Here is a 64,368-nt window from a genome sequence, read left to right as displayed (position 1 = left end):
TCTTTTCTTTTCTTTTCTTCTCTTTTCTTTTTATTGTCATGCAAACCACTTCCATATGAGGCATTGCTGTAAGAGCAAACTCACATATAAGCCCCCAAATAAAGCCGCCAGTCCTCTCTCTGCAGGGGGAGAGCATCCCCGTCATAAGTGTCGATTGTCCGGGATAGCTGCATTGCTGAGAGTAGCCACGTTTTCCCAGCTGGTCAGCGTACAGGGTCATTGTCGCTGGGCACGATATTCTCTAGGCCAAGGTGCCAGAGGCTTTTACCACATGACCTCGTCTAGCCCCCTGAAATCACCAGCGTCGTCTTCCAATCAAATGCCAACTCTCGTCGTTTTATGTTGGGAAATAGTAAAATGAGCATGTTGGGGCCCAAGAGAATGATTCTGAATCTACAGGGGCCCATTTACAATTCCTACGTTGTGTCAGGAAAATCAACTTGTATGTGCATTCTTGGGATTCCTTTTCAAATGGTCATTTTAGACCTTCAAGCAATTTGATCCGAGTTAATTATTCCTTGTCACAGTATTAATTAACAGAGAACTCTCTTGCCTCTCATTTGCAGGGCCCAACAAGGCGGGATGAAGACTCCAGTCCTGATTGCACTCATCTTGGCCTTTACGGCCTGTTTTCCAGTAAGTTTCAGTGTTTTGGAGACGCTAAATTTCTTGCGATCCATCTCAAAGATTCCCTTACATCATCTTCCCTTTCTCCCCTGTGCCCCTCCGACAAACAGAAAAGGACTGGCCCCTCTTTTGTAGCTCCCTTTTTCCGTGGAGAGCACCACCATCCTTCCGGGCACCCCAGGTTCAGAGGCCACAGAAGATCTTTACTTCCTCCCTCTCCCTTTCCCTAAGAGTACACCGATTGCCAGGGCATTTCTACACCTGCAACGATCCTCAAAACTGTACACTTCCGGGGGCAGCTGGGTAGCTCAGTGGAGTGAAAGTCAGGCCTAGAGACAGGAGGTCCTGGGTTCAAATCCGGCCTCAGCCACTTCCCAGCTGTGTGACCCTGGGCAAGTCACTTGACCCCCATTGCCCACCCTTACCACTCTTCCACCTATGAGACAATACACCGAAGTTAAGGGTTTAAAAAAAAAAAACTGTACACTTCTCTATTCACACAGCTGTACCCTGATTCAAGCCCTCACAGCTTCTCCCTTGAAGCCGTTGGTCCCCCTGCCCTCTGGAGTCTCGCTCCTCTAAAATCCATCCTCCACTTCGATGCCGAAGGATTTTCCCCATGTATACATCTGACTGTATTACTTTCCTCCTCAACAGATAACAAAGGCTCTCTACTAGCTCTAGGATGAAATATTATTTTATCTCATTTTTACTTAATTTGCGTTGTGTATTTTTTATAACGTACACAATTGTTAGTAACATACGTCCCTCTCTGTGTACTTTGCCCAAAATAAATGTTTAATAAGTGCTTTGTTCACTCATATAATCTATAAATCGGGAAATCTGTACATATTAGCAGCGGGTGCTCAAAATCTTGTGTCATTGGGGCGTGTGATCAAAAATGTTTGCAGACCATCCGTCTAGATAGAGGGGGACTAACGTGCCCCATGTCCTTGAGAGAGGGGTCTCGGGAAGTATCACAGGGCTGCCTTGTTGGGAGGCTTTGGAAGTAGACAGGGAGTAGACAGGCAGAAGGAAGGTTTATCATCGGGTGATACCCAACATCATCAGCGTTGTCCTTCCGTTAGCCGCACACCCATAGAGATGTCTGCCCTCCCCTTGGGGACAAGACGAGACGAGTCTTCTGTCACAGTGACCTATTTCCCCACGTCCACTGAACCATTTCAAACTCACATTGGATCCCTGTTGACCATGTGGAGATTGCCACGAACTTAACAAGACCTTTCCTCAGACGCTCCAGGGCTTGCGACCAACTACTCCAAAATATCACTTGATATTCCTAGTGCCATTCCTCCAAATAAGAAGCTATCCCTCGGGGAGGCGCAGCACTTTGGGAGGAGAGTTTGTGAAGCCTTTTCAGGGCTGCTCATCCTCCTTTGGTGTCTACCTACTCCTCAGCTCTCACCCGTGGCTCCAAGAAGCCGCAACATACCCAGCAGGTACACCCCAGTAACATCCTCTCTGCAGACGTGCTAAAACCAGGTGAGGCCTTAGACCCACAGGCGTGTTGGGGGGCGTCCATCCCAAGCCTTTGAAGACTTCCCCTCGTGGAACTGGTGGATGAGAACAGTTTGTTCCAGAAGCCACTGAGGCAGTGCTTAGAGCTTGGTCAGACATCCATTTTATCCCGGCCCATTGCCACTTGCACTGACTTTTGGCTTGCCACGGACTTCCATGACTCTAGAAGAGAGTGAGGTTGAGGACTTTGTGCAATTCTGCCTCGATAAAATCCATTTTACATGCAAATTAAGACTTCATCTGCAATGGCATCAGTCCTCTCTTAGGAATGAAAAGTGAACAAAAAGGCTCCCACGGTCCACACTCTTTACTAAATGACACAGTCAAATTTGTCTCTTTGCTGTCCAAATCCCACTCCTGTGTCTTTTCATAAGCATTGCCCACGGCCTCGAATGGAGCCCTCACTTGCATCTCAAAGAATCCTTAGTCCAATGCCACCTTTCCTGATTCTCTACCGATTCCCATTTCTACCAATCTCTCTCCCTGAAATTACTTTTACCATGTGCATGTTTTGTGTTTGTTTGTCTCTCCGTGCTCATGAGATCTCCCCAACCTGCTGCCTCCTCCCAGTAGAATGTCAATTCCTTGAGGGGAGAGTGTTTCATTTTTATGCTGTTATTCCCCCTAGTACCTAGTACAAGTCTGGTATGGGGTAGACGATTTAAAAACGCTTGAGGAATGAATGAATGAATATCTTTTATTTTTCTTTTATAGTTAAGCGAGAGTCGGCAAAGCCAAGGTCAGGCAACACAGAAGAAAACATCCAATAATCAACATGTCCAACCTTATCCGATTCGAAGTTCAAGAAGTAGACCATTATCTGCTCGTTCCCTCTCAAGGAAGTCTCAGTCCCCCCCATCTGCCTCATCTGTGGCTCGATTTCCTCAAAAGGCCACATCTTCACATTCCCAGGCTCCAAAAACCTGGCTACCACCCTCTCAGAAAGGGGTAAGAAAGTCTTCTACTCCTGCCCGAGCTTCATCAAGGAGAGCTCTATCTAACCAAGTAGTTCCCAAATCATCTCCAGCACTGAAACAGAGTCCTCCTTTGAAGGCAGGGTCCAAATCTGTGAAGAAACCAAAAACAGCATCAAGAACCTCCAAACTCACCCCAAACCGTTCTCAACCTGCCAAGAAATCAACAAAGAGACCCAGAGACACCCTCAAACGCCCTCAACCTGCCAAGAAATCACTGAAGAAATCCAAAGCCACCCCTAGCCAGTCTCGACCTGCCAAGAAACCAACAAAGAGACCCAGAGACACCCTCAAACGCCCCCAACCTACCAAGAAACCAATGAGGAAACCCAAAGGCACCCTCACACACCCTCGACCTGCCAAGAAACCAATGAGGAATCCCAAAGGCACCCTCAAACGCCCTCAACCTGCCAAGAAACCAATGAAGAAACCCAAAGGCACCTCCAAACGCCCTCGACCTACCAAGAAACCAACAAAGAAGCCCAAGAGCCCCCCCAAGCGTCCTCCATGTCCCAAGCCAAAGTCTCCTAAGGCTCCATCACATATATCCCATCCTCATTCTAAAAAAACTTGCCATTCAGGATCACATTCAATACCCCATGTTCATCCACACCCAGGCCATCCACATCTACCTCATAAACATCCAGGAGGCCAGCGACCACCATGCCACAAGAAGAACCCTAAACCTCAAATAAAGCCAACTTCTTCTACTCCAATTACAGAAGAACCTGCTGCCCTAACTGATGATGATTTGCTCATCCCCATAATTACTAAAGCCACTACTCCTTTAGCTGGAACAAGGACCACTCTGTCAGGTGACACAATTTCTAGAGCAGCTGTTATAAGTTCGAGTTCCACAGCTACCTCTGCTACACCCCTGGCTCCTACTGGCAAGACCTCAATGGCTGGCACTGTGACCTCACTCTCGACCACTGTGGCCCCAGTGACAGGGACCACTGTAAAAACAGTAGCTGCTACCAGCACTCCAGGGAACGCTGTAACATCACAGGGCACTCTCACAACTCTTGAACCAGAAGAGACTACCGAGGTGGATGAGGTCACTACCAATCATAGTACAGAAGATACCACCTCATCTGAAACTGAAGAGCCAACTTCACCAGAAGTCACAGCCCCGGAGACTGATAACACAACACCCAAGCTGGTGACTTCAACCACAGTGGATAAGCCTACCTCCCCCACTTTGGAAACTACTACCGCTACAGGAGCCACCAGCACCACTCTGAGAACCACCACTACCTCAGGGACTATCACTGCTGCGGCTGTAGGAGTCACCACCACTGCCACTACAGGAGCCACCACCACTGCCACTACAGGAGCCACCACCACTGCCACTACAGCAGCCACCACCACTGCCACTGCCACGTCTTCAGTCACTGAAGCCATAACATCTGAAGCTTCAACTGCAGAGTTTGAGGTCACTACTGAATCAGCTACGGACAGTTCTGCCCTCCCTACAACAGATGAATCATCCTCACCAGAGGATGAAGTCACCAGTTCAACTGTTGACAACTCAACCCCTGAGCCAGATTCCTTAGACCCAACAGATAAATCCACCACTGGGGCTGTAGGAGCTTCCACCACCACTGGGGGAACCACCATCTCTACTCTAGGATCTACCACAGGGACCACCACTACTACTCTGGGGACCACCACTACTGTTCCAGGGACTACTACCACCTCTCCAGGGACCACTACCACTGCAACCACAGGAGCCACCACCATATCTCTACAAGCTGCCACTACCACTGCAGGGGCCACCACTGCCTCTGTTGCCACATCTTCAGCCACTCAGGCCACAACATCTGCTGCTGCTGCCACAACCCAAATAGCTTCAACCTCTATTACTGAAGCTAGTACACTGACCACTGAGGATAACACCATTACAGAATCTCCTGAAGCAACAACTGCTATGGATGAGGTCACTACTGAACCAGCTGAAGAGGATACCACTTTCCTTGCAACAGATGAAATAACTTCACCAGAGCCTGAAGTTACCACCTCACTTGTTGATGACTCAACTCCAGCAGATGACTCTACCACTGAAGCTGTGGGAGCCACCACCACTGACACTACAGCAGCCACCACCACTGCCACTACAGCAGTCACCATCACTGCCACTACAGCATCCACCACCACTGCTCTGGGGACTACCACCACTGCCACTACAGGAGCCACCACCACTGCCACTACAGCATCCACCACCACTGCTCCAGGGACTACCACCACTGCTACTACAGCAGCCACCACCACTGCCACTACAGCAGCCACCACCACTGCTCTGGGGACTACCACCACTGCCACTACAGGAGCTACCACCACTGCCACTACAGCAGCCACCACTACTGCCACTACAGGAGCCACCACCACTGCTCCAGAGACTACCACCACTGCCACTACAGGAGCCACCACCACTGCTCCAGGGACCACCACCACTGTCACTACAGGAGCCACCACCACTGCCACTACAGAAGCCACCACCACTGCTCCAGAGACTACCACCACTGCCACTACAGCAGCCACCACCACTGCTCCAGAGACTACCACCACTGCCACTACAGCAGCCACCACCACTGCTACTACAGAAGCCACCACCACTGCTCCAGAGACTACCACCACTGCCACTACAGAAGCTACCACCACTGCTCCAGAGACTACCACCACTGCCACTACAGGAGCCACCACCACTGCCACTACAGAAGCCACCACCACTGCTCTAGAGACTACCACCACTGCCACTACAGAAGCTACCACCACTGCTCCAGAGACTACCACCACTGCCACTACAGAAGCTACCACCACTGCTCCAGAGACTACCACCACTGCCACTACAGAAGCTACCACCACTGCTCCAGAGACTACCACCACTGCCACTACAGAAGCTACCACCACTGCTCCAGAGACTACCACCACTGCCACTACAGGAGCCACCACCACTGCCACTACAGAAGCCACCACCACTGCTCCAGAGACTACCACCACTGCCACTACAGAAGCCACCACCACTGCTCCAGAGACTACCACCACTGCCACTACAGGAGCCACCACCACTGCCACTACAGAAGCCACCACCACTGCTCCAGGGACTACCACCACTGCCACTACTGGAGCTACCACCACTGGCACTACAGAAGCTACCACCACAGTTCCAGACACCACCACTGCCTCTCTTGCCACATCTTCAGCCACTCAGGCCACAACATCTGCTGCTGCTGCCACAACCCCAATAGCTTCAACCTCAATCACTGAAGCCAGTACACTGACCACTGAGGATAACACCATTACAGAATCTCCTGAAGCAACAACTGCTGTGGATGAGGTCACTACTGAACCAGCTGGAGAAGATACCACTCTCCTTACAACAGAGCCTGATATCACCACCTCAGATGTTGTTGTCTCCACCCTAGAAGAGTCTACGTCCTCTCCTGCTGCTATCACCACTTCTGCCACAGGAACCACAGCCACTCCAGAAGCTGCTGCTACCACTGCAACTGAGACCACAAGTGCTGTCTCTGATACCACTAGCCTATCATCAGACTCTACAACGATAGCTTCTGAGATCACCAGCACAGAAGTGGACACCACAACTTCTGTTGTGGATACTACCAATACAGAGGAGACAACTTCAAACACAGAGGCCACCTCCCCAGATGTCACCACTGAAAGTCCGACCACTGCAGAGAGTGGTACCAGCCCTGCTCCAGTCTCAACAGCAACAATGACTACCAGGTCTGTAGTGAATACCACTCCCACTTTATGAGATAAAACCTTAAAAATAGCATGATGGCATATTTCAATGGGTTCATAAAAAAAAGGGAAAATTAGAGTATTATACCTATTAAAGGGGGGAAAAATAACAGTCTTCTAAAAATCCTGAAATTTGATATTCTTAGCAATTATGTCAACCTGGGATTTCATAATATTGAGTAATGATTTGGATTCCAAGATGGAAGTTCAAATCCCTTTTTATATATAGATGAGGAACCTGAGGCCTAGAGAGGATGATTGCCCAAGATCACACAGGTAGTAAAAAGCAGAGCCAAGATTTGAAAGTAGGCCCTCTAAGACTGAATCAAAGAGACTTCTCTTCTAATAAATATTTAAATACCACTTGAAATAGACAGTCATCAAAATTGGTTTGGACAGGGAGCAGCTGAGTAGCTCAGTGGATTTGAGAGCCAGGCCTAGAGACAGGAGGTCCTGGGTTCAAATCTGGCTTCAGACACTTCCCAGCCGTGTGACCCTGGGCAAGTCACTTGACCCCCATTGCCTACCCCTTACCACTCTTCAGCCTTGGAGCCTATACACAGTATTAACTCCAAGACAGAAGGTGAGGGTTAAAAAAAATGGTTTGGACACATTAAAAATTATTCGTTTTCCAACAAGATGGTCTTCCTCAAGAAAGTCATCAATCCCTCTACTTATAAGATTGATCTCCCTCTGGCAGACATCACTAACAATTATCTTCCTTCTCTCTCTAATCTTCAGTCTGTCCTTATCATCTATTAGCTCCTTCCTACTGCATGAAATCATTCCAAGGTTCTTTAAAAAGAAATTCCTTATTTCACTCTACCATCACCTTGAGAAGTGGTCCCTTAACCTCCCTAGGCCTCAGTTTTCTCACCTATAAAACAAAGTTATTGGACTAGTTCTCCTTTGAGGTCCTTTCCACCTCCCAATTTCTGATCACTGAGTCAAGAAGACCTGGTTTCACACTTACCTCAGTTATTCTTTAGCTCTATGACACCAATCAATCATTCAGAATCCCATTTCTCATTTTTAAAATGAGAGAGGTAGATTAGGTGGCTTTTAAGATCTTTGCTAGCTTTTAATCTATGATTCTATATATTTAAATTAATCATAGTCACCTGTCAATTGAGAGGATTATTTTTATAAGGATTTCTTATAAAGAAATGCTATTGAAATCAAAGAAAAAAAATTCCAACAGTCCAACTTAGAATTGAACAAGGAATATGGATATGAAGACAGAGAAGAAAGTGGAATGGCAATCATGGAGTCCCCAAGGCTAATTAGAGGCAAAGGACATTAAGCAGTTTTACTTGGTTGAAAGACTAGAATATAAAAATAAGGGAAGAAGGGAATCATCTTCATTGCTATTTGTGAGATGATAGGAATAGCATAGGTAAGTAGTGCAGCTATAAAAATGGTTACTTTGCATGGCTTTAGAGAATCTCCAGCCTTAAACCCAATAAAAGTCACAGGTCCCCCCTCAAAAAAGACAAACAGATTTATTTTTATAAATAAGTATTTTAAAAGACAGATTTATTTTACAAATCTGATGGGGGTCAAACCAAGAGTTGATAAGATGAGTTAGATTTATACCTTAGATTATAGCTGTGAAAAAAAAGGTGAAGGGACAAGTCTTGACAAGTCATTTGAGACTCTATTAGAAACCCAAATTCATAAGAACTAGTTTTGGAACAGAGTACAAAATACTTTATGTTTTTGTCATATATAAACATATTCAAGAGAACTATTAAATATAGGATCAACAAGTCTTCCTTTCATAGCAAGGGACCATACATATATCTTTACTTATATATTTATTTTGCTGTCAGAATGAATGTGAGGAGCTAAAGGAGAGAATGTGGCAGTAACATCAATGACCATGGCAAAATCCAAGGAGGGTAGTAACTTAAGAAATAATAACCAGAGGGTGGAGCTAAGATGACCTCAGAGTAGCAGGAACTTTTGGAATCTCCTTCCAACTGATCACTACTACAAAGCATCTCAAAAGGACAAAAATCAAAATCAGATGTGTAAAGGGGCTCTCCTGTGGGGCACAGCCTTAAATAATGTAGGCAGTTTTTGGAGATTTCCATGCTATAAAGGGGCAAAACTACACTTATCAAAGTGTGAGGTGATCACCCCTCCCCGCCACCTACCATGCCAGAGTTGGAGGGAGGGCCGAAGGCCAGGCAATCTCTAACTTCTCTGGGGCTGACTAAGGGCACCACAGACTTACCCCTCAGGGCAAAGCAAGGCCTTGGCAGCAAGACTTGGGACCCAAGGCTGAAGAGTACAGAGCCTGGGCAGCAGAGCAAGGAGTTTGGGTAGAAAAAAGGTTGGCCACATGGAGGCAGCTAGGACCGGAAAAATAGTCTCAGGGAAAACCTCTTTAAAGTACCCTACACAAAGAACTGCCTGAAAGATAATCCTAATGCAAAGCCCCCAGAGACAGAAGCTAAGAAAGCAATGTCTACCAACATGCAGGAACCAGAATCAACAAGTAGCAAAAGAAATAAGTTGCAACCAAAAAACCTTTTGACCCTGGATAATTTCTATGGAGAAAAAAAGCAAATACAGAAGCAATAGCACAGAGCAATAAACAAGCAAACACATCCAAACTTTCCAAAAAAAAAATGGAAATTGGTCACAAGATCTCAATGAACTCAAAAAGCAGTTCAAGAACCAAGCAATAAAGATAAAAGAAAAATGGGAAGAAAAGCAAGAAAAGGAAATGAAAGTAATTCAAAAAGAAATTAACAACTTAAAAGACAAAATTGCCCAAATGGTAAAAGAGGCACAGAAATCAAATGAAATAATAAACATATTGGAGACCAGAATTGACTTGCTGGAAGCCATGAAAAGAAGGATAGACCAAACCACTGAAAAGGAAAATCAAAAGATCATAGCTAAAAATCACTCTTTAACGACTAGAATTGGGAAAGTAGAAGCTAATGATCTCATGAGACAGCAAAAATTAATAAAGCAAAATTAAAAAAATTACAAAATAGAAGGACACATGAAATATCTCATGGAAAAGACAAATGCTCTCGAAAACAGATCCAGGAGAGACAATTTGAGAATTATTGGTCTACCTGAAAGCCTGGGGAAAAATAAAAGCCTAAACATCGTATTACAAGAAATTTTCCAAGAAAACTGCCCAGATACTCTTGAACAAGAGGGAAAATAGACATTGAAAGAGTCCATAGATCACTCCCTACACTAAATCCTCAAAATACAACCCCCACAAATGTAATAGCCAAATTCAAGAGCTTCCAAACCAAGGAGAAAATATTACAAGCAGCTAGAAAGAGACAATACAGATATCAAGGTGTCCCAGTCAGGATTACATAGGATCTGGCAGCATCCACACTAAAGGGCCTCAAGACTTGAAATGATATTCAGGAAGGCAAGAGAATTGGGACTACAAACGAGAGTCACCTATCCATCAAAAACGACTATATACTTTCAGGGGGCAGCTGGGTAGCTCAGTGGATTGAGAGCCAGGCCTAGAGACGGGAGGTCCTAGGTTCAAATCCAGCCTCAGACACTTCCCAGCTGTGTGACCCTGGGCAAGTCACTTGACCCCCATTGGCTACCCTTACCACTCTTCCACCTATAAGTCAATACACAGAAGCTAAGGGTTTAAAAAATTAAAAAAAAATGACTATACACTTTCAGAAGGAAGTATAAGCATTTAACAAAACAGAAGATTTCCAAGCATTCCTAAAGAAAAGACCAGAACTAAATGGAAAATTTGATGTCCATATTCAAAATTCAAGAGATCCATAGAAAGATAAATAAAAGGGGGAAAATATTTTAAGGGCTTCAGTAAGTATAAATTGATTATATTTGTGTATGAAAAAATGATATATGTAATTCTGTAAAATTGTTTTCATTATCATAGTAGATAGAAGAATTATTCATAGGCAGAGGTTGTGGTACCAAGTTGTTTAAGATGATATGAAAAAAGGGAGAGGGGAATAGATGATGGTACTAAGAGAAACTTGAAGGAAGAAGAAAAATAGGATATATTATACCACATAAAGAGGTGCATAATGGGGGGGGGGTGGGTAAGGGAAGAATACTATTATAAGAAGGGGAAGAAGAGAGTGATGATAGGCAATACTTGAAATTTACTCTCAGTGGAATCAGTTCTGAGAGGGGACAGCAACTAGATCTATTGGAATATCAAATTCTATCTTACCCTACAGGAAAGTTGAGAGGGAATAATGAAGGGAGTAGTGGGGCAGGAAGTATTAAAAAGGAGGAAAAGGTGTGGGGTTGCAATTAATAGACCTTAATGAAAAATAAGAGGGGAATAAGAAGGGAGAGGGGAAGAAGGAAAGTAAAATAAGGGTAGGGAAAAGGGGGACTGATTAAATGCAAAACACTGGTGTGGAAGGGAATAGTGAAAGAAGAAAGGTCAAGAACAAAAGAGGAAATCAAAATGATGGGAAATACACAGGCAGTAATGATAACTCTGAATGTGAATGGGATGAACTCACACATAAAACTGGACAAGATAGGAAATCATGATTGCCACTCCTGCCTTCTTTTTCTCAGTTGAAGCCCGAAAGATTTTGCTCCAGCCCTTCACCCACCTCATATGTGTTTCTTGTAGACAACATATGGTAGGATTTTGGTTTCTGATCCACTCTACTATTTGCTTCCATTTTATGAGCTAGTTCATTCCATTCACATTCAGAGTTATAATTATCAGTTGTATATTCCCCACCATTTTAGTATCCTCTCCTAGTTCTACCCCTTCTTCTCATGCTATTTCCTTTTAGCCCAGTGGTTTGTTTTAAACCAGCCCCCCTTGTCCCCTCCCTTGATTTACTTCCTAAGAAAAAATCCCCAGGGCTAGATGGATTCACAAGTGAATTATATCAAACATTTAAAGAACAACTAATCCCAATACTAACAAACTATTTGACAAAATAAGCAAAGGAGTTTCACCAAATTCCTTTTGTGACACAAATATGGTACCGATTCCAAAGCCAGGTAGACCAAAAACAGAGAAAGAAAACTATAGACCAATCTCCCTAATGAACACAGATGCAAAAATCTTAAATAGAATACTAGTAAAAAAAAAACTCCAGCAAGTGATCACAAGTATAATTCACTATGATCAGGTGGGATTTATGCCAAGAATGAAAGAATGGTCTAATATTAGGAAAACGATCCATATAATTGACCATGTCAACAACCAAACCTATAGAAATCACATGATTATCTCAAAAATGCAGAAAAAGCCTCTGACAAAATACAATACTCGTTCCTATTGAAAACACTAAAAAGTATAGGAATAGATTTGCCTTTCCTCAAAATAATAAACAGTATATATTTAAAACCATCAGCAAGCATCATCTGCAATAGGGATAAGTTAGAAGCCTTCTCAATAAGATCAGGAGTGAAGCAAGAATGCCCATTGTCACCTCTATTATTTAACATTGTACTAGAAACACTAGCAGTAGAGATTAGAGAAGAAAAAGAAATTGAAGGGATTAAATAGGTAATGAGGAGACTAAGCTATCACTCTTTGCAGATGATATGATGGTCTACTTAAAGAATCCTGAAGAATCAACTAAAAAGCTAGTGGAAATAATCAACAACTTTAGCAAAGTTGAAGGAAACAAAATAAATCCACATAAATCATTAGTATTTCTATATATTTTCAACACAACTCAGCAGCAAGAGTTAGAAAGAGAAATTCCATTTAAAATCACCCAAGACAATATAAAATACTTAGGAATCTATTTGCCACGTCAAACACAGGAATTATATGAATACAACTACAAAACACTTTCCATACATTTAAAACTAGATCTAAACAATTGGAAAAATATTAATTGCTCATGGGTAAGATGAGCTAATATAATAAAAATGACAATCCTATCCAAATTAATTTGCTTATTTAGTGCTATAACTATAAAACCACCAAGAAACTTTTTTATTGAATTAGAAAAAATTATAACAAAGTTCATTTGGAAGAACAAAAGATCAAAAATATCAAGGGAACCAATGAAAAACCAGATCTTAAACTGTACTACAAAGCAGTAGTCATCAAAACAATATGATACTGGCTAAGAGACAGAAGGGAAGACCAATGGAATAGACTTGGGGCAAATGTCCTCAGCAAGATAGTGCATGATAAACCCAAAGATCCCAGCTTTTGGGACAAAACCCCACTATTTGACAAAAGCTGCTTGGAAAATTGGAAAACAGTATGGGAGAGAATAGGTGTAGATCAACAACTCACACCCTATACCAACATGAAGTTAGAATGGAAAAAAGACTTAAATATAAAGAAGGAAATTATAAGTAAATTAGGTGAACATAGAATAGTATACCCATCAGATCTGTGGGAAAGGAAAGAATTTAAGACCAAGCAAGAGACAGAGAACATTGCAAAATGTAAAAATGAATGATTTTGATTACATCAAATTAAAAAGGTTTTGTACAAACAAAACCATGTAACCAAAATTAGAAGTGGAGCAATAAATTGGGAAAAAAAACCTTTATAACAAAAACCTCTGACAAAAGTCTAATTTCTCACTTCTATAAGGAGCTAAATCAACTGTACAAAAAATCAAGATATTTCCCCAATTGATAAATGGGGACATGAATAGGCAGTTTTCAGATAAAGAAATCAAAACTATTGATAAGCACGTGAAAAAGTGTTCCAAATCTCTCATAATTAGAGAAATACAAATCAAAATAACTCTGAGGTAGTTTAGTCAATATGACAGCAAAGGAAAGTAATAAATATTGGAGGACATGTGGCAAAATTAGGACATTAATGCATTGCTGGAGAAGTTGTGAATTGATCCAACCATTCTGGAAAGCAATTTGGAACTATGCCCAAAGAGCTCTAAAAGACTGCCTGCCCTTCGATCCAGCCATACAACTGCTGGTTTTGTACCCTAAAGAGATAATAAGGAAAAATATGAGTACAAAAATATTTATAGCTGCACTCTTTGTGGTGGCAAAAAACTGGAAATTATGATATCTATTGGTTATGGAATACTATTGTGCTCAAAGGAATGATGAACTGGAGGAATTCCATGTGAACTGGAAAGACCTCCAGGAACTGATGCAGAGTGAAAGGAGCAGAGCCAGGAGAACACCGTACAACAGAAACTGATGCATTATGGCACAATTGAACATAATGGACTTTTCTACTAGCAGCAATGCAATGACCCAGGACAATTCTGAGGGACTTATGAGAAAGAAAACTAGCCACATCCAAAGAAAGAACAGTGGGAGCAGAAATGCAGAAGAAAAATATACGATTGATCAAATGGTTCAATGGGTATATGATTTGCGATGTAGACTTTAGATGATCACTTTATTGTGAATAGTAATAATATGGAAATAAGTCTTGATCAATGATATATGTAAAACCCAGTAAAATTGCTCGTTGGCTCCGGGAGGGGGGAGAGAGGAGGAGAGGGAAAGAATATGAATCGTGTAACCATGGAAAAATACTCTAAAATAAATAGATTTAAAAAATACAATAGGCCAATTTAGAAAAAAATAATAAGCAATATTTATATAATGCTTTAAAGTTTTCAAAGTATTTTATACATATATTATTTGAGTCTTATGGGAGTCCTTTGAGGTAAATGCCACAAGTATCATTACCACCGCTTTGCAGATGAGAAAGGAGCCCATGGGCACACAGCTTGCAAGTGTCAGGGAGAAAAGTCAAAGTCGGCTCTTTATGACCAAAGCTGAACACTCTTAGATACAGTCATCATGCTCTAAGAAGATAGGAAAAAAATGCCCTCCTTTTAGATATGCTAGTCAACTCTCTAATTAAATAGAGGAGATATACTGTGATAGATAGAAAGCTGGCAGAGAGACTCAGGCTCAAGCTCTAACAGATACACTGTTTATATTAAGTGACTTACCCGTCCAGGACTCCAGGCACTTCTTTAAGAGGGCAAGTGGAAGAGAAGGTGCAGGCTTGGTAATAATGTTGTTGATCAGTCATTTTTCAGTTGTGTCTGACTTTTCATGACCCTTTTTAAGGTATTCTTGGCAAAGGTACTTGAGTGGTTTGCCATTTCCTTCTCCACTTCATTTTACTGGTATAGACACTGAGGCAGTCAGTTGCCCAAGGGTCACACCATTAATAAGTGTCTAAGGATGGATCTGAACTCAGGAAGAAGAGTCTTCTGATTCCAGGCCTGCTGCTCTACTCAGCCTCCTTAGTAATAATACTAGCTAGCATTTGGGGGGGGGGGAGGAGGCAACAACTTTATGCAAAGAAACGTACAGCAAAATTACTCAAGAGCTTGAAAGAAACTTAAATTTAGACACCTTCTTCCAAACACAGGACCAAGTACAGGTTGTACTTTAAGGTTTGCAAATCTCTTATTATTTCCTCAAAATAACCCTGAAAGGTAGGCATTATTATTATCCCCATTTTATAGATGAAGAAACTGAAGCAAACAACTATTAAGTGATTTGCCCACAAAGTATCTGAGGCTGAATTTAAATTTTGGTTTTCCTTATTCCAGCACTAAATCTATAGCATTAATTAGTTGCCTTGCCTTAGTAGAGAGAATTGTTTTTTCATACAAGTTTTTCCTATAACAATGAATCCATGGGTCTGATATTTATTCAGTCCTTACCCCCTCTGCCAAAATAGAACTATCCACCTCTGATACATATATTTAACTATCTCAAGAGATATGACACTGTCCAAAGAATGGCCAGTGTTTGGGGTAAAAAAAAAAAGGCATTTAAACAGAAAGAATTCTAGGTAGTTGTCTAAGAGTCAAAAGACCTGGGTTGAGCTCCTGACACTGATGCTGGTTAATTAAGTCCCTCTCTTCAGTGGAATTGGTCTCATATGGAAACTAAGAAAATCATTATTGAAAGCACATGTTGATGTTGATCTTTGGACTTACACTTGATTTCTCTGATTTTTCTAGGCCCTCCTAAACATGAACATTCTACCTATCAAGTATTTCCAAGAACAATCGCTGCCATTTCAGAGGCAAAAATCATTGTAAAGATCTGGGTTCTTCTCTTCTGTTAAAAATTTTCTTGAGCACATCTATCTTCATTTCAACAACTTTCATCCAATAAATCTATTTGAAAGCCACAACATGTTTGCTCTATGGGTTTACTGTGCCTTTCCTAATGATTGAAATAAAAATTAATATGTACATACCTCTGTGAATCTCCTGACACCACACATCACTGAAATAAACGATAGCGATGATATACTTGGGGGGAGGGTGGGGCAAGGAGCAAAGACTAAAAAAAAAAATAATAATAATTTGAGTTTTGAGATCCTTTAATAGGACCCTAAAATGGTTATGTTTGCATATGTGTGACAGAGACAGATAGAGACAATGAGAGACTCAGAGAGAGAGATAGGAACAATAAGAGAGTCAAAGACAAAGAGGGAACAAAGAGGAGAAAAGGGAGAGAGTGTGAGGGAGAGAAATGGAGAGAGATAGAGAGAAAGAAAGAGAGGGGGAGGAGGAGAAAAGAAAGAGGAAGAAGGAGAGAAACATAGATGGATGGAGCTATGGAAAAAGCAATTCAATCCGACATCAAACATTTATTAAACAAAACATTGCTAGAAACTGAGTAAGATGCAAAGATAAGGACTTGGGAGCTTACAATCTAACAGAGGAGATAAAAGCATTTAAACAGATAGAATAATAAGTAGTTGTCTTAGAGTTAAAAGACCTGGATTGAGATCCTGACACTAATGCTGATTAATTCAGTCCCTTTCTTGACTCAGGTGACCCTTCAATTACATGACTAAGTGAACCAGATTAATGCATCATCCAAACCCATCCTGTACTTGTAAAATTGACCTTTTTTAGCTGAAGTGAGAGTTCACATTTATTCCTAGTGAATTATATCTTATCAGATTCATTCCAGTGGTGTGGTCTATCAGGATCTTGGGGGATCCTGAGTCTATCAATATATTCACACTGGGAGAGAAGAGAAGAGCCCCCTAAGAACTACACCTGGGGCACTCACACTGGTGAACTCAAAGAAATGCACATGTGGCAAGGTCATCCACATGAAGGAGCACACAATTAAGCCATGCCAATGAAGTTAAGTTAATCTAGCCATTCTGCTGATATCATCATACTCCTTTGTGTTGGATTGCTCCCCACCAACCTTTGCCCTCTGTTGAATTTTTTTGCCTTTTCTTCTCTGTAACAAGAAATCAGAAAAGACAATAGGCCAGAACTATTAGAACCAGAAGGCAAAATTAAAATAGAGGGAATCCATAGGTCATTGCCTGAAAATAATTTAAAATTTAGCATACCCCCAAGTATGGTAACCAAACTCCAGATATTTTGGTCAAAGAAAATATACTGCAAATAGTCAGGAAGAAAGATCAACTGCCAAAGAGCCATAGTCAAAATCACAGAAGATTATGCAATGATTACATTAAGGGAAGAAAAGCATGGAAAAATACAACAACAAAAGAGAGAAAAAGGTTTGCAACCTGGTTATGTGAAGGGTCCAACAAAATGGTTGATTGCACCTTTTCTCCAGATCCCATTATTCTCAGAACTTGCCAAAAGAGAGACAGACAGAGAGAGAGAGAGAGAGAGAGAGAGAGAGAGAGAGAGAGAGAGAGAGNGAGAGAGAGAGAGAGAGAGAGAGAGAGAGAGAGAGAGAGAGAGAGAGAGAGAGAGACATTAATCAAGAAATATAGAGGAATTACAGATGAGTCCACAGAACAAAGAAAACACCAACAAGATACAATCCTTATGGATTCACAGTGGAGAACATTAATCCTTTCATTCATTAACCTTCCTTCATTACCATTACATATGCCTAGCAGGGATGTACAAACTAAACCATAGCCTTGTGCTGGGTGGCTATCCTATTCCCTCCTCCACTAGCACACTGACTTTTTTTAGTTACATGTAGAAACAATTTTCACCAATTATCTTCTGACATTTTAGGGTTCAAATTTTCTCCCTCTCTCCCTTCCCTACTTCTGCATCTCCAAGGTGGTAAATAGTTTGAGGTACGTTGTACCAGAACACTCTTGTAATACTTATTTCCATATTTCTCTACACTGACTCTTCAGGCACATAAGAAGCCCCCTTTTACAGGAAACAAAGGTTCTGCCCATCCATGTGAGGAAGAAGAGGAAGAAGAATATATGCAGCCTTCTTCTTGGGGTCAGACCATATATTAGGGACCCCCTATGACTTCAGACATTCTGATTTGCACATCTACAAGTCTCCTTCTATCCCGAAATGAAAAAGAGACACATACTTCAGCCTAACTAGAGAAGGAAAGACCTATGGGGGAGGAACTAGGGCAAGGATCTGCATATGTAATCTCTAGAGCTAAAGAAAATGGGGGCTGAAATTGAGTCAAGGTCAATCCTGTCTCCCCAGATGCTACTTAGGGATCTAGGCTGTCGAAACAAAAGTAATCAATGTGAAAGAAAGCCAAGTCCACTTTGCAACTCAGTTTCAGGGGTACAATTAGAAGAAAGAAGTGTGAAAGTGAGTGATAGGAGAATTTAAGCAGAAAAGGTTGAAACAACAAAAATTTCAAGATTTTAAAAAAGATATCCACAAAATCCTGGAGTAGAAACAAAGAAACCAATAGAAAGAATCCTAAAACTGGACGGAAGGAGGAAGTAAGCCTTAAAAAGATTACAAACGTCTCTTAAGAAACATTACAAGACAAAGGAAGGTGAGCCAATGTCTAATGAAATATGAAATCTTATGAACTGCTAAGAGAGCATGGAACACACACCCAAAAATCTCAGAATGGTTCAAAAGAGAAATGATATGCATAAAAAAAAGAAATTAGGAATGAATATAGACCAGAACTCAGAGCTCTCACTACAAAATAAAATAAAATAAAATAGATTATTATTATTTTTTTAATATGATTGTCTGGTACAGTTTCTTCCCCCCTAAAGAAGGGGGCAGGGGAAGATAAATAGATTTAGAATAAAAAACTACTTAAGTGGAGGAAAATCTATCAAAAGACAAGAAAAAGGAAACATCAATAAAAGAATCTGTGATTTCTAAAAAAGCCATAGTAATTGGCCTTAAAGATAGGAAATGTGGAAACAATTTAAGTAGCCTAGGTCTACCAGTCAGATGAGGTGACTAGTTTGAGGAGCAGCAAGGAATGTCACTGGTCGAAGTATGTGGGGATTAGGGTACAAAAGCAGGAAAACTAGAAAGATAGGAAGGGGTCAAGTTATAGAAGGTGTTTTGTTTCGTTTTTAACCCTAACCTTCTGTCTTAGAATCAATACTGTGTTTGGTTCCAAGGCAGAAGAGCAGTAAGGGCTAGGCAACAGGCATTAAGTGACTTTCCAAGCAAGGGTCACACAGCTAGAAAATGCCTGAGGGCCGATTTGAACCCAGGACCTCCAGTCTCTGAGCTGGAGTTATGTATGGTTTTAAAAGTCAACGGATTTTAGATGTGAAAATCCTGGAGATAATAGGGAGCCAACCGAGTTGACTAATTTGGGGTGGGGAGGTGGGGAATGACATAGCATTTAGGAAGCAGAGATGAGGATAACCCCCAAAATGCAGAAAATGCCAGAAAACTATGTATAGAAAGCAAAGATCCAACTGAGAGAATCCAGAGTGTCAACAGGAAAATAAACAAACAAATCAATGTTTCAAGCCCCAAGATACACAGTGATTAAAAAGAATAACATGTAGTACTCCATTGATTGATTTCAAAGGGGTTCCTTTCCATAATAATTTGAATAAAATGTGCAAGGTAGAGAAAGTATTGGCAAACAGGAGTGGGGTAGAGAAAGAGGCATCCGAGAATCTGTGGAAAGAGTATTTTGTGCCTCTAATTAGTTCTGCATACATCTTTTGATTCAACTCTAACTTTTAAAAGGAAGATTTTCAAAAATGGAAAATATACAATTTCTCACAATTGAGCCTTGATAGTTCCCGTCTGGGATATGAATGCTTCAGTATTCTGGGGGAAGCAATTGCTGAGGAGTCTGTGCCAGGAGCTACTGATTTGCATATGGCAGGAAGGAAAGAAGTGTTTTGCCCTTTCCACTATTGCTTATTGCCAAGAAGGAGTAGAGGAAAATGTACTTTGCTCTCTGTGGCACTTGTCCTTGAGAATGAGAAGACACAGAATGGAGAGAATATAATTTATTCTCTATTGCCTCATGCTGCAGAAGAGAGGAGGAAAAGGAGGAGGAGGAGAGGAAGAGAAGGAAGAGGTGAGGAGGAGGAGGAGGAAGAGGAGGAGAGGAAGAGAGGAGGAGAAGGAAGAAGAGGAGAGGAAGAAGAGGAAGAGGAGGAGAGGAAGAGGAAGAGGAGGAGGAGGTAGAGGAAGAGGAGGAGAGGAAGAGGAGAAGAGAAGGAGGACTTAGAGAAGGAAGAGGAAGAGGAGGAAGAAGTGGTGGAGGTGGTGGTGTTGGCAGCAGCAGCAAAAGTGATCTATGGAGTAGAATTGAGGACTTGGATCTCTTTGTTCTTAATGTGGAATGATACTCCTCTTGAAAAAGGCTTAGAAAGATCTTTCATTTGTTAAAATAGAGAAATATGAGTGTGAAGAAACACAGTTTCAAGAGCACCAAAAGGAAGCACTGCTTGTTGAGGACTTAAGAGTAGCTGTGATGGGTACCTCCTACCTCCCACAATTTGCTTAAAGATATGCATATACACGGATATGTTTTATGATACCTAGATCAGCAGAAGAAGGGCCAGATGATTTAATTGAACTCATTCTCAGAAGGGATGAAAGAAGCCTTAAAAGAATTCCCAAGGTAAAAACAAACAAGTATCAGATGGATTTACAAATAAATACCATCAAATTCCATTAACCATTCAAAAAGACAAACAAATAGTACATGAAAAAATAGGAAAAGAAGGGACCTTAGCAAACTCCTTCTAAGGGATATGCACTGGGTCCTGACAGCAAATCTAGGAGACAGAACAAGGGAAATTAGCCAGCACTACCTCTACTGAATATACGAGCAAATCTACCTGGAAAAGTATTAGCAAAGAGACTACAGTAACATATTTAAAAAGATTATATATACTTTGCCCAAGGAGGCTTTATATCAGAAATGAAAGATTACTTCAATACTGAGAAAATGACACATGATAGACCATATTAATTACAAAATCATAACATCTCATGAAAATATTAATAGAAACCAAACAATGCTTTTGCTGAACTACAGCCCTATTTTATGTTAAATAAGCATAGAAATAGACTTCTGGCTAAAACTGGCTGTCCATTGGGAGATAGACAGCATAACTCTTACACTCCTTTTCCAGTGAAAACATGAAAATCACATCAGCCCAAATAATGACTGAGAAATTAAGTGAACTCTTTCACACAGCAAAATCACACACACACACACACACACACACACACACACACACCCCAGAACTCTCTGGGCAACAGGAAAGGAAGCATCAAGCAGTCAGCACAGAGCAAGCAAACAAGTCATCTCTCAGGATGACTGGAGGCAGGCGGGCAGGAAACCTATGCCAACCCCAGGGCTCCTGGTGGGAAGGAAGTAAGAATGGATGCTCCCCTCCCCTTAAGAATCCCTCAGGGGGTAAAAAAGCCATAGCAAAGGCCTCAGAAGATAACAGAAGTGGCAGAGACCAGTGCCAATGTGGCAATACTCAGAACAGGAGATTCCAGAATTCTGAGGCATCTGGTTCTCTATCCTTAAATTACATAGAGGGCTCTGAAGACCCAGTGTTATGAACCTCAGAGACCCAAGAGATCCTAACACCTCAGAGTAGAGGTCAGGGTAGGAACTTTGGTAATGCACTCAAGATCAAGCCTGGTCAACAACTCCATCTAAAAGAATAACAGGAAATAACATATTTTCCTGGCAAAAAGCCCAGTTTGGGAACTAGAACTAAAGAAAAAGATTAAGCATTGCTGGTGGAGTTACGAATTGATCCAACCATTCTGGATGGCAATTTGGAACTACGCTCAAAGGGCTTTAAAAGACTGTCTGCCTTTTGATCCAGTCATACCACTAATGGGTTTTGTATCCCAAAGACATCATAGGGAAAAAGACATGTACAAAAGTATGCCCTTCAATTGGGGAATGGCTGAACAAACTGTGGCATATGCTGGTGATGGAATATTATTGTGCTCAAAGGAATAATGAACTGGAGGAATTCCATGTGAACTGGAACAATCTCCAGGAAGTGATGCAGAGTGAGAGGAGCAGAACCAGGAGAACATTGTACACAGAGACTGATACACTGTGGCACAATTGAACATAATGGACTTCTCTACTAGCAGCAATGCAAGGATCCAGAACAAGGCTGAGGGACTTATGAGAAAGAAAACTAGCCACATTCAGAGGAAGAATTGTGGGAGGAGAAACACAGAAGAAAAACAACTGCTTGAACACATGGGCTGATGGGGATATTATTGGGCTTGTAGACACTAAATGATAACTCTAGTCCAACTATCAATAATATGGAATTAGGTCTTGATCAATGATACATGTAAACCCCAGTGGAATTGTGCAACGGCTAAGTGGGATTAGGGAGGTTTGGGAGAGAGGGAAAGAACATGAAATATGTAACTACAGGAAAATATTCAAAATTTTAAAAAAATTAAAAAAATAATAAAGTTGACAGAGAGCCACTTAAAAAAGAAAGAAAAAAAGATTAAGAATATACAAAAGAAAATTCTACCACTATAAAGAATTATTCTAGATCCAGAGATGCCCCAAGATCAAGCTTAGGAGAGAAAAACACCATAACAACTTCAAGCAGAAACTGAAAATGGGTGTTTTCTACAAGAACTAACTACATGAATACATAGTAGAAACGAAGCAAGAAATAAAAGCCCTAGAGCAAAGAATTACAAGGAAAATAAATAGGTTAGAATAGAAAGTAGTAAGACTTAACCAAGTAACAGAAAATTAGAATCGACCAACCAAGAATTAATGATTAGATGAGAAATCTAAAGATACTAGGACAAAAGCAAAAGACTGATAAAAGAGTAGAAAATGGAAGGTGTAGAATATCAACTACAACTGACCTAGAAAACAAATTAAGAAGAGATCATTTAAAAATCATTGGGCTCCCTGAACATAACTTTTTAGAGGTCTGGATGCTATATTTCAATAAAAAAAAAATAAAAAAAAACTACAAGGTCCAAATAAAGAGAAAAAGTCTGACCCAATCACTTCCTGAGAGAAACCACAACATAAAATTCTCAGGAACATCACAGCCCAAATCCAGAGTTTCTACATCAGACCAAAAAAATGCTGTAAGTATCCAGAAAAGATGAATTAATATGTCAAGGAATCACAGTAAAGATGACAGAAGAGCTGGAAGCTTCTCTTATATGTGAGGAGATCTTGGAATATAATTTAACAAAAGGCAAGTAATAAAAACTTGCAACCAAAAATAGCTTAACAGGTATAAATTGTATTATAAAGCAGTTTGATTATCAAAAATATCTGGTATTGGCAAAGAAATAGAAACACAGATCAGTGGAATACAACAAACAGCAATACAACATTATGGTGACTTTCTATCTGACAAAAGTATAAACCCAGGTTTGGGGGATAAGAAATCACTGTTTAATAATAAGAACTAGAAGCTAGTTTGGCAGACACTAGATATAAACCAGTATCCTACACCATTCACTAAGATCAAAATGGATGTATAATCTAGACATAAAAAGAGATCTCAAAAGTAAATTAGAACAGGGAACATATTACCTATCAGATTTATGGATAAGAGAGGAATTTATGAGTCATCAAGAAATGTAGAGCATTGCAAAATGTAAAATGGATCATTTTGTATACATTAAATTGAAAAAATTTTGTGCAAATAAAATAAAAGGTACCAAGTTTAAAAAGCAGAAAATTGGAGGGAAAATCTATGGATGGCCTCTCAGATATATGTCTCATCTCCAAAATATATAGAGGTCTCTGTCAAATTTATAAGAGCCATTCCCCAATCAATAAATGACCAAAAGATATGAATAGATAATTTTCAGATGAAGAAATGAAAGTCATATATGAGAATCTGAAAAAATACTCTAAATTGCTGCTGAATAAAGGCAAACAAAAAACAATTCTGAGATATTATCTCAAATCTATCAGACTCGCTAAAAATGACAATAAGTAAATCAATTCAGGTAGGATTGTCATTTTTATAATATTAGCTCATCCTAGGAGCAATTAATGTTTTTCCAGTTATTTAGATCTTGTTTTAATTGTGTGAAGTGTTTTGTATTTGTATTCATATAATTCCTGTGTTTGCCTTGGCGGATAGATTTCCTAAATATTTTATATTGTCTAGAGTCATTTTAAATAGAGTTCCTCATTCTAACTCTTGTTGCTGAGTTGAGTCAAAAATGTATAGAAATGCTGATGATTTATGTGAGTTAATTCTGTATCCTGCAACTTTGCTAAAGTTGTTAATTATTTCTGCTAGCCTTTTAGTTGATTTTCTAGGATTCTTTAAGTATACCATCATATCATCTGCAAAGAATGATAGTTTAGTTTCCTTATTGCCTACCTTTAATCCCTTTGATTTCTATCTTTTCTCTAATTGCTCTCAGTAGTGTTTCTAGAACAATATTAAATAATAGAGGTGATAATGGGCATCCTTCCTTTACTCCCGATCTTATTGAGAAGGCTTCTAACTTGTTCCCATTGTAGATGATACTGCTTATTATTATTATTTTGAGGAAAGGCCCTTCTGTTCCTAAGCTTTCTAGTGTTTTCAATAGAAATGGGTATGTATTTTATCAAAGGCTTTTTCTGAATCTATTGAGATAATCATGTGATTTTTGTTGGTTTGGTTGTTGATATGGTCAATTATTTGGATGGGTTTCTTAATACTAAACCATCCTTGCATTTCTGGTATAAATCCCACACAATCATAGTGAATAATCCTTGTGATAACTTGCTGTAGTCTTCTTGATAGTATTTTATTTAACATTTTTGAATCTATGTTCATTAAGGAGATTGGTCTGTAGTTTTCTTTCTCTGTTTTTGGTCTGCCTGGCTTTGGAATCAGTACATATTGGTGTCATAAAAAGAATTGGTTAAGACTCCTTCTTTGCTTATTTTGTCAAATAATTTGTATAGTATTGGGATTAGTTGTTCTTTAAATGTTTGATATAATTCACTTGTGAATCCATCTAGCCCTGGGTATTTTTTCTTAGGAAGTTCTTATTTAATTTCTTTTCCTGCGATGGGATTGTTTAAGTATTCTATTTCCTCTTTTGTTAATCTAGGCAATTTATATTTTTGTAAATAATCACCCATTTCACCTAGATTGTCATATTTATTGCTATATAATTGGGCAAAATAGTTCTTAATAATTACTAGTTTCCTCTTCATTAGAGGTGAGATCACCTTTTTCATCTTTAATACTGTTAATTTGATTCTCTTCTTTATCTATTTTATGTTTTTTCAAAGTACCAGCTCCTAGTCTTATTTATTAGTTCAATAGTTGTTTTACTTTCAATTTTATTATTTTTTCCTTTTTAAGTTGCAAGTCCAATTCATTCATCTCCTCCCTCTCTATTTTGTTGATATAGGCACTCAGAGATAAAAATTTTACCCTCATTACTGCTTTTACTGTATCTCATAGTTTTTATATGTTGTCTCATCATTGTCATTCTCCTTAATGAAGTCTGTAATTGTTTCTATGATTTCTTTTTTGACCTGCCAGTTTTGAAGAACTAGATTAGTTTCCAATTAATTTTAAAATTGCTTTTCCGTGGATCTTTGTTAATTATTTTTACCCCGTTATGATTTGAAAAAGCTACATTTATTATTTCTGCTTTTCTGCACTTGTTTGCAATATTTCTATGCCCTAGTACATGGTTGATCTTTGTATAGCTACCATGTACTGCTGAGAAGATATACTCCTTTTTATACCTATTCAGTTTTCTCCAGCTATATATTAACTCTAATTTTTCTAATATTTCATTCACTGTTCTTACCTCTTTCTTATTTATTTTTTTGGTTCAATTTATTTGGTTCTGAAAGAGGAAGGTTGAGAGCCTCTACTAGTAAGGTCTTACTGTCTATTTCCTCCTTAAGCTCCTCTAATTTCTCTTTTAGAAATCTAGATGATATCCCATTTGGAGCATAAATGTTTAGTAATGATATTTCTTCATTGTTTATAGTACCTTTAACAAAATGTAATTTCCTTCCTTATCTCTTTTAATCAGATCAACTTCTACTTTGGTTTTGTCTGGTATCATGATTGCTACTCCTGTTTTTTTTTGTTTTTTTGTTTTTGTTTTTTACTTTAGATGATGCATAATAAATATCACTCCAGCCTTTTACCTTGAATCTTTGTGTGTCACCCTGCCTCAAATGTGTTTCTTGTAAACAAAAACTTAGAGTAGAATTCTGGTTTTTAATCTTCTCTGCCATCCACTTCTATTTTTTGGGTGAGTTCATCCCATTTCCATTCAGTGTTATTATTACTATGTATTGCCCTCCATCTTATTATCCCCTTTAGATCCTGCTCTATTCCCTTTATCTCCATTCCTCCTCAACGGTATTTTGCTTTTAGTCATCCCACCACTTACTCTTCCCTCTAATTACCTTCCCACTTTTGTCTTATTCCCCTTCTACTTCTCTGTGGGGTGAGATAGAATTCTATACCCCATTGAATATACTTGTTTTTCCCTCTCTGAGCCCTTTACTATGAGAGTAAAGTTTAAGCCTTGCCTTCACCACCCTTGTCTTCCACTCTCTATAATGATTTTTCATGCCTCTTTATGTATTTGTTTTGTGGTGATGTTCTAATCTTGGTCGGAGAGGATTCTCGTGAGGACATGGAATTGCTCTGGTTTATTCCTCCATCTTGGCTCTGCCCCTGGAATTCCCCCAGGCTAATTTTTTCAAAAAACTTGAAAAGAGCTACATAGGATAAGGAACAATGAAATGAAGAGAATAAAGAGAACATCTTAAACAGCTACAGATTTAATACTTAAAGAATAAATTGTGAATATTACCACCAGAGAGAAACTATTAAATGGAAACATGAAAGACATAATTTGTGCAAACATCTCTGTCTTCTGGATAATGCCTTCTGTGATGCAGGGAGAGAGAAGAGGGGCTGGGACACATATGAGTCAATTTTATTAATTTAAAAAAAATGTCACTAGTGAGAACCAAAAGGCATGAACTTACAGAGTTTATAGGCACTGTCTTGCTCTCCTATACCTTTCTTGGATATCAGTTCCCTATTAGTCATTTGTGCTCTGCCATCTTCAGTCCAAAGAGCATTCTCGTTATCGGAGAAAATAGGAGCAAAATGGTAGAGTAGAGCAGCTCCAATTTTCCCCATCCTCTATCATTTATAAACTGTTATTGAAGAGAAATGATCCTATCTCTTCTTTCATCTCTCCTCATCCCATAGAGCAAAAATGAATACGACAAAACTTCACCTCATTCTAGTCCTTCAACAGCTTCCCCTTATTCTGACTAGCATTGTTTGTACTCTATTTATTTGTATGCATTCTAAAATGTAAACGCTGTAAGGGGGGGTACCATTTTTTTTTGCAGAAGGAGCACTTTTAAATGAAGACATGAATAATAAGCTAAAATGAATCTTAGTACTTCGGTGAGGCATTTACTATTTTGCTAAATGAAAATGCATTGATCATTCATTCTATATATAGCCTGCCTCCAAATCCCAGATGAGGGAGTCCAGTAAGAGCTGTTAATCTGTAAGGTTGATTCGAAGGGGGAAAAGGCACTCAAAATGACTGTGTTAGGTATGAATCAGGACTTCATTAAACTATCAATTTTCCCCCCAAAGATGAACGTCACCAAGTCACACAAGGTAAAGCTCGGATTGCAGTTCACTTCTGGAAAGCATTTGCAGAAAATTCTCGGCTTTCTTCAGCCTCCCAAAGCTGAACGGGTGCCAAGCCGGGATTTCGAGTCTGAGAAGGGCGGCTTCCTTGAAATGAAAAGCTCACCTCTTATCAAACGAATGGCCTAATGCTTAAGTATACATTATTTTCCAACAACTACCTCAGTTCTGTTGAGGAGTAATATTTAATGTCATGGAAATGGTGTTCCGACTACTACGGTGACAACATAATTGCTCGACTCCTGACGAAGGTAATTATCACACAAGTACAGGTTGTTAACATCAGAACTCTGGTGGCTGGATTAAGCTATCTAGACGGGGCCTTCAACAGGAATTGGCATTTGTTCCAACGTCCTCCTTCTTTTGAAAGACCGACCTTCCCTCCCAGACAAGAGCTCGTGCCGGTTTTGGGGTGGTGCATCGAGGAGGAACTTCGGAAAAATCCCCCGAAGAGCGCTCCATCCAACGTGCAGATTTGGACGGATCTCTAAATCTCCTCCCATCGCCACCAAAATTCCTGGCTAAACTCAAATTCCAAAGAGGAAATATTGTTTAAAAAGTGGACATTTGCTCTTGCAGGTTGCAGATTTTGTCCACAAAAGGGCTAGATATGTGTGTGTGTGCATGTGTGTGCGTGTGTGTGCATATATATATAAGGCCCTTGGCCCATATACAGAACATAGCACAATGCAGCACAGATACAGAATACAAATATGAGAGGGCACACAGAGTACGCATGGGCCTGGTCTGCACCCCCCTCCCTTTTGGGACTCCTACAAATCTACAAAGTATGAGGGCACTGTGTGCTCTGAACATGCCTGTATAATGTGTTCCGTACTTAGAGGCACACATGCATCCACATGCATCCATGTCGAGAGCCGTTTGCATCCATCCTTTTCATCCCATTAGAAAATCGGTGGCCCGGGGCAGCAGGGACTCCCGGGAGGACTCGCTGGGCCCGGCCAGTTCTAGCAGAAACACAGTTGGAAGCGAGCTCTTTCCCGTCCCAGGCTGGCTCTCTAGGCGGCGTGTGCAGGTGTCCGGAGGCCCGTGTCTACGGCAATCCTACACGTTTCTTTGCCGAAGCAGAGCGCCAGGAGCCATTTCTAGGGGATGGGGGAGCTCCTTTTTTTTTTTTAAACCCTTGTACTTCGGTGTATTGTCTCATAGGTGGAAGATTGGTAAGGGTGGGCAATGGGGGTCAAGTGTAGGGAGCTCCTTTTCCATAGGGGGGGCCACGTCGGGCGGGGCCACGTCGGGCGGGGCCACATTGGGCGGGGCCACGTTGCGCTGGGCCACGAAGAGAACCCTTCTTCAGAGAGCGATGCTTAGGCGGAGTCCATGCCCCTCATGACAGACAGTCGAGGGCTGGGAGCACAAACACCCCCCCCCCCCTTTGGCTCCAATATCGAGTTGAGCTGGGCTGTGACTCAAAGAAAGATTGCCATGAAGGAGGCATCTCTCAGCACTGGTTGTTGAGCTCATGGAGGAATGGAGAATGGACGGTGGGGAAATGAAAAGCCTTTTTTCTTACTGAAATGGCGAGCAGAGGCCCGAGAGGCTGGAGGGTTAAGAATCTGGCGGGCGGCCTAAGCTCTAAGCAGCCAGATAAGATAACAGGCCCGGGAAGGTCCCCGGAGAAGGCCTGCCGCTCCTCTCCATCCTTGCTCTCGGGATCAACTCCAGACTGGAACCGTCCCCGGGAAACGTTTGTCTCTCTCCCCCAATAGGAAGAAAGGAGGGGGGAGGACGGGGAGTCGGGGTTTCTTTATTAGACTCAGACTCGTTCAGTCCCTGATTTTCATCCTCCCACAACCAAGCGAAGAGAGAGGCTGATTCTTCAGAACCACGGTAGCCCCCTGTCTGGTACAGTGCTTTGCTCCACTCTGTCGGGGAAGCCTTGTAAAGCTTGGGCTATAAGAGATCTGCTGTACAGACAACCTCAAATTGAGGAGAGATCCCAATGTGTTTGTCTTGTCACGGACCAGAATTATAACTGAGGAGGCAGAAAGGGCAGTTGTTGTGGTTGTTACTCAGTCTTTTCAGTCAGGTGACTGCATTTAGGCTTTGCTGATGTGATTTGCCATTTCCTTCTCCAGGTCATTTTACAGATGAGGAAACTGAGGCAAACAGTTACGTGACTTGTCCATGGTCAGCCAGCTACTGTCTGAGGCCAGATTTCAATTCAGGAATAGAAGTCTGTCTGATTCCAAGCTTGGTGCTCTCTATCCCATGACACCCAAAGGGGAGAGCAATGGGAGACTTTAATCCTCCCAGCAAAATTTCTTCCCACTGCCATTTAATAATTACCCTATTTGATCCTCTAAAACGCACTGGTGTAGGCCTCCCCTTGACTTTTCTGGATTCCTCATCTGTAAAATGAGAAGGTCGGACGAAGAGCCTCAAAGGTCCTTTTGGCTTTAAATCTGATTTCTTGAACAATCTAGGCCCAATCTGGCATCGCTGATTAAACCATACGTGCTAATAGTACTGTTATTCCTTCTTGCTGGAGGAGTGCAAAGCACTGGGGAGGTTTTTTTGCCTTTACACGAATGTTTTCCTTCATGGTACTTACACCTCCAGATCATTCTTGGGATAGTTTTTGAGACTATAAGGCCGTAACAAACAGGAACTTAATACAAGGTTACTCTTTTATTTTATTGTCATAACTATGGGGCTCTCTTGCATCTTTAGTAGCAGGCACAAGATGCGGGTTCAAGTCCTGACCACGGTTATTTTAGCCTTTGCTGACTGTTTCTGGGTAAGTTTCAGAGCTTTTAAATAGCACTTTTCTTAAGCTGTTAACAAAGGGGGAATGAGGGTGGCTCTCAAGAACTTGTACTGCCTGAATTCAGAAAAACAGCAACAACAAAAATTAAGTACCAGCTCAGACTTATCCCCCAAAGGCAAATTTTGCTAAACAAAATGCTCATTTCTTTTAAAAAACAAATTGTACTGAGCTTTCATTTTTACATCAGCAGAATTTCTCCCAGTGCTTCTCCTCCGGTCCCCTCCCAGAGAGTCATGAGAAAGGGATGTTTAGCCTGACAAAAGAGAGAAAATAGAATAATAGAAAGAAAGTAAATTTGAGCAATCCATCAACAAGGTCTGAAAATACGCGCAATGTTCCCGCATAACTGCAAGAGTGGAGGAGCCAGAAATCTTCTCAGATTTCTTCTCCGGGGCCAAGCTTGTGCTCCTCATTTTGCCGTGTTCTCTGCTGGCTGTCTTGTGGCGGTTTTCTTCCCATTTAGAATGTAGTGGTCCTCGTATATTCATATATTTGGGGGCTCCATTTGCTTCCTTAAGTCTTTCTACAGCTCTGTGTTCCGACTCCAGCACATCATTCCAGAGTATTCGGGTAGCCCAGTTTGCTTGGCCATGCCCCAGTGCATGGCCAGTGACTTGGTTTCCAACTCTTTGATAACACAAACAATCCTGCTATCAATACGTAGGTGTGTCTGGGGACTGGCTTCTTAACCGGGGCCTCCCGGGGCCGAGATGGAGGAGTAGAATGTCTAGCATCTTAGATATTTTGTTTGCCTGACTCTAAATTAGAAGGCACCGCTGCCAGCCTGGCTGCTCTATTCTTGCCTTTAGCTTCCTGTAAGTGTGCCTCTGGCATGAGAGTAAATGCCGCTAAGCTTTATGGCAAAGGAGCACGAGAGGGAGAGAAGGGAGGACACCTTCACTGTTTATTTTGCAATTAATATGTTCAAAGAGAATTGTGCAATTCGCCAAAAAACAACGCCTTTGTGAATGTGTGTGTGTGTGTGTGTGTGTGTGAACACCACCCGCGGCTTCGCTCTGAATTCGGCTTTGGCAGTTAGCCTGGAGGCTTCTGTGGCACACTCTGCCACGCTAGAGGAGCGGAGAAGGGCGTCTTTCAGTCCTGGCCCCTCTGGCCTCCGGCTCTCCAGATGACTGCTGCTGTCGGGCCGTTAGGGGGCCATCACAGAAATGTTCTCCTTCCTCCCCTACAGTACAGCGTAAGTCAGGAAACGGCCAACAAGCCAAGAGAACTCCAGTCTTCCACTTCACCTCTGTCTCCTTTGCCAGTCCAAACTGTAGTCAACCTGCCTTCCGGCAGCCAGGCCACCCCGGGGAACTCTTCGGCCACGAAGGAGGCAGCGCGCTACCGGCCGCTCTTCAAGGGGGCGAGGAGACGAGGACGGTTCTCTGCTGGGGCCAACCACACCTTCCCTACCTGGGTTGCATTTAGGAGCTCTCTGTCTCCAGCGGGGCCGCCTGCCCCCATGGAGGGAAGCTCTAATAACTCTCCCGTCTCAAGGATGGCGACTCAAAATGCTTTTCGTGACAGCCATTCCTTCCCTGCCAGCCACGTCCCGGCAGGGCCTTCCTTAGGCCGGACTGGTTCTTCAGCTTTGCAAGAGACGGCAAGACTTCCTCTACTACACAAGCTTGGAACAAGACGGTTTTTCTATAACGTGCCTCCGATGTCAGCAAACCCCGAGTTAGCTCTCAGACCTCTCTTTAGACCTTCTCTGCCTGCATCGAGAGAATCCAGCCCATCTCCATTCATGCCAGATTCTGAAAAGTACTCCTCATCCTTCAGAATTCTATCAGGCCACCCAAGGTCTACCTTAGCTGAAAGAAACTCTTTTACGGTAGACCAAGACAAATCAAGTGGCCTATCTGCTAACCCAGACGATGCCGTTTTACCTGTCAAAATGACAACAAGGTCGTTACCTCTTTCCTCCGGCTCCAGTCACTTGCCCCCTGACAAAGGGGCTTGGGATCCAAGCCATCCGCTAAAGTCCTATCTCCTTACTCCATATAACTCTCCTGGAAACGGTCCCTATGTACTCACCAGGGGTAGGAGAGATGCCTCCCAGAGGCCCAGGGACACAACAACGGCATCTTTACACCCACGAGGTGGGCCAAGAGGGCCTCTACTTGGTTACCCTCCATTGAGCCGTTCTCCTTCTATCCCAGAAACTGCCACTGCCGATTCTGGTATCAACACTGATTCTGACCCTTCTGTCTCCTCCTCAGTGAAGAGCAGCAGTGAAACTCCTAGACTGAGAAGCTCTGAGGAGGGAGCTATCACCAATGCAGGTGCTTTTACGGTACTTGGGGGAAATGAGGTCACTCGTGCAGAAGGGACCCCAGCATGGGCTGATGCCGCTCGGGGGGATACGAAAGGCAATGCCATGGCACGTCCTGCTACTGCTTATTTCCCAAACCCCGAGAACTTGGCTGATGACTTCTCAGAAGATTCTACTTTGACAGACGTCAGTAACTTCTCGGACACCGGCACATATGAGGAAGAAAGAGAGGGAGACAGCTTGGTGTTAGCTAAAGCTGCTTCCGGTGAGGTAGAAGATAATACGATAATAATAGACAGCACAGATCTCCTGGAGGAAGACGATGCAGCCTTCATGAATGCCCTAGAACTAATGAAGGAAGGTGATATTATTGTGATTGATGGCCCAGAGTGGGAGGAAGACTACCTAGCAGAGGACCCTGTTGTCCCAAGGGAAGATGGTATAGGTGAGGCGGACACCAGTATCTTTGCTAAAGGAATGCTCCCCGGGACTGACCTCCCACTTGGTATCCATGAGGTTGCTGTGCCGGTGAAAGGTGTCGTTCCTTTTGCTACGCCAAGGGAAATTCCTGAAGATTTTGCTCTTCTAACAAGGAATGCTGACGCTGAAGATGTTGCCACTAACCCCATGGACGATGCGATGAAATCTTTTTCTAGAATGTCTGTAAGGAAACCCAGTACTCCTGTAGCTAACAATATTGAGCATTTAGCTTTTACCAAAGTAGCTGAAAATGTCATGTCTACTGGAGATTCAGTTACTTCTGAAAGAAATGATATTCTACTTCCAAGGGATTCTGGGCCCCTCATACGGCAAATTATTCCCACTGAGTTTAAACCTGAAATAATTTTGCCTGAAAAGGAAGATATTGCAACAGGAGTTGCCCATACAGTTCTGAGGAAAAATACCCAGACTCCTGATAAAAATGTCATGGTCTACAAGACCCAACTTTGGGGAGATGACACTGTTTTTGAAAACAATAATATTCTTCCTGAAATAAAAGCTATCATTCCTACAATGAGAATTCCAAGGTTGGCAAATGTGCCAACTAGACTCACACCAGATGTCCTGGTCTCCATGGTGGGCACTGCAGACCCTCTATTAGACAATTCCATTGCTACTCCTGTAGAAGAAGCTAAAATGAAAGGATATCATACCATTACCACCACGGAAGGTGACTCCACGATGGGTAAAGGACAATGGATCCCATCTGGTAGAGTTATCCCTAGAAGTTCTACCATTACCCCTACGGGAGACACTGAACCCACAGATTATGCTCTTCTGAAGATGGGCAAGACTTTTGCAGATAGAGACACTGCTTTTGAGGATGGTGTAATTATGTCTGCCAAAGCGGACACAGTAATGAAGGCTGACAAAGTTATTCTGGCAGAAGAAAACATCCCAAATGATACCAACGTAATAACCTTTACTTGGGATGACAATGACCTTAAAGCTGCCAAAGGTAACTCTCTTATGCCTCAAGTCAACAGTGCTGAACACCAACTAGACAAAACAAAACATGCAACAAACCCAACTCAATCTGATGCTGATGTAGCTATTTCCACAGCTCAGATTTCACCCTCAATGTCTGACGTGTCTCTTATACCTTCAAGAAAAGTATATTCGACAGTCAGTGATGATATCATTCCCTTTGTGAAAGAAATACCTGAATCTGAAATTAAGAGACCGATAGTCCTGTTCAGAGACAATCCCATCTCCAGAGACATGACATCAGGATCCAGGGGGAGTGGCAGAACCAGAGATCAGGCTAAAGCCTCAACAGAAGACATAGCTACTGAGAACAAATTAAGGCCCGGTGAAGAGTACTACCATGGATCTGAAAAGGGCATTGGACCAAAAGTCATTCCAAACAGTTTCAGCTTTGGATCTAATACCAATGCCCTTGATTCTGATCATTCTGACCCCGGGGGCCTTTATGTTTTTCCAAAACAGTACGGCAGTACCACCTTTTCCCCTTCAGGAGATGTAGCTACAATCACTGAGGGTTCTCATTTATCTTTAACTCAAGATTTAGATACTAAGGTGGATCCCACACCTTTGCTGTATGAAATGACTGCTAGTGGTCTCAATGTACCTTTAACATCGAGCATGATGGACTTGAAGCCAATGGCTATTAGAAACATGGCTGATGTCACCACGGATGGAACTGAGGAAGTTATCTTCGAGGAGCAAAAAACTGCAACTTTAAATTCCATGTCAGGACTTAGAAGAGAAGATTCTACTGTTCTCCAAAACACAGGTTTTGATCCAGCCACAAGATGGGAAACTATCCACCTTGGTGACAACATTAACGCTGATGTCCTCAGCACTCCCTTCTGGCCCCCCAAATCTGTGTCTACGATCACGGATGTTGCAATGGACTCAATCATAAAGCCTGATATTTTAATTGCAGAGAAAGCCCCTCCCAAAGAGACCGAAGATCTAACTCTTACAATGAATTACGACAGTGAGAAGCAATACCCTAGTACTGTGGGGGATAGAGACATTGCTAAGCCCGTGTTAACAAGAGCTAATACTCTGATCCTTAAGCCTGAAGTAGTTTCTGCTAAATCTCAGAAGATGTTGCATGAAAAAGAAGACTCAGTCCCTCATGGCACTGGCCAGCTATCAGAGCCTCCAGCTAAAAACGCAGCAAGGATCCAAGATGCTGATATCCAAGAACGGCGAATCGCTGAAAATGATCCCAATGTGCTTCCATTAGAAACTGTTCTTTTTCCAGTTGCTCCCACCCTGCGAACAATTGAGCCCATCAATGATGAACCTGACGCAACTTTGACTGTGAATGGAGACCTCTCCACTCCAGTTGATGTGTCTGAATTTAAGAATGATGAAAAAAGCCCTATCTTTAAGCCAAACAAAAGAATAGCTGCCCTACTAGCTTCTAGAAAAAACCCCGTCACGGTTACTGATAATACTGGAAGGGAATCGGGAAATTCCAAAAATGACGAAACCTTTGAACATGAAGTGGGTCCTTATATAAACAGAGCCACTACAAAAGCGAGAGGTCATCGTCCCCAGGGAAAAGAGTACATCACTGATGACGACACATTTCCACGTAGCTCTCTTTCCAGCGGTGTCTCTGATGACTTGGTTACGCAGGATTACTCCATCTTTCCTGAAACAGATGGCAGCAGCCCCATCCCAGACATCTTTGCAAACCCACCTCACCCAAGCGCAGTTGAATCAGCTCATGTAGGTTATTCTGTACATGATGCCACATCTTTACCTGAAACAACTGCTCCCGTTTTAAAAGAAATGATTACTTTTGGACAAGACAGTGTGGATGTTGCTGATACTACTTCCTTTCAACCTGAAATTTCTTATCTGGGGGAAAAAAGAAGCGTCTACAGGGATACTGGCCCTAATTTTGTCTCTTCCTTCTCCCCAGCATATGTACTGCCCTTAATACCCAATAGCATCAACTCTGCTATGAATCCCACCAGCCTTGAAGATGAAGCAATTTCTGTTGCAAAGGGTACTCCATCCTTTTCTAATAATAAACTTTCCCTTTGGCTGAGGACTCCAACCCAAGCAGCTCATTTTAAAGCTCAAGAAGATGAAGACACCAGCACTGTGGGGAAAATAAACAACTCACAGAAGGGCACTCACACAGCGACTCCTGCCATGGACCCTGTCCCTGTTGGTTTCAGGGATGATGCCGCTGAGTTTGTCACAAGCTCGATTACAACATCTGCCCTGCCATTTCCAAAAGTAGCCATTCCCATGGAGGCTGAGGTGCCCGTTCTTTCAACGGAGAACATCAAGGCCCACAAAGTACATGACACCCTGACTCCTGCAGACATCACTGCGCTCACATATAGTCCAAATGGATTTGAAGGCCCTGCTACGAATTCTCCATCTAGGATCATTACTATTCCAAGTGATATAAGGCTTAGGGAAAACCACCAGACCATTTTTTTTGGAGAAGATGATTCTGACACCGAAGCTGGCAAAACAGATCTCCCAGAAGATCCTGCCCACTGGAAGGATGTGAATCCTCGAACCGCAGATGATTCTGGCTTTACTGGAACTCCAGGTTTTACTCCAGCTCTAGAAATGGTAGCCAAAGCTACCAATGATGTGCACTTCCTTCCAGAAATTTCTAATCAAAGAGTGAAAAAAACCCTTCCCTCTTCTGTTCCAGATGCTCTGCTCAATATGGCAGATACAAAGCCATATGCTATGAATAGCACTGACTCCAACAGGAAAGACAAGTCGCCCTGGGCTAAGAACAAAGACACAGCAGCTACTTACGATCCTGCTGAACTGCAAGCAGCTGCTACAACGCCAGCAGTTGACCCCAGAACCCAAGCAGATGGAACCAGAAGTGTTGGGCCTGAACTGAAACACTCTCAGTTTGGGACGGATGCTATGACTCCCTTTGCCAGTTCTGTGACTGATGGCCTTCCGTATGAGAGGGAAAAAGTCCCAACTGAGCCCAGGGCAACAGGAGCCACCACACAAGACACCAAAGCCACGTCCACTGTGGTTAATGGCGCCATCTTCCCCGATAAAGACAATAATGCTGAAGGTGATTTTATCATTGATGGAGAAGGCACTGCTCTGTCCACAGGGGATACCCCGCTATGGATATCTGAAACTCTCTCTCCATTGCCAGATGTCACAGCTGAGGAAGCCCAACTATCTGCCTTTGTGCAAGACTCCCTGCCTGAAGTTTCAATGTTAGTAGCATCAGAGGAACCGCAACTTGCGGTGGAAAATACTGAGACCATAAATGAGGCTGCTGACCCCAGCGGGCAAATCTCTGAATATCAGAAGAATCGCTGGGCCCGCTCACCGGAGTCTATACTTCTTACAGCTGACTCCCCACCTTATGGCTTTTCTCCCACCAAGTCTGAACATTCTTCCCCTAAGACAGTCTCTGCTTTCTCTCTGCCTGGGAAAGAGGCTCCAGCTAGCATTTATGGTCCCAGAGACAACTCCGAAAGGGTAGTCCGTGAAAGCACGCCTACAGAAGAGTCTTCTCACACAGGTGTGGCCGGGATAGCAAAGGAAGAGCCTGCAATTCAAAGTGAGGGAAACCCTCCACGTGGTACAGCCTCTAATGACTTTGTGTCAGGCGATAACGTCCCTAGAACTGGTATGAGTGCCCCAAATTCTAAAACAGTGACCGCCGGAATCCTGATGAAAGCAATGCCTGGTGACGGAGAAATGGCTTATGCGAGGAAAAAAAGTGGAGACGCTAAAGAGGGATCCTACCTACCTGTCAGGAGGGACTCGGGAAACACAAAGAATCATGACCCCGGCACTGGCTATGCCCTTCCCTGGGGAGGCACAGACCCCTTTAACACGGATAGTTCCCGCGTCATCAGCACCACACCCAGGCATGAAACACCTGCCTCTTCCAAGAATGCCCCAAGATCTATGGCTCATACGTTAGGAGGCTCCACCACAACCATTGCTACTGGCAGCAAAAGCCAAGCAGAAGAACCTGGAGCAGCAGATATGGAAATAGCCAGCCCCCAAAACAACATGCTTCCGGTGACTTCCACCAGAATTCCAGCAGCAGAGGGCATTTCCTCTGTGAAAGATGGTACAGAAATTCCCACAGATTGGACGGGAGTAGGTACTGTCCCCCGTGCAGCCAGGGCCTTTTCTCACAACACTGAAGCAGGAGATAACCGGGCCATTTCTGAAGGGATCCCTTCTCTGTCCACAGGATATGGTAGTCAACCATCAGCCAGTCACTTCCCCCTGATATCTGATAAACTTCGCACAGTTCACCATGCAAAAGAGGCTTCGGAAGGTGATGTCATTAGACTAGCCCCCCAAAGGAGGAAGATAACTGCTGCAAATCCATCTACCACCAACAACCCCGATAGCCCAAGCACCTCCACCGGAGCCGTGGCCATCGCCTTTCCAAATACCGACGCCACAGTTCATGTCGTTGGGCCCAAATATGAAATACTTAGAAAGGAAGACCCAGGATTTGAACCTAAACTGACTCATCAACCCGGGGTTGACCGCCCAACAAAGGAAGATGATGAGGGCACCCTCGAGGTAGTAGATATTAACCCCTCTCTCTCACGTGATACCATCCTGCAAGGTGACAATCTCGCACCTCAGGATTATCTGACTGATTCTGAAGAAGACTCAAACTTTGCACTTGAGCCAAATGGATTTCTGGCCCATCAGGGATATTCCTGGGCTGAGGGAACAAAGTCTCTACCTGAAACAGCTGCTTCTGAGTTTGAAGAAATTGTGGTTTTAGAAAAGGATGGTCTGGCTGACCCTGATACTGCCTTCGTTCTTCCTGATATTTCTTATGATCACAATGCTCCAGAGAGAGCCAAGGCCCTCGTGGCAAGTAGCAGGGACCCTGCATTGGCTTCTGCCAGAAAAGAAACTTCTGCCTTAAAAGAGAGAGACTCTTTTGATGACCAAATTTCCCATAGAGAAGACCTCAGTGAAGTTTCTGGGACTGAGAGAAACAAGATGCGAGAAGCAGCTCCTACTCCTGGGACTTTCTTTGCCTCTCCCGAAGCTGCCCACTCCAATGAGGAGGCAAACACTGAGCCCTCGATTAAAGTGGCAGGTACGAGGGACTTTCTGCCTACAAAGAGAAGCATGCCAACTGCGTCCAAGACCACTGTTCTTCACGCCAGATACGGTAACCCTGAAAATGACTCCCCTGCTTCTGGGGCAGATTCCACCCTGGTGTCCATAGGTGACCCTGCTTTGCTAACACATGTTCCTTTGATCCTTAACTCTGATGCCCTTGCTGGTAGGACCCAAGAAACTCTCCCTTTGAAGGAAACCTCATTGGATGATGCCAACAGAACCGTGTTAGAGGCATCAGGGCCTGCTGTTTCGAAAAAGCCTCTAGCTGTTCCTGGAGCTCCTGTCCCAGAATGGAATGTCGTCCGTGACCCTCGGGCCCTGCAGCTGGAATCTACACTTCCTCCCGCTGACTCTTCTCTCTCGTCCAGGAACCCCGCCTATACCGTCCCTGATGTGGCTGGAGCAGTAAAAGAAGCCCCGGCCACCGAGGCAGCCTCCTCTGCTGAAAAGCACCCGTCTCCGAAGACAGCCATGTCTACAGCTGCTGCCACTAATCTGAGAGAAGACAATGACTTTATGATTGGAGCTACAAGCTATGACACTCATCATATTCCCAGAGAGGACGAACAAGTAGCATTTCACTGGAAGGAAGAGGATGCCAGAGCAGAAGCAAATGGTGTTCCTCAGGAAGAAAGTACTCCAGATTCCTCACACTCTTCACCTTTTATGTCAGGGAACGCTATCCACGAAGGCAAAAAATTAGATACCCAGGATGGCTCTATTTCCCGCGAGGTCAGTAACAACCATGTCCTCCTCACTGATGCTGTCTACCCTTCCCCTGGAGAAACTAAGGCCGGCAGTGGTTCCATTAGCCCCAGGGCTAACAAGTCGCACCGTGTAGGTGACTCGGCTGCTTGGACAGCTGAAGACAGCTGGAAGACTACAGCTTTCACAGCTGACACCATCCCAGATGGAATGACCAAAATGAGCCCCGAACAGAAAGGAGCCACAAATGTGGAACACAATGATTCGGAAGCGGCAGACGATCTAACTTTTCTGCCTCGGGTATCCTACTTCTCAAGAGAAAGAAAACCTCAAAAAGATGGTGAAGTTGAAACCGATGTCGATTCTCTGTTAGCCTCGGAGGACACAAAGCCCCTCGTGGCAGGCAGCACCGATCCAGTCATCACAGCCGCCCTCTCGGAAGATAAAGATAGCTCCGTGCTTGTCCCTGGAGACCACTCAACAGAGAGTGGAGCTGATGGCCAGGCCCCTGAACGAGAGAATCAAACTGCTGTGATTGGAATGGTTAATTCCCAGAATGCCAGACCTCCAGGGGCTTCTTTCACAATTCCTGCAGATGGCAGGACGCCCTATTCAAATAGAGGGAACAAACATGTAATAATAGACTTGGCTGCAAATGGAGCAACTCCACAGCCAGGGAAGGCCACTGCCACGTTGGTTAGGAACACTATCCTTCCCTCTGGAGAATTCGAACCTGGCAGTCAATCTACTACTTCTGAAGCAGGAACTACAGCACTGTCCATAGGAGGTAGCCCATTACCAGCTCTCAGCAATCCTCGCCTTGGGCACCTTGCTCCTTCTGATAAAGCACAGATAAAGCACCATGGAAAAGATGCGACACCAGGCCCTTTAGAAGTCCTAGAACCCGGGGACGGGAAGACTCTTCCTAATGGTGCTGCCACTCTGGACTGGCCCCTCACTGAAACAGAACTAGACCTTCCTGCCTTGCCATTGGTACCCACTCTTCCGCCAGACAATCCCCACGCTTCTGTGCTCAAGCCCGTCTATAAAAGGCAAGATGCAGCTACTGCTAGAGAAGAAGACACCAGAATAGCCGCGGGGCCCATCATCACTTCTCCCGCCATCCCTAAGGCGGGTGTCGGATTTAGGACCGATCCCTCTAGTTATCCGCTCGCCAAAGAGGAATCTGCCTCCAAGGAGGACAGTGAAATTCCCTTTGTAGAGGAACACGGCTCAGCAGAGGGAGATGTTGTCTCTCTTGCAGAAGAAAATGCCTCCAATAAGGATCTGATGACCCTTGTCTGGGACAACAATGCCTCTGCCTATGTCACTGAGGATTACACCACTGCCCCTGCAAGCCCCATTATAAAAATGCCTATAGTCACGACTGTGCCATCTGAACTGGGGACTTATGCATCCTACAACAAGGCTGACAGTCTGTACTTCTCATCTAAAACAATTCCTGCCAATCCTACACAAACAAACTCCACAGAAAGCAGCCAAACCATTACTCTTGAGTATGAACCACCTGACTCTGAGATTCATACCACCCTATTGAAATCTGTGGCTCCTAGGACAATGGCTTATTCCAGCCCTGGAAGTAAGAAAATGTCTTCAGATTTTCAAAAAACGGCCACTGTGGAGCAAGTCAATAAAGTTGTAGATGATGCCACCACCTTTTTGCTAGAGACACCTAACCCAAGTGAGAAAAGAACTGATTTTGCAATAGTTCTACACCCAGACACTGGGTTCCCTATGGAAGAGAGTAGGGTTTTCACAATGGACAACTTTGGCTCTGCTGGGGAACCTGCCCCCATCAAAAATAAAGATGTTTTTGACGTGAAGAATATCGCGACTGATGCGTTTACTCCGGAAAGAAACACCAAGGTCACAGTGGCTGAAGCTCAATATGCCAAAAATAACTTCAAACCTGATCGGAAGGGAACATTCACTTCCCAGGCCAGCACTATTCCTTCAGTTCTGCTCACGTCCCCTGAAGCCGACGGGACGCCCATGGATGAAAACGTGGAAGTGGTAAGTGACGTGGTCGCCGCCGCAAACACGGCTGCTACAGAGAACGTTTCTTCCGCCGGTGCCCTTCCTGTTCGAGACGATGACTCTCCCATTCCTAGAGAAGATGCCACCACGTCCCTAGGCAACAACCCCTTACCAACTCATGAAAGTCCCAGCTTTCCTCTTGATGCCAAGAGCGATAGTGCCACAGCTTCGCTACAGGGGAGAAATGAGGCCGGGCTGGACGATCTAGTTATGCCCTCAGAAGCCACAAAGACGGCAGTAGTTGAACAAAAGGAAACTTCTGTAGAGGACGACACAAACAGTGAACGTGAAATAACCCACTTTACTAACGAGGCCAGTCCTACAGGGTCAGAAGACAATGTAATTCAGGTAGAAGAAAACCTTTCCTACAAAACCGATTTAATAGGAGGGGATAAATCTAATTCTGAGAATAATTATATTCTTGAAGCAAATGTATCTGACCTTAACAGAGTGGTGAATTCATGCCTGAACGACATAAATGGACTTGAACCCAAAGCTTGCAGTAATCCCATTACCTTCAAGGAGAAAAATGCCGAGGATGAATTTTATGCTAAGAATCTTCTAGCTGACAAAGTCCAAGTTCCTATGGAGACCATGACTATGAATGATGTCATCACTGATGGAATTAAAACAGCTCAGGAAGTCCCAACTGTTGAAGAGGGTAGCAGGGCTGGAGTTAAGATGACTTCCTTTGAGTCTAACATGCCTCACTCAGAGACAACAGCAGACACCCACAAGGGTGGTAATTACATTGCTTCCAATTGGGATTCCACCTTCACCATAACAGATCCCAGCAGCCTCAGGACTGAGAGCACTAGGCTGTCTGAGAATATCGCCTCCCCTGAAAACCAGGAAACATCCATCCCACGAGACACCGGATTGTCTACTTATGATACTGTTGGGCCCGGAGCAGACTCTATAATCACTGCAACTAATGCCACATCAGAAGAAAAGGAGGAAAATGGGGCGGCAGAAAGAGCCAATTTGGAGAATGAGGTTACTCTCACGTCCTCCTTCATTAACCCTAAAGGGGCTGACATTTCCTATAAGATTGAAGTCATCGATCCAGTAACTAACGCAGATATATTGGATGCCATCATATCTGAAAAAGAAACCACTACATCTATGTTTTCAGCCTCTACCCTTTACACTGGACACATTCCATCTGAAGATGCGTCCACCGCTCCTGTGTCCCTAGGTGAACCCACTTTACTAACAGATGCCCTTGCTGGTAGGACCCAAGAAAATCTCCCTTTGGAGGAAATCTCATTGGATGATGCCAACAGAACCGTGTTAGAGGCATCAGGGCCTGCTGTTTCGAAAAAGCTTCTAGCTGTTCGTGAAGTTCCTACCCCAGAATGGAACATCAAACATGCTCAAAGTGACCTTCAGGCCTTCCAGCTGGAATCTATACTCCCTCCCGCTGACTCTATTCTCTTGTCCAGGAACCCCGCCTATACCATCCCTGACATGGCTGGAGCAATAAAAGAAGTCCCGGCCACCGAGTCAGCCTCCTCTGGTGAAAAGTACCCATCTCTTAAGAGAGCTATCTCTGCAGCTGCTACCATCAATCTGAGAGAAGACAATGACTTTATGATTAGAGCCACCAGCTATGACACTGATAATCCTTTAGGGGAGATTCCATCCGATGAGCAAGAAGTAGTATTTCAAAGAGATGAAGAGGATGCCTCGGCGGAAGGGGACAACGTTCTTCAGGAAGAAGAAAATCCTCTCTATACCATCGACTTTCCGCCCTATATAACAAGTGGCAATATCCTAGAGGGCAACAAATTAGCCTCTCAGGACTACTCTATTTTTCCCAAGACAGAAGACGCCAATTCTATCTCTGAGGGCAGTAAAATCACTGCTGACCTATCCAAATTTATTTCTCAGCCAGCCAATCCACAGAATAGCCTACCCATTACAACCTCCTTTTCGGTTCCTGGAGCAGACAGAATTTCCTTTGGAAACCAAGCCTCTAAAACTCAATTTTACTCAGATTTACCAGGTGACATGCCTTCTATGGAGCAGACTGGCCCGATGATGGCCAAAGTGCCAACTCTTACTTCTTTAAGCAACAGATCTGGAGATGGCTTTTCCATCCCTGGAAAGGGGACTGCTAAGGATACCACACTGTCCATGAACAGGATCAGTATTCTTGGAGATGAAATCACTACCGTAAAAGCTCAAGATTCCCTCCTGGCAAGAGATAGCTCTTTGGCTGATCTGCACATGGAAAAATCACATTTTTTAAATGCAGTGACTAGTCATTCCTTGCCCATGAATAATCTTGACATCATCCTGGAAGATTCAATTGCTAAAACTACAAGTCACCTTCACGATCACCTACTGGACGCTTCCACAGACTCTGCTGTCCCCAGCGCTAACTCCATATCTGCAGAACGTGGCCCATCTACCGCTCAAGAGGAGAGCAACACTGAGATGTCATTTGAAGTCACTAGTCCTTCACCCGGGAGCCCTTCCCTTGCCAAAAAGCTCCCTGTGACTAGTGTTGCTGCCCTGGGAGCTGAAGATTTTTCACCTCCTCAAGTCTATTCCCCAACTCCCGCAACAGACATTGCTAGAACCACGACAGACACAACCGTTTCCTCCACAGGCGATAACACTACTTCTAACATACACATAGCTCTTACTTCGGAAGGAGGCCGTCTGACAACAATGGAAGACTCCCCGTCGGAGAGTGATTTCATTACCACTGCTGTCAACCTCATGACCACTTTTGGCTACTTCATCAGCTCTGTGGCAGACAAACTTACTCTTCTGAAGGAAATACCTACATCGGACTTCGTCAATGGGCTCTATGGTATTGAGACATCTACCCAGGTGGCAGAAGGGATCACTACTACGGCCAACCCTGCCAAGCTCTCTGCTGACGGTGTTCCTCTCCCTGAAAAGGAAGTCATCGCCAGCGTACCTGAGGGCATCAGCTCAAGTTCCGACAATGCTTTTGAGATGAATGATGAAGACGAGGACGAGGACGAGGACGAGGACGAGGACGAGGATGCCATAGACTCAGCAAAAGCAGCCTCTGATTTTATTGTGGATGACCTCGAAGAAGAGAAAATCATTGAGTTTGACGGAACCCTCCCTTCAGAGGAAGATGACCCCTATGTCATGGCTAAAGTAAATGGCTTTATACAAAAGGATGACATCATGGAAGAGATAGACACACTCAGTGTGGCTGATTTGACTAACTCTGAGGGGGAAGACTTCACCATAGGAGTTACTAGCCCCACACAAGAAGATATCGTTGATGATAATAATGAGCTTTGGATGGAGGGAAATCCTGAAGATGAATTGAATGCCACCGCCCTTGTTCTTGGTGCTTCTAAATCCAGAGATCATTCTGTTTCTGCTGCATCAGAAGCCAAGAATACTTGGGAAGATAAAAACACTATGAAAGCCTTCTTCACTCTACTGGTCGGTGGGCCAACTGAATCTGTGACCAATGGCACAGATTCCTTCCCTGGAAATCCCAAAGCAGGAAGCCCCACAGACCCTAGAGAAGATGCCACAATTAAAACTAACGTCACCAACCTAGAGGAAGATGACTTACCTAGAAGGAAGAAGACAACCTAGAGGGCAGTATAGAATAACATCACCAACTAAAGAAATAAGGTAATAAGGTACAGTGAGTTAGTATTTTGCACCTGAAGTTTGTCCAGCAAAAACAAAGGGACAGCATGGTGTTAGGGGGTGGAGAAGGGCTGAACCTATAATCAGGGGAGACCTGGGTACAAATCCTGCCTCTGACACTAGTTATGCGACCACAGGCAGTCATTTAATACATTTGGGTATCATTTCAAGTATAAGATAAAGGCAAATAAACAGTGTGTTGTGAGAATAAAATGAGATAAACTAGGTAAAAAAAAATGTGTTTGCAAATCTCAAAATGCAGCGAGGAGCATGGTGTAGTGGAGAGAGAGCTTCCCTGGGATGGGGAGTGGGAGAGCAGTCCTGGGTTCAAGATCCAACTCTGACATGTACTTGCTTTAGGAACATAGAGTTTCCTTAACCTCTAGCAGCCTCTAAAGCTGTTGGAAGGACAGGGCCCAGCCTGCTTTGATAGTTTTCTTAGCAAAAGGAAATCTTACACCTAGTCTTCTCCCTGTCTCCCCATAACATTACTCGGTATATATCTGCTTTATTAGAGAAATTTGACCAAGGAAAGAAAAAGATTTTTCTGGACAAAAACTTTAGACATAGAATCATTATAGAATAGAGCAGTGATGGCGAACCTTTTAGAGATGGAGTGCCAGGCCCCTTCCCACCCCCCACCTGGCCATGGAGTGCCTGCCACACCAGACGGGGAGAGAGGAAGCGCTCTGATTGGCTGCTGGGCAGAGGAGTCAGGGAAGGAGGAATGTCCTCAGGCCATGAAGAGGGGGAGGAGAACAGCTCTACCCCAGGCCCCCTGACTTTCTGGTAAGGAACTCTGGGGTGGCCACAGAGAGGGCTCCGTGTGTCCCTTTTTTGGCATGCTTACCATAGGTTCGCCATCACTAGAAGAGCAATCCATACAATACAGCCTGCTGCCATAAAACATTAATATTTATAGTTAATAGTTATATTGCAGTTTACTGTTTGCAGAGCCCCCTACAAATACCATCACATTCTATCCTCACAACAACCTGAGGAAAGTAAGTGCCCCATTTTAAAGCTGAGGAAACTGAGGCAGACAGGTTAAGTCCAGGGTCACTGGCCTCGTAGGTGTCTGAGGTGGAATTTGAACCTGGTTCTGTCTGACTCTTAGGTTTCCAGCCATTATTGTTTAATTTTTAAATTTGGGTAAAAGTACAGGTTAGGAGAGGGAGAGCTGAAGAGCAGACTTCTGGAAGGAAGGGAAGGGGAGAGGACAGATGTGTCTGAAGAGATTTGGATCCAGCAGGACCAGGAGCCAGTTGAGTGTAAGGAGGTGCTCCGTGATAGGGGGCAGGGAGAGAGGCCTCACTGTGGTCACGTGGGCAGCAGTTCTCCAGGCCCCAGGAGCCCCATGTATGTGGTGGGGAGGGGTAGCCTAGAAGGTCACAGGCGCTCCCCACTGGGAGCTTCAGGTGCTCGCAGGCTAAGAGGCAAGCTGGAGGGTCTACATAGGCCAAGTGACAGTTCAGAGCAGCTCCTCTGCGCTCCCCCTCTCCCTGAAAGCAACAGGAAAGAAGGGGTCTCGGCTGACACGGGTGCTTCCTTCGGAAGTGACGCCACTCTCATCGGACCAATAAAAAGCAGCCGAGCCCACGTGCCCCTCTAGTCTCCTCATATCTCCCAATCTCATCCACCCTTGTTCTTCTCCCCGCCTGGTCCCTCCCAAGGAGCTGGGAAAGCTGCAGCTGATGGAGGGTGGGAGGCACCCCTGCCAAACTTCCCAATTTCCATAGGAGGAAACTGAGGTTTCAGCAACTGCCTAACTGTGTGACCCTGGGCTTGGCACCTCATCTCTGCCTTACTCAGTTTCCCCCTTTTGTGAGGCGATAGTAGCATTTACCCCTTGCAGGGTTGTCAGGAGGTTTAACTGGGATCCAATTTGTAATGGGCTCCAAAGAGTTCACCCTTTAATAGGCTCTCTAAATACTAGCTTTGCCAGAAGTTTCTCCTTTTTTGTTGTGCTTTAAGAAAACAAATTCTAAAGTTTCTCCTTTCCACCCCCCAAGGTCTTAACAACTCCATCAGCGCCTGCTCCCCTCTGTTAGCTACCTCCACAAGATTCTCTTTCCTCCTCACTGGCAACTGAAAGACGATGCGATCGCAAGGATGTGGATTCTTTTTCCTCTTCTGTCCACACCATTCGAAGTGGGTCAATCTTCTCAGTGATTACTTCAATAAATATTTTTGAACCCAACTCATTCTCTTTGTGTGAATGTAAGTGAATATGAAGCTTCAGGGGGGATGCGATGAAAATGGGAGGATGTGGCCTGTGTTCTAGTGGTCTGGGAGCTCTAGAGCTTCCCTTATATCTCACATACTCTGGAACGTTTTCTTAAAAAGAAACAACAAAACACCCTAAAGATATGTTGACTATTAAGAGGAAACGGTGGAAATGTGGAGAAAGGGATACAATTTGGAGGGAAGGAATGCTGCGACCTATGGAAGGAAAAGAAAAAACCTAAAGAGCCTCCTCCTACTATGAGAAGTGCTTGCTAATAAAAGAGTTTACGGTCACTTTTCATCATCAGTTAAGGCTTCATTCAGGCTCTGTCACTGGCCTCTGCACTCTTCAGGATTTCTTGTGTTCCCAGGTATTGGTCACTGGTTTTTTTTTTTTTGTTTTGTTTTGTTTTTTGTTTTTTGTTTTTTTTTCCCCATCCTACTTCCCCTACACAGCTGTGAATCCTTAGGCTCCTTGTGTTAGGGTGTGGGGTCCCGGTCCAAAGAAAGCTCCAATGAGAAAGGTCTGGCCATAACTGTGTGTGCAGCCCCCTTTTCCTGGGTATAGATACTTGCCTACTCCCATCCTCTTCTGTCTTGGGCTCCACATGCCTTTTCTCATCTGCTCCCTTTCTCCAGTTGCTTTCCTGTTCCTTCCTATGGCAAGGCAAAATCACTGTCTGCTTCCTCTGGGGGGGTTGGGACAAGGTTCATGCCAACTCCCCACCAAGGTCAGCTCTAGCTCCAATTCCCTGGATTCCTTGAAGTCACAGATAAAACCCCTTATCCTTCCAACAACCTTGCCTGAGTCCCCTTAGTGCTCAGTTGAGCTATATACTTTATTCCCCACTTCCAAGGGTGACACCTGTTTGGACAATTGGTTAATCTGGTCATTGGGCCATTTCTCATCAGGAGGAAGAGGCCTCCTAAGGTTTTTTCTTTTCCTTCCATACAAACAAGTACCTATAAAAGCTTTGAACATCTGCCTTCACTCTCCACACAAGAATGTCCTAAAGGTTTGATTTCAAGGGGCTCTGAATCTACATTTCCTTGTCCAAGCTGAGCTATCTCCTATGAGCTACACAATCGCTTTTTATTTCAAATGAATGGTTAGTTAGCAGTTAGTGAAAAAGATTTTTTTTCCATGTAAGTTCACAGACCCTCTGAAATCTACTCAAAAAGCCCAAGTTAAGAATCTCCAGTAATGAAGACTCGGAAAAGGAACAGTATTTAATTGATGGGCTTTCTCCAAGGATGGCTCTGGATATTTGAAGAGCAGGTTGTTTTAGGTTTGCGAATATTGACTTATCTGAGTCTTTCCTTTTTGAGCTGACTCGCCTAATAGATGTATTTTATAAGGGAAATCTCGAATGTTATAGATCAAATGAAGGTGGTCACCTTGGCTTTGGTTAACAGCTCATTCTCTTGCTGCAGCACAGCTGTGGCATTAATTCTTGGCAAGATTTTTGGCAGCAGGACCTTCCTATCTTTAGAAAACAGACTCCATTGAACCTAACCAGAATAATTCCTTTGTTTTTTCAGGTCTGTGCTTTGAAATGAAAATGTTAAGTGAAACCTCAAGAAACAATCCCTTAATACTAGTGGCTGCCCTCTGAAATTATCTCAAATTTCCCTTCTATCTGGTTTTTTGGGATGTCATCTCCCCATTAAACAAACACTCCTTGTAGGTGGCTAGTGTTTTGTTCCCTGCTGATTGTTTTTTCTTTTCTTTTCTTTTCTGTGTTTCCCTTGCTCCTGTCCCAATAATGCCTGGCATATTGGTTTGCTAATTAACTGGCTTACTGATGGACTCACTGAAGCCTGAAGCACACCTTGGGGAGGTTGCTTTCAATGGCAGTGCTGGCACATTGAAGGAATTGGGCATGCAGCCCCTGCAAGGGAGCACCAAGTATTTAGGTTCTCTGGCATTATTCATAAGACTACACCTGGTACATTTCTATCTTCTTACTTTATAGATACATTTTAGTTACTCTCTCTCTCTGGTACATCATTCCACTAGCATGCCCTCTTTTTGAAATGTTGATGTTTGCACACACACACACACAAACTGCCACCCTGATGGTCAAATGACCTCAATTCTCCATAGTAAGCTCTTGTTCTTGACCCAAGTAGCCCCTTCTCCCATCCTTGTGAAATTTGGAGGAGTTCCCCAAATTCTCTCTCTTCAGAGTTTTACAGGAGGCAAAAGAATGCCACCCACATCCAGAGAAAGAACTGTGGTAGTAGAAACAAAGAAGAAAAACAGCTGCTGGATCACATAGGTCAATGGGAATAGGATTGGGGAAGTAGACTCTAAAATGATCTAAACGATCTAAATGGTCACCTTGGTGCAAATATCAATAACATGGAAATAGGTCTTGATCAATGACACATGTGAAACCCAGTGGAATTGCACATTGGCTACAGAGGGGTGGGAAGAGGAGGGAAATAACATAAACCATGGAACCATGGGAAAATATTAGAAATTAATTAAATGAATAAATGAACTTAAAAAAAATTAAGAGCCATAAATCAGAAAATGTGTCTAGTGTCCTACTCTCACTCTCAACTGCAGGAGATAAAAACAATGTTGACTCTTTCCAAACATATTGAATTGACTTTACTGTGAACTAGTGCCAAGAGAACACTTAGAGAGCCATTTCCTTGAAAGGAGGCCATTGGAAATATTATGACCAATCAAATATAAGTACATGTTGTAGGTGTAAGTATGTGTTGTTTTTTCATCTTTCTGGTCATTAATTCAATGAATATGACTAGCTATATTTCATGTCCTGGAAATATTATCCAAATGACTACAATGTAGGCATTATCTCTTGTCGACAAACTCTTCTGAACAAGGTAATACGATGAAGGTACACAAAATGTCCTCTGTTTTAGAGGAAACATTTACAGTTAAAGAGGATCAAAGCCATACAGTGTTATGGAAAAAGGTTTGGGATCCGAAAATGTGAGTCTAACCTTGCTATTATTATTACCTCGGGATCTTGATCAGTCATTCCTTCCTCTCTTTCTCAAGGTACTTATTTGTAAAATGAGGGAGCTGCATGAGATGAACACCAAGGTCCCTTCCATCTCTAAAGCTAAATAAGTAATTTCATGGGAAAGGAGTAAATTAGAGAATATGTAAATGGACTGATTGTTTCTTCTTACATATCCTTCTACAGAAGTAGTCCATTCAACAATCAACAAACATTTGTTAAATACCTTTTTAAGCATTTGTTAAGAACTTTTCCTTATATTTTACTGGGGAAAAAAAAAGGTGAAGCTGTTTGCTAAGAGCCCCTTCTTCTCCCTCCTTCATCTCTAATCAACCAGATAACTTCTGCTATTGCCTTTCCCTTCATTTGACTCACATGAAGAGGTGGCCCTTCTCCTTAAGCAGACAAACTCCTTTCCATGTACAAGTGATCCTTCTTCATCCTATATTCTCTGGCAGATGTTTCATCATCCCCATCTTTTCACTTATCTTTAATCTCTCCTTATCTACTGGCGGCTCCCCTATTGTCTACAACTTTCCAATCCTCAGTCTATTTACCTCTATTAGCTTTCATGCCTATCTCTCTTCTCTTTTGCAAGTGAACTCTTTTTTAAAAAAGCAATGTATAATTGATGACTCTACTTCCTTTTCACTTTTTTAAACTCTCTGTTGTCAGGCCTCTGACCTCATTGAACAACCAAAGTTCCTGTCTCCAAAGTTCCCAATGATCTCGTAATTGCCAAGTCAAAGAACCTCTTCTTAGTCCTCATCCTTCTTGACTTCTCTCTTGCTGCTGACCCTTTAGCTCATTTCCTATATTCTTTTCTCCAGGTTTCCACGATATGACACGGCGTGACATATTGGTTCTTCTCCAAAGTGTCTGACTGCTATTTCTCATGATGCTTTACTGGATCTTTATCCAGATCATACCTGCTAATGGTGGGTGTCCCATTAAAGCTCTGTCTTGGGCTCCCTTTCTCTTCTCCCTCTCTGCAATTCACTTGGTGAGCTCATTAACTCCCATGATTTCGATGATCACATCTGTGCCAATGATTATCAGTCCTAACTTCTGCTGATCTCTACTCTTTTCTCTGACTGCCTGATAGACTTTTCTTTTAAACCCTTACCTTCCATGTTGGAATAAATACTATATCAATACCGTGTATTGCTTCCAAGGCAGAAGAATGGTAAGGGCTAGGCAATGGGGATTAAGTGACTTGCTCAGGGTCACACAGCTAGGAAGTGTCTGAGGCCAGATTTGAACCCAGGACCTCCTACCTCTAAGCCTCCCAATAGACTTCTGAAACAGGATAGTCTCTAGATATCTGAAAGTCAATATCTAAAAATGAGCTTCTTATTTTTTCCCCAAATCTTCCCCCTTCTGAACTTCTTTATTACTGTCAAGCGCAGATACCACCAACCTTCCAATCATCCAGGCTCAAATCCTCAACTCCTTACCATCTCTCACCCCTTCCAAGGCCTGCCAATTTACATTAATAGTATCGCTCATGGGTGCTCCCTCCTCTCCTCTGACACTGCCACTATCCTGGGGTAGGCCCTCATCACTTCGTGCCTGCTGCTTGGTCTCCATGTTCCATTCTAATCCATTCTCCACTCAACTATCAAATTAATCTTCCTAAATCACAGATCTGACCGTGTCTCACACACACACACACACACACACACACACTCGTTCAACAAACTGCAGAGGCTTCTCATCACTTCCACTAACAAATATCAAATCCTGCGGTTAGCATTCCAAGCCCTTCACAAGCCAATCCCCCGCTGCCACGCCAGATTTGATATAGCCTGCTCCACCCTGTCCACCCAGTGGTCCAGTGTCTTTGGCTTCCTTGTGGTTCCTCACACACGTGACGTTCCATCTCTCAGTTCTGGGCACTTTCATGCTTGGAATGTACTCCTTCCCCTTCTCATTCTCCTGGCCTTGTTCATATTCCAGCCAAAATCATACCTTCTGCAAAAAGTCTTTCCTGATCCTGTTTAATGGCAGAGGGAAGCCCTGTTGATTCTCTCCAACCGATCCCGTGTATTTCTTATTTGTGCGTGGTTGTTTCCGTGTCCTTTCCCCCAGTACGCTTTGAGCTCCTTGAAGACAGGGGCTGCCTTTTGTGCTTCTTTGTACCTCCGATGCTTAGCACAATGCCTGGCACACAGTAGGTGCTTAATGAATGCTTAGTGATTATATGCCAGGCATATGTGTTCACAGTCAAGAAAATGGTAGTATCGTTGGGCTGAGATGCTACTCTTATCCCAGCCTCATAGAGTTGATCCACTTTCATAATATTCTCCCCAAAGTCCAATTTGGCTGTCGAGAGATCTTATTTTAAGCCATTCTGGGGATGAGCCCTTCTGAAATTTTCCTCTCAAGGATCTTGTCAGGTCCTTTCAAGTGGATTGCACCAGACAGCTACAAACCACTCCAACTCCTGATAATACACAGCAAACTTAAGCTGTTACTCATTTAATGTTCAAAATGTCCAACATGGGATGTTCACACTTTCGTGTTCACCAACCTTATTCATTAGAGACTGGCTAAGTGCTACAGACAAAAAAAAACAACAAAAAGACAGACAGCCCTCATCCCCCTGGGAGTCTACCTTCTGCCAGGAGGCTAGCACGGGTAAGCAGATCAGAATATTTATCAATATCAATTTTGCACACTCAGAAAGACTTTCCAAAGTAGGTGGCATATGAGCAGGTCTCAGAGAAATCTAAAGCTTCTAGCAGAGGCGGAATGGAAGGAGGGCATCCCAGGCATGGAGGACAGCCAACGGCAAAGAAGCAGATGATGAAATACTGAGTCCTGGGAGGAGCAAGGAGGCCAGTTTTAGTGTAGCAAGTTGGCTCCACTAAAAGAAAATGGCAAAGGGGTAAATGAAATAGGAAGGTATATCATTCGGAGGAAAGGACATGCATCTGGTAGGTGTGGAGTTAAGTTGTTGAAAGGCGCCCCAATGAATAAACCTTCACTTCTTCCGATGCACAGATAAGAAAATTATGCATGACATTTTTGTAGTAATGTAAAAAGGGCAACGGATTGCCAGGTTTTCTGAGCAGACCACTCCTTTTTGTTTCAGGAAATGGGCAGGATTCCTCTGGAAACAACACCCCCATACTGTAACCTTCTTATTTTCCCCCAGTGCGGGAGGAGGGAGGCGCTGGAGGGCGAAATGAGAACTAGAACTCTTTATAAGCCCCGACACCACGAATCTTTCTGGAGATCTCCAGGCAGGGCGAGCTGGAGGCAGCAAGACCACGACGGAAGGAAAGCTCTACCCCACTGAATGGTACCAACTCTATCCCCCCAAAGAGGTTTCCATCAGGTTTCTAGCAGCACTATGACTGAAACTAGAGGAATGGCCAGATTGCTGGCTTTGATGTCCACAAGGCCAGGCAGTCTCCCCTCTAAGACTTATATCTGTGTGACGGTCACTCACTTGCTCCAGGTGATTTGGGCAGCTCCTTAGAAGTCAGTTCTCATAGATAAGTTGCAATCTGCCTTGCTGGACGGAGTGCCCACGGTACAGAGATCCTTTGTTATTTGTGTGCTTTATGAGCAAAAGCACTCTAAAAAAGAGTCTCATTATTCATTCCTGTGAGACAGCCCGGTATGGCGGCTAGAGGTGGGTTGCTTTGGAAGACTTGGAAATCACAGACCATGTTGGACCATATTACTGCTGGGCTTGGATGTGCATCTGTGCCCACTGATGAAATCACAGTTTAGTGCCAATAGCTGAACCCCATTTCTTCTTTCTTCTTGGTTCCAGTTAGCAGACTCTAACAAGAATTTGATGATGTGGATTTGTATATGGGGAGTCATTTCCATGTGTGTGGAAATAGGTGTACCTACACATGGAAAAGATACTTCATGTCAAACCTAAAGGCAATTCCCTATGAATAACCAAAAGAATAGTCATGGAAATATGGCATACAGCATTTTGATTGTCTGTCTGTAACAACCCTTCATTTAAACTCAAGCTTGTGCTCTGTGTGCCTTGTTGCACGCGCCCTGCACTCCTGGCAAGTATTTTCAGTAATTTGGCTCAGTATTATAAGTAGAGACTTATCTTTTCATGGAAATTCCTTGGTTGAAACGTCAGTAAACATACATTTGCTGTTTTATTGCATTAATTGTCCAACTCCAACAGAAGATTCTCTTGCTTCGTCTCTAGAGTAAGAAAAGATGAAGGCCGCAATCCTCGTTGTAGTTGTCTTGATCGTAACTGCTTGCTTCGACGTAAGTATCGACTAAATGATAACACCGTCTTCTGATCCGAGTCTAGCATGTTCTTAGCATGTGATGAGAGTTCAGAGCAAAGTACTGCTCTCACAGTTCCTTGGAAAGCCTCGCTGTTGTGATTCTTAGCAATTGTCCAAGCAGCAATGGAGCTCTGCCCCCGGACCAAGGGCCTGGCCCAACGCTGTTCCCTCATCTATAAGACGGGGCTGCTGAGAGTCTTCTAAAGGTTTCTGAAGACCTCTCCGGCGTTTCCTACGCCCTCTGCCCTTCGCGTAAGCTCCTCGAGGGCAGGGATTGTCTTTTCCGTCTTTTTGTGCCTCCAGCACTTAGCCCAGTGCCAGGCACAATTTTGATGGATCGTCTCCAGCCTTTGATGGACTGATTCCAGCTCTCTATCCGCTATGCCATTTGTGCTGAATCTAATTTGTTTTGCTTTGTTTTTTACCCTCCTTTTCCACATGCACCATGTTTTAGTCAGCTGAAGGACGAAGGAGGAGACACAACAAAAAAGTAAGTTTTGTTCCATCTTTACCCTTCTTTCCTTCCTAGTTAGGCTCCACCTGAAAAGCACCAAAGAGCTACAAAGAGTTTCCTTCTATTCTCTAACTAACAGAAATGTGTTAGAATCAAGAGCAGCCTGGGGAATAGGAGCAAAGACAAACAGCAGTGGCAGGAGAACCATTCTGCCAAGTCCTGCCCACAGTGCCGTGCGGCCTGGGCGTGCACACTCGGCTCTGCTGTCCATAAGGGAACCAATTGTTTTTACATGAAGGGGCTTTCCATATGGAGCTTCTCCCACCAAGACCAATGAGAACCTTCCTTTGTAACAAGGAAAAAACCAGAAACAAAGCTGATCACCAGACCTAGGGATCACTTACAGAGAAAGCAATGAATTCTGCCCTCAAAGACCCCCAGATCTCTACCGACAGGAGGAAGGGGCTTCATCCTAAGCAGCAGAACTGAGCCCAGGAGGGACTAAAGTTACAAATATCATGAACTTTATCTGCATACTGAAAAACTGCCGTCCCGTTAGGCTATTCAGGACCTTTCTTATCTCATTGACAATTGGGGGTTCTTCAGACACTTTATTTTTTATTTTTGACAAAGTCTTACCTTCTGTCTTAGAATCAATGGGTTCTAAGGCAGAAGAGTAGTAAGGGCTAGGCAATGGGGTTAAGTGACTTGCCCAGGGTGATACAGCTAGAAAGGATCTAAGGCCATATTTGAACCCAGGACCTCCCATCTCTAGGCCTGATTCTCAATGCACTGAGTCACCTCACTGCCCCCCTTCACACACTTTAGGAAATGGTTGCTGTCATACTTCATAATATAATGGTAACTTCTTCTCTAAGATTAGCTTGGCTCCTACAAGGCAATCACTCCGGAACAGAGTTCCACCATATTGAATGGCCCCGGTGCTTTCTATTCTGTGGTTGTTGTTCAGCTGCTTCTCTGAGACCCCGTTTGGGGTTTTCTAGGCAAAGATACCAGAATGGTTTGTCATTTCTTCTCCAGCTCATTTTGGATGATGGACTGATCGAGAAAAGGACCCCAAAGTTTGAGATACGGTGTTCTACCCCATCTCTACAGTTAAATCTGAGGAAGCAGGAGTCAGGGGAGGGAAACGAGGCTAACCGCCAGAGCCCAGTACACCAGGGCAGGATTAAAGGGGTTCCAGTGTCTCTGTCACCACATAGGCTTAAACCATAACAACTTTACTGGACAATGCGAGTACTTATGTCCTTCCTCCCTGTCTATCCGTCCTAATGAGGCAGAGGCACCAAGACACTGCCGTTCACTTGTAGCCTAAGAGGAATGGAGTTGGGCAAAAAACCCCTGTGAATTCTGGTCAAATAAGTCTGTTTAGATAGTTATATGTGGTTTTATGAACTCTGTCTCAGTTTCATCAGTGTATTTATAATAATAATAATAATAATAGTAATAGTAATATGCTGCTTTAAGATTCACACAGCAATTTAGAAATATTTTCTCATTTGCTCCTTACGACAACCCTGGAAGAGAGGTGCTATTATTATTCCCATTTTACAAATGGGAAACTGAGGCAAGGAGAGGTTAAAGTGATTTGCCGAGGGTCACATAGTTAGCTAATAAGTACTTGAACAAGATTTGAACTCAGGTCTCCCTGATATCAGACCTGGTGCTCTGTGCACTATCGTACCACCTAGCAGCCTTTGGAAGGAATTTTTACAGAAAAACATAGCATAGACTTATTTTCTCTTTTTTTTTTTTATTGGTACTTTGCTTTCTCTGTAAGTAATTTCACTTATAAGGTCTCTGAGGCTGAGGACTGTATCTTCTGCTTCCTTTAAGTCTCCCTGCTAGGCAGAGGTCAGGGTTTTGGACAAGGGAGCTGTCCATTTTGGTTTTGTTTTTTTTTTTTTGGCACCAGCCCGGTGCTTTTATCAGTGAGGGAGGTCTTAATGAAGTAAAGAACTTCCTCTACTATTAGAGATAAATAAGCATCTTCTGTGCAACCTAGTTTTTCGAGAGTGGCCTTGGAAGCTGAGAGGCAAAGCAATTTATTTAGAGTTTTAGACTTGTAGTTAGAGGTAGGACTTGAATCAAGATCTTGGGACTTTAAGATCTCTCTGTCCACAGTGCCAGTCTCTGTCTCTCTTTTTTCCTTTCTCATGTTCCTTTTCTCCTCCCTCCCTTCCTCCACCCTTCTGTCTCTCTTTTCTGGCATTCAATAAGTACTATTTAATTATGATTCCAGATTGGTTTAAATCCCTTCCTACAAATCTACAATGTATTCTCTTTCTCCTAAGCACCAGAATGACGAACACGGTCCACAATACGACAATTCTCCCAGAAGAGCAAGAGGATTAAAGGATCCTCAAGGCTCCCCTCATGGCTCACAAGGCCCAGATGGTCCTCCTTGTCCCCATGGTCCACCTCATCCACAAGAAAGGCACGGTCCAGGGGCTTACTTCCCACCTGAGAACTGTGTGAGGCTTTGTTCTAACCAAGCTATAAATCTCTCTATTGGGACCGGCGGTACGGTTACCGCGGCTTCTGTCGTCCCTCCTGTCTCTTCTGCCGCCGATCCAGCCAACCCTTCTAACTCCACCGCCTCTGCCACCACTCCCCCGTCCAACGCCAGCGCTCCCATCGTGGTCGAAAACACGCCTGCTACCACAGCGGTCCCTTCCAGCTGAATTCGCAGGAGGAAAAAGTCAGCGCAGGAAATGGTGAGAATGCTTTGAGAAATGTTTTCCAGGGACAACCTTAACAAAAACTAACTTGCCTACAAATGATCTTAAAGTACTTCTCTGTGCATGAACACGTCTTATCTCTAGATGACCTCGTGTAGTGGCGATTGCCATCTTTGACTTACTTTTCCTTTGGAGAATCAAGATCGTATGTTAGTGCGAGTCTGAGTCACTTCTGAGGACGTGTCTACCAAGTAAAGAGTGATCAGTACCTTTGGGATTTCCAAAGACATGTTATTCCCACAACTAATAAATCACGGGGGCGAGCACTTAGCCTTGATTGTTGCCATTAGTAAGTGAAGTAAGCTTTATGCTTAAATTCTATAAAACTTGAATTGAATTTGAATCAGAGGGGGCAGCTGGGTAGCTCAGTGGAGTGAGAGCCAGGCCTAGAGACAGGAGGTCCTAGGTTCAATCTGACCTCAGACACTTCCCAGCTGGGTGACCCTGGGCAAGTCACTTGACCCCCATTGCCTACCCTTACCACTCTTCCACCTATAAGTCTATACACAGAAGTTAAGGGTTTAAAATTTAAAAAATTAAAAAAAAAAAAAAAAGAATTTGAATCAGAGGCAGCCAGATGAAGCTCTGGTCGGCATGCCAGACCTGGAGTCGGGAAGATCTGGGTTCAGATCCCAGTTCTGAGACCCAGGCAAGTCATCTAAACTTCTATGTGCCTCTGTTTCCTCATACATAAGTAAATTGGGATAAAAATAGCACCTGCCTCTCAGGGTTGTTGTGAGGATCAAATGAGATCATCTGTGTAAAGTATTTAGCAAAGCTTAGAGCACTGTGGAAATCCTAGTCATTATTATTATCCGGGTGGATTTCTTAAAGGGTAGAGTAGGCTCCCCTAATCCTTGGGGGTGTTAATAGCTGAAGAGGAATGGAAATGGAGCCACAACTCACAAATTTGTTTGTTATTCTTCCCTGTCGGGGGTATCAGCTCAAACGAGATTCTTAATTAATCAATTAAGCACTAGGTGACCGAATAAGTGGTTGCCTCTGAATAGTCTAAAGGAAACGGGGCTATCTAAAAAAGTCACAAAAAAGTGATTTGGGGCAAAATGAAGCTTAACGGGAAAGTTCTATATGTTAATGTCTTCCCGTGTTCCGTTTCAGACGGTGTATCGGCTGGCCACTAAAACTCAATGGCCGCCATCTGATGGTGCCCTGGAGGCGAAGTCTCGGGAGCTCACTCTTTCATTGCCTGCGATTCTACGCCCCGCTTTCTCCAATAAAGCTTTTTTTGGCTGTTTGATTCAGTATGCAATCCCACGTCGTGTTTCTTGTCGTTCAGCCCTTTCCGCCGTGTCTGACTTCGGGATCCCACTTGGGCTTTTCTGGGCAAAGGCAGCGGAGCGCTCTGCGTGTCCTTGTCCAGCGCCCGACAGATGAGGCGAGCAGGGCGAGGGGCTCGTCTCGGGCCACACCACTGCCAGGCGCCCAAGGCCAGATGTGAGCTTAGGAAGATGAGTCTTCCCGACTCCGGCCCCGCATGCCATTGTAGGGTCCAGCTTCGGCCCCAATTCACAAATGTAGTTATTCAGCAAATCCTGGGCAAGAGTGCCCTGTGTGCGGGGTGCTGCCGAATGGAGGGGGTGGACAAAAACCGCTGAGGCCAGGTCCGTGCCCTGGCGGCACTTGCCTGGAAGAGTTCCTGGGGAGCTCAGCCTGCAGAAGCTCCAGCTCACGGCGGGTCTGGCGGCGAAACTCACGGAGAGTGGCTTTCCCAGAGCTGCGGGGTCTCGCCCTTCTTTCTCTAAACTCTTTCCTGCTAGCTTCATCAGTCCACATCATGTCATAGCCAGGCCCCCTTCTCTCCTGAGTGCCCGGCCCGCATCCCCAGCTGCCTATGAAGCATTTTAAACTGGACATTCCAAAGATACCGCAAACTCAACCTGCCTAAGACAGAATACAGCATCTTTTAAAAACCCTCACCTTTCTGTCTTGGAGTCAATACTGTGTATTGGCTCCAAGGCAGAAGAGCGGTAAGGGCTAGGCAATGGGGGTCAAGTGACTTGCCCAGGGTCACACAGCTAGGAAGTGTCTGAGGCCAGATTGGAACCCAGGACCTCCTGTCTCTAGGCCTGGCTGTCTATCCACTGAGCCACCCGGCTGCCCCCCAACATACCATCATCTTTACAGGCAGGCTCATCCCTCTTCCAAACTGCTCTGCTTTGGTCAAGGGCACCATGTTCCTTCCAAATTCTCAGTTACCCGCCATATCTAATCAGGCGCCAAATCTGATTTATTCTGTCTTCACAATGTCTCCTGCTATTATTCCCCTCTCTTTACTCACACATCTGCCACCCTCATCATCTCTCCCTGGCTGCTGCAGCAGTCTCTCTGTTGGGATCCCTGGCTCTGGAAACTCCGCTCCATCGTCCACACAGCCCCGCAGTAACTTCCCTAAAACACATTTGGCCATGTGTCTCCTGTTCCGGAAACACCACTGGCCCCCTATGGCTTCTAGAATCAAATGCAAACACATCTTTTGGCATTTAAAGTCCTTTGCAACCTGACCCGTCCTACCTTTCTGGCCGTATTCCAAACTTCATCCACAGTATGGTCCACGCAATGTGACTGCAAATTCCTCCCACACAAGACTCCATCTCCCAGCATTCCTGCTGCTGCACAGGCTGTCCAGCCTTTGTTCACCCTGCTCAGAACGCCCTCTTGGATCCGGACCTGGGCCTCCTGGGATCTCTCCTTTCTTTAGACTCAACCTGGTCATCCCTCTCTAGATGGAGCCTTCCCACCCCACCCCCACCCATCCCACCGTACAAAGGACTGCCACAAACTTGTCTTGGAGATGTTTTACACCTAATACTTCTACATGCATATCTTATCTCCCTGCTCTAGACTGGTAGCTTTCTGAAGGTGGGGCATCTCCCCTTTGTCTTCATATACTCCGTGTCTAGAGCAGAGCCTGGCCTATTTGTTTAGTCAATTAGTCAGGTCTGACTCTTTGGGGCCCCATTTGAGGCTTTCTTAGCAAGCATTGTCAAGTGCGTGGCCATTTTCTTCTCCAGCTCATTTTAGAGAAGAAGAAACTAAGGTAAAATGGTGTCGAGATCAACTCCTGATAATCTGATAAGGATGGCTTAGCTGATAAAGAAACAGAACTGGGGAGAAGATCTTGACTGTTAACTCATAGCTGCTCCTCCGAAGTGCCGTTGAGTCACAAATTTATTATATATGAAAATTCAAACTCCCTTTCACCCACAAGCACAGAGTTTTACAGCTTTGTAGACTTAGCAATGAGTTTAGACAACACACAGAAACCTCAGAAACTTCAAGGTGAAGATAAGAACCAGGCTGGACCTTCAGCTATGTGATTCTCAGCAAGCTAAGTCTGAGAATACTTTTCTCAGGGGTGAAATGCCCCTGCTAAACTAAGGTGTCAGCCTTGGCTTGCCAAGCAGTTGCATTTCTTACCAAAGGGGAAGAATGTTAACCTCTTGACTACTGGTTTGCTAAGAGCATAAAGCTTTTCAATAAGGCCACAATACTTTTCAACAAGAAAGGGTGTGGATCATAAAAGGGGTCAAAAGAGGAGTCTCAGATTTTTATCTATTTGAGATTGTTTCTTTTATTGGCTTTCCACAAAATGGGTCATTTTTATTACATTAAATTAAAAAGGGTTTACACAGACAAAACCAATGTAGCCAAAATTAGATGGCAATCGGGGCAGCTGGGTAGCTCAGTGGATTGAGAGCCAGGCCTAGAGACAGGAGGTCCTAGGTTCAAATCTGGCCTCAGCCACTTCCCAGCTGTGTGACCCTGGGCAAGTCACTAGACCACCCCCATTGCCCACCCTTACCAATCTTCCACCTATGAGACAATGCACCGAAGTACAAGGGTTTAAAAAAAAAATTAAAAAAAATTAGATGGAAATCAGGAAATGAAAAAATTCTTAAAGCAAGTTTTTCTGATAAAGTTCTCATTTCTCAAACATATGATGAACCAAATCAAAATTAAAAATAAAAGAACCATTCTCCAGTTGATAAACAGTGCATCGAAGGATATGAACAGTTTTCAGAACAAGTCAAAGCTACTAATGGTTTTGTAAAAATAATGTTCTAAATCACCAAGGACTGGAGAAGTACAAATTAAAACAACTCTGAGGTAGGTACCATTTCACACCCATGAGATTTTCTAATATGACAGAAAAGGAAAATGACAAATATTGGAAGAGATGTGGGAAAATTGGTACACTAATGCACACTTGGCAAAGTTGGGAACTGATTGATTCTGTTCAAAAGGCTACACGTATCTGTAGATACTTTTCACCCTGCTATGCCACTTCTAGGTCCACAGCCCAAAGAGATCAAAGAAAAAGAACCTATATAGACAAAGATCTTTCTAGCAGCTCTTCTTGTGGTAGCAAAGAATTGGAAATTAAAGGGATGTCCATCAATTGGGAAATGACTGAACAAGTTCTCATAAATGATTGTGATAGAATAATAGAATAATGGAATAATAATAAAATAGTACATATGTATTATATATAAATAATATATATTATTATAGGTAATATATAATGGAATAATAATAGAATAATAGAAAATGTAAAAGATGATGAAGAGAATAGTTTCAGAAAAAAAACCTGGAAGACACATAAACTGATGCAAAGTGAAGAAAGCACAACTCGGGGAATGCTGAACACAGTATAACATTGCAGTAATAATCAACTATGACATATGTAGGTACTCTTATCAGTATGCACAAGGATTCACAGCAGTTTCAAAGACTCATGATGAAAAATGCTCTCCACCTCCAAAAAGAGAAGTGGTGAACCCTACTGCACACTTAAGCATATTTCTTATTTTATTTTTTGGCCTTTTTTCACCACATAGAGAATGTGGAAATATATTTTGCATAACTTCATACATATAATGGATATTGTGTTTCTTGCCTTCTCAATGGACAGTAGAAGGAATGGATGGAGGGAAAGAATTTGGAATTGAAATACTTTTTTTTTTTAATTTTAAAGAGAAAAATAGAGCATTACTAACTCTGGAGAGATCATTTTCAGTTGAGTGGCAAAGTCAAGAACCAGATTGCAAAGTTTTGAGGAATGAAAAGAAAGGTAGAGAATGCAACTAGACTGCTTAGTCTAGGAGTCTGATTGAGAAACAAGACAGATGCAGAATGATAGCTTGAGGGTCTGGTGAATGAAAGGAAGAATCTATAGAAGGTTTTGAAAGCATGGGATAAGCTTGAGCATACTTGAAGGCAATAGGGAGGAACTGATAAATAGAGAAAGGTTGAATATTTGGGAAATGGGATGACTGAGGTTGCAAACTGCTGGAGAAGACAGGAGCAGATGGAGAGGCCAAGCATACCCATAGAGGGTTGGCCTTGGCAAAGAGAATGATCTCAAGTCTTAGACTTGGAGAAAGGAGGAGAGGATGTGTGATGACATTATAAGATTTTTGAGATGAAGAAAATGACAGAAGGAACTCTTGGCAAATGGCCTTGGGTTTCCAAGAGAGAGGAAAGAAAGGGTAGTTTGGGAAGCTTGAAGAGAGAAAAGAGCATTTAGTAAAGGTTGTTGTTGTTTTGGTTTTTTGGGGGAATGCCATACAGAATCAATTAAGGAGGAAGAGAAGGGTTGCCTTGCATCACTGAGGTTCTAATTAAGTGACGTTAGATTGTAAGTTCCTTGAGGTCAGAGACTGGTTAGCTTTCTCTGGGTTCTCAGCACTCAAATGAGCGCCTGGTCCATAGAAGATGCTAAATAAATGTTTATTGACTGACTGCTGTGTAAATAGCATCCACATCCCATCC

General features: G+C 43.4%; 1 protein-coding gene across 1 annotated transcript; it reads left to right on the top strand.

Moving 5' to 3' along the window:
- Positions 1-4,041: 4,041 nt before the first annotated feature.
- Positions 4,042-45,797, top strand: LOC123251744 (pneumococcal serine-rich repeat protein-like). The gene is made up of 4 exons (XM_044681036.1): positions 4,042-6,844; positions 32,722-33,279; positions 34,102-34,293; positions 36,241-45,797. Exons 1-4 carry the CDS (start codon positions 4,042-4,044, stop codon positions 45,795-45,797), a joined length of 13,110 nt encoding a protein of 4,369 aa, XP_044536971.1.
- The last annotated feature ends 18,571 nt before the right edge of the window (positions 45,798-64,368 follow it).

The sequence above is a fragment of the Gracilinanus agilis genome, chromosome 6 (genome assembly GCF_016433145.1).
Source record: "Gracilinanus agilis isolate LMUSP501 chromosome 6, AgileGrace, whole genome shotgun sequence".
NCBI classification, from domain to species: Eukaryota; Metazoa; Chordata; class Mammalia; order Didelphimorphia; family Didelphidae; genus Gracilinanus; species Gracilinanus agilis.
This window is presented reverse-complemented; position numbering and strand designations above follow the sequence as displayed.

What these genes read in the sequence shown, in the direction of transcription:
- LOC123251744 (XM_044681036.1), top strand. Translation starts at nt 4,042, where the DNA reads ATGGCTGGCACTGTGACCTCACTCTCGACCACTGTGGCCCCAGTGACA. An exon ending in TCCGACCACTGCAGAGAGTG is followed by an intron (nt 6,845 to 32,721) that starts GTACCAGCCCTG and finishes CTTCTATCCCAG; the next exon opens with AAACTGCCACTGCCGATTCT. An exon ending in TGACCTTAAAGCTGCCAAAG is followed by an intron (nt 34,294 to 36,240) that starts GTAACTCTCTTA and finishes CCTTCTCCCCAG; the next exon opens with CATATGTACTGCCCTTAATA.